A 72,089-nucleotide genomic window follows, 5' to 3' on the forward strand; every position below is an offset into this window, starting at 1 on the left:
CCTGGAGACCCAGGATCGAATCCCACATCGGGCTCCCGGTGCATGGAGCCTGCTTCTCCCTCTGCTTATGTCTCTGCGCCTCTCTCTCTCTCTCTCTCTCTCTCTCTCTCTCTCTATCATAAATAAATAAAAATTAAAAAAAAATTTAAAAAAAAAAAAAAGAAAAGTCACATTTTTCATGGAATAGAAATCCAAAAATTTGAGAGCAATCTTACCTAAATTTTGAAATTCTAATAGAAGAGAAAAGAAGGAATGTAGAAGAGGAAATTATTAAGAAAAACAAAGATAGAAAGTAATTATGAAGAAAGAAAGAAATGATTTTTTAGCTTTTGAGATACTCTTCATATTGAGCAAAATACACGCAGTAATTTTACTTTATGGATAAAATTTTAGAAACATTGAGGATAATGAGAAAATTTAAACTTTCCAGAAAGATGAAAACAGGTTTTCTTCAAAGAAATGAAAATCTAATCGGCATTATACCTCTCATCAAAAACAATCTATATTAGAAAACTCTGGAGCAAAATGTTGACTAATGCTATTTTCATCTAAAAACCCTGAGATGCACATACTTAAAAGTGAGTGATATGGAAAGATCATGTAACAATACGCTAAAATGGTTTTAGATAAATCACTAAGACTTCAGATATTACATTCCAAGGTGAGGTTCTAGGTCAGAATGTAATTTTCTTTTCTTTTTTTTTTTTTAATTTTATTTATTTACTCATGAGAGACACACACACACAGAGAGGCAGAGACACAGGCAGAGGGAGAAGCAGGCTCCATGCAGGGAGCCCGACGTGGGACTCGATCCCAGGTCTCCAGGATCAGGCCCTAGGCTGAAGGCAGCGCCAAACCACTGAGCCACCGGGGCTGGCACAGAATGTAATTTTCAAAGAGGTGACCAAAATCCAGCTACATGTCCCTTATACTCACTGCCCATAAGAAACATATAAAAGGGTTGGATTTAGAGATGAAGTAAGTAGAAGATTTTTGGAGAATCCCACCCTATAAAAGTAAAAGAAAGTCTTCCACAAAGAACTTGAAGAACTTACTAGGTGAGCCTCTGAGAATTTAGGGGACAGAGTGTGTCTGATTCTATTCTAAGAAATCTAAAAGACGACATGAGGTTTGAAGATGGAGTAAAAGAGCAGGCTTTGTATGGCCTGTATCAGAGAAAAGGATGCAGACGTGTGTTCTGTGGGCCCAACTGTGAGCCACATTAAAAAGAGAGCTGGCGTGGAGTCATCTTAGGTCCTATCTACCTTAGGTCCCTGGAGGCATGACAGACCATATACAGAGAAACCACAGACATCACTGAATGCCCATAGATCTGAGGAAGGGGAAGTAAGCAGCTAGAATAGAGATGGATCTGCCCACATAAAAGAAAGTGTACTTGAGATTCTCAACCCTGTTTTAGAAGAGAAAGAAGCAGATTCAACCCTGCTTTAGAAGAGAAAGAAGCAGAGTTCTACTGGTAGATCACTGTAACAGTATTAGTTAAGCCAAAAATTTCCTGCTCCCTTGCCTCTGTTCTCTCTTCTTCAAGTCAAAGATCATCAATAGCAAGGCAGAGGAGCATAAGTAGAAGGTCTAGCAAGAGAAAAAGTAAAGAAAGCCCACCCCTCTGATGATTGGCTTCCTACTAACCCAAGGATTGAGCTGGATGAGAAGTAACTTAAGGAGTTTAAAAGTCGTCTCCTACACAAGGATGAACATTTAAGTTATTAAACTCAGCCTGTATTTGAGACTAGAAGTGCCAAAGATTTTACTACTGCAGAAAAATAAAAAACTGTATGATGTGTCTAATCTTTGTCTGAAAGCAGGGGACACCCTAAAACAGATTTGGAGGCAGAGAAAGAAAAAGAAGTTGTTTTGTAATTACATCTCCGAAGCTGTGTTTGTTTTTGGTATTGCTATTACAATTTTAAAAAGGGACAGGAAAAAGATCTATTTCACAACTACTAAAAGTAGGTTTATGCTGATTTTAATACTAGAGAAAATAGAATTTAAGGTGGAAGTATTAAGTGAGATAACATCATATTGGTAAAAGTAGAATTCATCAGGAAAATATGAGTTACAAACCTCAAGGCACCCTGCAGTATAACTTTGATACATATTAAACTGAAACTAATAGAAATTCAAGAAGTAATTGAAATAGATGTATAGGATTTTATACATGCAAAATAATTTATATTCCATTCAAAATTCAATGAAATCTTCACCAACATTAACCCTCAACTGGGCCTTAAAATATACTTCAACAAGTTTCTCAATTTAAAAATCATGTAAGCCATGTTTTCTGGAAACAAAAATACAATTATGCTTATTCTAAATAACTATGATTATAGAGGAAATCCAACAGGAAATTACAAATATTTAGAAATAAATAATGTGAGCAATGTGTGTGTGTGTGTTCACATGTGTGTGTTCACATTTGTGTGTAGCTATACCCTGTAAAGTGGTACCCAGATGAAAATTTCTAATATTAAATATATTTGTTAGGAATCCATAAAGAAATGAATTGTGCATACATTTAAAGAAAATAGAAAAGATAGCATTAAAATACACAGAAATGTAAAGGGAAGAAATTAAGAGAGAAAAGGGAAAATTAACCATATAAAAGCCAAAAGTCTAACCCAGATCATTAAGCCAAAATCTAATTCTTGGAGAGGAACAATAAATACAAAGTCTTTGCTAAGTTGATCAAAGAAATAAGAATAAATTTCAGATTTTGACAAATGCATGTAGTTTCTTTTTTTTTAAATGCAGGTAGTTTCATTCATCTACTGTTACCATATCGTACAGAATAGAATCCTCATCCTAAAAATTTCGTCTTCTACTTATTTATGCCTTCATTCTCCAGAAACCCTGGCAACCAATGATCCAACATTATAATATCAGTTAGACAATTCTCAGTATCCTACAAATCTTCTGTGCTCTACCTTTTCATCTCTCCCCACCTCAATTTCTCACAAACAGTAATCTTTTTATTGTATCCATAGTTTTGCCTTTTCCAGAATGTCACATAATTGGAATGATACAGTGTGTAGTCTTTGCATGCTTTTTTCACTTGGCAATATGCATTTAAGTTCCCTCCATATCTTTTGGTGGCTTGAGAGCTTATTTCTTTATATGCTGAATACTGTTCCATTGCATGGGTATACCACAGTTTGTTTATCCAGTCGTTTATTAAAGGACTTGGTTGTTTTGGTTTTGGCAATTATGCATAAAACTGCTATAGACATTTGTTTTTTTTTTTTTTTTTTTTAATTTTTATTTATTTATTTATTTATTTATGATAGTCATACAGAGAGAGAGAGAGAGAGGCAGAGACACAGGCAGAGGGAGAAGCAGGCTCCATGCACCGGGAGCCCGACATGGGATTCGATCCCGGGTCTCCAGGATCGCGCCCTGGGCCAAAGGCAGGCGCCAAACCGCTGCGCCACCCAGGGATCCCATGCTATAGACATTTGTATATGGATTTTGTGCAAACATGCTTTCAACCCATTTGGATAAATGCCTGAGAGTGCAATTGCTGGATTGTATGGTAAGCCTCTGTTTACCTTTGTAAGAAAATGCTGAACTTTCTTGCAAAGTGGCTGTGTCATTTTGCATTCCCGTGAGAGTTCATGTTGCTCCCATATCCTTGCTGCCATTTGTTGTCGTGGTTAGTGTTTGGATTTTAGCCATTCTACAAGCTGTGTAATAGTATCGCATTGTTGTTTTAATTTGCAATTCCTTATGACATGAGCATCGTTCTCAATTGGCTTCTTTGAATCTGTATATCTTTTTTTGATGAAGCGTCTATTCAGATCTTCTGCCCATGTATTAATTGGGTTGTTTTGTTATTGTTGAGATTTAAGAGTTCTTTGTAGATTTTAGATTCAAGTTCTTCATAGGATGTAGGTTTTACAAGTTTTTTTTCCCAGTCTGTGGCTTGTCTTTCTGTTCTCTTAGTGTCTTTCACAGAGCAGAACATTTTCACTTAATGAAATTTGACATCAACTTTTTTTTTTCATGGATTTTTTTGGGTTATATCTAAGAATTCACCTTCAAACCCAATGTAGGTTTTCTCCTGTATTACCTTGTAGAAGTTTCACAATTTTTTATTTTATGTTTAGGTCTATGATTAATTTTGAGTTCATTTTTGTAAAGGCATAATGTCTGTGTCATTTTTTTCCATGTGGATATCCAGTTGTTCCAGTGCTATTTGTTAAAAAGATTATCCTTTTCCATTTGAATTGCTTTTATTCCTTGTCAAAGATCATTGGCCATATTTGTGTGGGTCTATTTCTGGGCTTTCTATTCTGTTCCATTGATCTGTTTGTCTATTATTTTGCCAATACCACACTGTCTTAATTACTGTGGCTTTAGAGTAAGTCTTGAAGTCAGATAGTGTAAGTCTGCTAACTTTGTTCTTCAATATTGTGTTGGTTATTCTGTGTCTTTTACCTTTTAATAAAAACTGTAGAATCATTTTATCAATATTCACAAAATAATTTGCTGGGATTTTGTTTGACATTGCCCTGAATCTTTAGATCGTATTGGGAAGAACCAATACATTAACAATATTGAATTTTTCTTTGTTTGCTTGATCTGTCAATTGCTGATACAGGAGCTTTGAAATCTCCAACCATAATAGTGGATTTGTCCATTTCTCCTTAAAATTCTATCAGTTTTTGCCTCATATATTTTGATGCTCTATTGTTAGGTGTATACACATTAAAGATTGTTAAGTCGTAGAGAATTGACCCCTTTATCACATGTATGATTCTCTTTATCCTTGAAAAATATCCTTGCTTCTGAAGTCTGCTTCATCTGCCATTAATATAAGCACTTCAGCTTTCTTTGAATGATATTATTTAATTAATATTAACATGACTTATCTTTTTTTCATCCTTTACTTTTTTTATATAGCACCATGTCCAACCCTTTGGGGGAAGGAAGGTTATATAATCACTTTTGCAGACACCTCAAAGGTTGCCTGCCACTTTGGTATAGAAAGGATATGGTCCAATTTCTTGCTAGCTTAAGATACTGAAAGGCACATAATGTTGGTAGATCAACCCCCCCCCCCCCCCGGGCTGGGGTAGGGCAGAAGGTAGACAGGGAGGTGGTCTGGGATCTGAGACAGGAGGACAGAGCGTAAGTGTGGGCTTAAGTTCTTGTCAACAGAATTAGTTGGTCTTAGGCAGATGCTGGAGTGGCAGAGGGCAGGCTGAAGGCTCAAGCGGGGTAGATGTTGCAATGGTGGCCTCCTTTTGCCCAGTCCACCAGCTCATTGCTCTGGAATCACAGCTGGATTTCCCAGTGGGTTCCTTCCAGGAGGCACTGACGTGAATGACATTCCTACAGCTTCATGGACCAGTCTAGGCTGTTCCTGTGAGCTTCATTTTCCCACCAGTCATCCTGTGCCACACCCTCAGGTTGTGCACTGATGTGAATGTTGAAGTCTCCTGTGAGGATGTCCAGGACAGCCTTAGCCAAGTTGGTGCAGACTTCACTGAGGTCTTCCCAGACCATGGTCACCAAGAGGCCAGTAGCTGATGAGGGCTGGGTAGAAGGTATTCCTCTGCAAGTCATGATAGAACTCAGCAAGGATACTTTCTGGTGTCTGCAACATTTTCACCCCACTAACTTGTAGCACTTTCTCTCAAGTCACCGATTACATCCTTACCCCAGTGAGCCACTGCTGCAACCTATCTGCTTACCAGAGTATGCTCCAGGTCCAAGAGGGCCCTCTTGAGCTGGGGTGCACAAACAGTCTCTCCCAGGAGCAGTAGGCCACACAGCAGACCCTATAGCACTGAGCACTAAAAGGGAGGCCACTTATGTCACCTAACCTGGGGCATCTTGCTGACCTGGACTGACTCAGCTGCCTGAGGTCCTCTTCATCCCTTTACTTTTAATCTACTAATTTATACTTAAAATGAGTTTATTGTTGAGCTGAGTCTGTTTTTGTTTGTTTTTAATCCACGCTGACAGTTTTCTGCCTTTTAATTGGTGAATTTAGACCATTCACATTTACAGTGATTATCCAGAAAGTTGGATGAATTAACTGCCCTGTTTTTTTTTTTTTTTTACCATTTTCTACTCCTCACTCTTTCTTTGTTACTTTGTTATCTTCATATTGTTTTCTATTTTCTCTGATTTTAATTCAGCTTTTTTTTTTAAACAATCCCTACACCCAACATGGCCTTGAACTCATCACTCCGAAATGAAAAGTCATCTGCTCCTCCAACTGAGCTAGCCAGATGCCCCTAATTCAGCTTTTTATAATGATTCCATTTTCTCTCCTTCTTTAGCATGTCAATCACAAGTTTTTACATTTTTTTTAGTGGTTGCCCTAGAATCTGCAATATATATATTTACTAATCTAAGCTCACTTTTGAATAACACTAGACCACTGTACAAGTACTACAGATATTTCCTAACACAGCATTTCCAATCTTCTCTCTCATCCCTTAGAACATTGCTGTTATTCATTTCACTTATCTAGAAGCTATAATCATCCAATGCATTATTGCTACTATCATTTGAACAGTTACGTTTTAGATGGATTATGAATAAGAACAATATTTTCTTTTATTTTCATTTATTCCTATATTATTGCTCTTCCTTTCTTCATGTAGACTGATTTTCTTATCTATCATTTTACATCTCTAAAGAATTTTTTTAAAACATTTTCTGCAAGGCAAATCTACTGGCAACAAATTCCTTCAATTTTTGTTTGTTTGAGAATGCCTTTATTTTTCCTTCATTTTTGAAGAATAATTTCACTGGATATAGAAATTTAGGCTGATAGGTTTTTTCCCCCAATACTTTAAATATTTCATTTACTCTCTTCCTGATTGCATGGTTTCTGAAGAGAAGACTGATAGAATTCTCACACTTTTTATTCTAGAGGTAAAGATTTTTTTCTGCTTTCAAAACTTTTTTGCTTTTGTTTTTTGTGGTTTGAATATAATATGCCTAGGTGTCATTTGTTTGTTTATTTGTTTTGTTACTATTTATCCTGCTTGGTGTCTTCTGATCCTTGATTAGAGGGTTGGTGTTTGTTTCTAATTTTGGAAAATCCTTAGTCATTCTTGCTTCAGATATATTTTGTTCCTTTCCCTCTTTTCTTTCTCATATTCCTATTATAGATGTGTTATAGCCTTTGAATTGTGTCCCACAATACTCGGATATCTGTTCCTTTTTAAAAACACTATTTTCTCTTTGCTTTTCAGTTTGGGAAGTTTCTATTGACACAGCTTTATTTATTTATTTTAAAAGATTTTATTTATTTATTCATGAGAGATACAGAGAGCAGCAGAGACCTAGGCAGAGGGAGAAGCAGGCTCCCTATGGGTAGTCCGATGTGGGACTTGATCCCAGGATCCCTCAATCACTGAGCCACCCAGGTACCCCTTTATTGATGCATCTTTAAATCTTATATCACTGATTACTGTTTCTTTTGTCAACTATTTTCAGTGTAATGATGAGCCATCAAAGGCATTCTTCATTTCTGTTACCTTTTTAAATTTCTAGCATTTAGTTTTGATTCTTTCTTAGAGTTTCCATTTCTCTGTTTATATTACCCATCTATTCTTCTATATTGTTAAATCTCACATTAGTGTCCTTAGTATATTAATTATAGTTATTTTAGATTCTCAGTCTGATGATATCAAAATCTGTCATTTCTGAGTCTTGTTCTGATGCTTCTTTTGTGTCTTGAGATTGTGTTTTTGTTTGGTGTGGTTTTACCTTTATCCTGTAACTCTTTATTGATAGCTGGTCATGATGTATTGGTTAAAACTGAGGCAAATTGACCTTTAGTGTCAGGTATTACACTTATCTGGCTAGGAGTCAGGTTGTGTTTACAGTTTGCTGTTACTGCAGGTGTCAGATTAAAATTTCCTCTAGTGTCCTTGTTTTTATGTTTTATTGCCTTTGGGTTTTTCTAAATACTCCTTTTTATTTATTTTGCTTATTTATTTTTAAAAGACTTTATTTGAGAGAGCAAGAGAGAAAGCATGAGCAGGGGGAGAGGCAGGGGAGAAGCAGACACCCCGCTGATGGGGAGTCCTCAGAGCTTGATCTCCGGACTCCGGGATCATGACCTGAGCCAAAGGCAGACAGTTAACCAACTGAGCCATCCAGATGCCCCTAAAGACTCTTTTTTAAACGGAATCCAAATATTGCAGTTCTTTCTTCTGTACTTTCCTGTTATAAAGGAGTCTTGCTGATGTGGCAGTAAGGTGTGAAGAGGAAGTGTTCTATGATCTACCATGATTAGACCTCAGTCTTTTAGTGGACCTGTGCCTGGAGTGTGATCTTTACAATTACTTGTCAGCTTTTTCTTCCCCTTAGGTGAAACAGGAAGGCTTGATGGCACTGGAATTGTGCATTTCCTCCTGCCACCTGAGTAGCTAGAGGGACTTGGTTCTGAGCATTTCCTTTGCCCCATATCAGTTAGGATCTGGTAAAACTGTTTCTCTTGAAAGGTTTTTGTTAAAGAGAACAGAATGATCTGGCCATATCAGAATAGTTACTTTCCACCTTCCTCTGTTAGAGCACTAGAGGATTTGTCTCTGATCTTCACTGTAAGAAGCTGGTGGAGCTGATGAGTGTAAAACTCACAAACGTGTGGAAAGACCCTTAATGCTGGGCTTCCAGTTTTATCCCTTAAGCAAGTCCATGCTCAGTCTCCGACAACTGGTAAATGGCCATTTTTATGTTCTTACCAGTTGCTGGCTCCAGTGGCTTCTGTTCCCAATAAGTTGTGATTCTCTCTATCCATCTGTCTGTCTCTTAAGTTTTGGGGGGCAGCAGTTTGCCTTGTGGTCTCAATACTCTGTTGGATCCAAGAACAGTTGTTGATTTTCAGTTTTTCACATTTTTTTTTGTTGTGAGGACCAGAATGATGGGTTTAAAACTCTTTACATTAGACTCAGATTTTATTGATGAATTCTACTAAGCTTGAGAGAATAGATTTTGATGATATAAAAATTACTGATAATCATAAAAATTCAATGATTTCTAAGTAATATACAAATTTATTATAACTCTTATACAAATACCAAAGTTATATAATTGGTATTTGGTAAGTTCATCTTTCTTAGGAACATAGAGGAAAATGCCCTAAATAAAATATTTAAAAGTGATCACAGAGATTTGTTATTTATTTACTTACTTACTTGATTTTTAGGGAGAGAAAGAAAGCCAGGACAAGTTGGGGTTGAAGATGGAGAGGGGCAGAGAGAGACGGAGACACTGAATCTTAAGCAGGCTCCATGCCTGGTGTGGAGCCCAGCATGGGGCCTGATCTTACAACTCTGAGGTCATAACCTAAGCCAAAATCAAGAGTCAGACACTTAACCAGTTGAGCCACCTAGATGCCCCCAGAGAGACTTTTTTTGTGACTACTCTTCTTTTAAAAAATATTTTCCTTTAGAAACATCTTAGCTTTCCTAATAGCTTAGTTACCACAAATGAGAAGCTTTTCGTTTTCAGTTCCCTGAAGCATTGATTAAGCACAGTGCTAGGCACAAAACAGATATTCTATAAACTTGTTTTCAATGAACGAATGAATGAACATTGAACATAGTGCTCAATAAGGGGAATTGTGAGAGGCACATAATAAAAAGTGTAAGGTCACTGCCTTTCCAGAGCTCACAATCTTGTGAGGAGTCAGCTACAAACATAACAGACTAACCCAAATCAGATTGTGATAATTGCTGCTATAGAGAAACAATCACACTTCTATAAGTGTATGTGGGAAAGAGAGATTAATTCTAAAAAGCAGTGTTTATTTAGATCATGGCTTAAGAAATAGAGGGAAATGAAGCTTTCTGACTAAACTTAATTTCACAATTACCCAGAATCATAGAATTAGATTTGCACAGTGGTCTATCAGAGGCTTAGTTATTGCCAATTAGATCATAGAATCATTTTAGAATGCATTCTAGATTCAAAAGAAATGATTTTGGAACCTGAGTTTTCCAAGACTTTATCACTCTAAAGGTAATATCATGTCTTTTTTATGACAAATATAAAATATCCATGGTATGTTGTCTCAGTGAACATACCTTAAAAACTCCAGCCCCTAAATGTTCCTGGATATCTTCAGGCAAATTTCATGTGAACAATTGAATAGTCTTTCCTGAATCTTCTGCCCTACTCTGCCCTCTTCTTATGGTCCACAGCTCTAGGAGCTGCTTGGGAGAGTGCCTCACCTGTCACTGCTCCTGACCCTCAGCAGTGCTGTCTCCCTCTTCATTTCTGCAGCAAAGTTGTTTTATCCATATAAGAGGGAAAAGGTCTCAGTCTCCCACAGTGTGTGGTCCTTTGCTTTGAGATTAGTGTGGCTTGTGTTTTCATGTCCCACAATCACATACACATACACGTGCACGTGCATGCACACACACACACTCATACACACACCCCTTTCTTTCTTTTTTTTTGCTGTCACCTAAACCTACATGGTTTGGCAAAGGGACCATCTGCAAAAACACGTTCTGTTTTCTTTTTCCCCATTCCCCATGAACTTTCCTCATTGCCCTCTCTTATAGGAAAAATACTCTCTCCTCTCCCAAACCAGGCAAAAAACTTCTCCAGATCCTGGAAGCTCAACTCATCAGTTCTTGAAATATCTCTGATCACTCCTAACTCCCAGTGTAGGATATGAATCACCCTTCACAGACTCAGGAAGACAAGAAAAATCACATCTCTTCATTTTTTATATGTCAACTTATTTTGATTTTCAGGTTCTTCCTGCTTGGTAATTCTCTGGGGCTTTATGCCATGTTTGGGACATGGGGCTCTATTTCAAGTCCTCCCAGAATCCTACTGTCCAGACATATCTTTCTTCTCTGGAGATTTACTGCTCCTTCAGGCTGCTGCCAAGGAGATACTCACAGCCCTCCCTGCTTGCATGAAGCTCAGATCTTTCTTTCCTTTCTCTCTAGTCCAACCTCAGTCCAGAGGAATCTCCTTCTAGTTGTGAGGGGGTGGTTTGTCTCTCTCCTGTTCCTATATTTTTTTTCCAAGCTACTCTGCTTCTTCCTGCTTGCTACTTTACTTTTTCTTTCATCTCTCAAAAATGCATGTGGTTTCCTAAAGGCTTGGGTTTGGGAGACAAAGAGCCAAGACCCTGGTTTCAGTCCTATGGCATTTCTCCCTAGGCAGTGCTGGACAGAGACGCCTGTAATTTGCTTTTAAAAAAATTATTTATTCATTTGAGAGAGAAGAGAAAGGGAGAGTGAGAGCAGGGGGAAGGGTAGAGGGAGAGAGAGAGAATCCCAAGCTGACTCCCCACTGAATGAGGAGCTTGACTCAGGGCTCAATACCATCATCCTGAGATCATGATCTGGGTTGAAACCAAGAGCCAGACACTTAACTGACTGAGCCACCCAGGCACCATGAGAAGTCTGTACTTTGAAGGAGAGAAAAGAAAAGAGGCACAATATGGGATTCACCTAATCCCAAAATTTACCTCAAATACTATCTATTCACATCAGTTTTGACTTTAGCTTAGATTCTCCAATATGTTTTTAGAATTATAAAGACATTTAGAGATGGCCTATTCTTATCCTTGATAAAGAGAAAGAGGCTCAGGAAAAAATGAATTTAAAGGCTCAATTCTGGTTATCTATTAACTGTGTAACAAAGCATCCCCAAACTTAGTGGCTTAAAACAATGACAATACTTATTATGATGATCGTTATTATCTCTGGTGGTCCTGGAGTTGGCTGAACTCAGCTGGTAATTCTCAGTTGGAGCCTGTGCAATATTGAGTCAGACAGTGGTGACTAGGATGCCTGATGCTTCGTTCACTCAACTGTCTGAAGGTTGATGTTGCCTGGTGGCACAGTCAAGTGGAGGCTGAACAGATGGGGCTCCTTCAGCTTCTTCCTTTATTCTCATGTAGTCTTTTGACATGGTCTCTCCAGCATAATATCTTACCTTGTGGCTCAGAGTTCCAAACATACATGTTGAGAGAAGGGATAAGAGTAAGCTGGGTCCCCTTTCATGATCTAGCCTCTGACAGTAAGTCTTAGTGACATGACTAAGGCCAGCCATTGTTCATTGGTGGATAATTAGACTCCAACTTTTGATAGAAGTGTCAGATAATTTGCAGACATGTTTTAAAACCACAACAAGTATATCTTCTTCCTCTATGTTGGTCAACTCCATTTCCTTTATGTCTCATGTCTAGCCTCCCCTCCGCAGCATATAATTTATTCCTTTAATGTGAGCAATGGTTAATTTTATGTATCAACATGACTAGGTGGTGAGACGGCCAGATACTTGGTTGAACGTTATTTCTGGGTGTATTTGTGAGGACGTCTCCAAATGAGATTAACCTTTGAATCAGACTGAGTAAAGAAGATATCCTTCCCAATGTGTCAAGTATCATCTGACCTTTTAAGGGACCGAATAGAACAAAAAGGCAGAAGGGGGGAGAATCTGCTTTCTTTGCTCGAATGCCTGAGCTGAAACATTGGTCTTTTACTATCTCTGGACTAGGACTTACATCATCAGTTCTTCTGGTTCTTAGGCCTTCAGTCTCAGACTGGAATGACACCAATAGTTTTTATGGGTCTTCAGCTTGCAGATGGCAGATTGTGGGACTTCTCAGCCTCTATAACTGCATGAGCCAATTCCTCATATTCATTCTCTCTTTCTTTCTGTATGTGTACACACACACACACACACACACACACACACACACACACACGGTTTCTCTGGAGAACCCTGACTAATATAATATATCTTTCAGATTGGAAATTTTCTCTTCACTCTTAGAGTCAAATTCCTTATTGGCTTCCTTGCCACTTAACATGTAAAGTTCAGCCAACTCCTCTCTCACTTTCTTGCCTTTTCCACTTTTCTGCCATTTTTTTTTTTTTTTTGAGCTCTAGTCAGGCTTAAACACTAGAGTTAAAATTATTTTCCAGACTCCTAGATGATTTCATTCATTTATTTTCAGACTAATTTTAAAGATACATTATCACATTTCACATTACTCTAGAAACCGATTTTTGTATTTTGAATAAGGCACAGTAATTATGGAATACGGAGGGTCTGACCTACAGGAAGCAGTCCTGCTGATGAGATTCTCAGCTCCATCTTACTTGCACGAGAAAGCGTTGTTGATTCACAATTAGATGTTGCATGCCAAAGGAAATCTTGTGAAGGAGATAGCTAGGACTCAACTATAGATATTTTAGAAAGTAAAAAGTGGAGAGTTTAGGGCAGGGCTGGCAAACACCCAGAGAATACATCACAATGCTCATTTTCCTTACCCCTGTTAGACATGGCTAATCAGTCATAGCACGGCAGCTGGAAGTGGCCTCAGCACAGTGCCCGAGGAGCTACTACAAATAAAACTATCTGGATTGACACAAAAGATAAAGATCTTTTGCCCTCTTGGGTCCACACTCTAGAGAAAAAGAACTGAAGTCAAGCTAATGTTAAGAAGACAGTAGATGTGGATTTTGTTTCCAAAGCTTATTGACGGCAGAAGGCATATTTATAGCAATGTGAACATGGTGGTTTTCTGACTGGCATGAGAGTCCTGCCAGAGAGTCCATCCACACAGATATAGTCAATAATCACTTGTGTTGATTGTGATGTGTGGTACCTTCAAATTACTGTGTCCTCAGCCTCTAAGAGTTTAATCACCTTGGCTAGACATGGGGACATAGCTTTCATTGGTTTTCATTGGTTTTCTCAAGCCTACATCGTAAGTGGTACAAGAATCTTCTAGCAGGAAATAAATTGATATAATTGTGGTAAATATGATTCTGTCCTCAAGATACTTCCTTTTCAGATGCCCTTCACTTCTTGGATTTCTTTTGCTTCCCCCATATCCTTACCTCTGTGTAGAGTTTAGCACATGGAAGAGGTACAAGAATTTGTGATGATGCTGTCACACAATGATTTTTAATTTTATACCTTTCTACATGCTGCAGAAAATCAAAAGAGAAGTGAAGAAATTTTTCCAAAGCATATTGCATATATCATTCTGGATGCATATATAGTGTCCTGATGCTGCAGACAACTGCTTAGTCATTCATTTTATTAAAAAAAGGGGGGGGGAGGTACCTGAGCCTCTTAAGAGCTAAAACTGAACCACATTTTGATTTTTAATGTTTAAAAAATAGAAAAGAACATTTTGGCAAGCCTGTGATTATTTCTAATTGCCTTAGAGAACTCATGTTCTGGGGATGGGTTTGATAAGAAACAAAGCATAGAGAATTGATTTTGTATGCTATTAATTCGATGCCCATGCCACACTCAATAAATGACCATTCTGTTTCATACCACCTCCTCCCAGAGGGCAGAATGGAAGAGAAGAAATACCTGGGCAACCTTTGGGTCAGTCTCTGTGGAAGGCTTCAGAAACATATGCTATCTGGGCATGTCCATTTATCAAACAATCTACACAATTCTTTTTTCTAGCCTGTATTACCAATATGACACAATTACTAGATTTATTAATTCCTTGTTGCTGGGACTAGAGATTTCCCAATGTGATGGACTAATGCATATTGCATTAGCGCTAACATCTGGGTCTCTACACCCACCAACACCAAGAGATTAACTGAAAAACAACAATACAACTTTTCCCTTTGTCTCAGTGCAAGTCTCCTCCCTTCCTCCCTCCCTTTCCACATCTTGCTCTTTCGCTTCCTCTCTTAAGCACTCAACAAGCTTTCTTGAGCAAAGAAAGTAAGAAAGTGTTTGATTTACAACCTCATTTTGTCTCTGCTTGTATTTCACCTTCTATCTTCACATTTCTTATTGAAACCAAGATGAGTAGGGGGAGACGAATAGGCTATCTATTTTCCTCTCAATCTTTCAAGTCTTTGGAGAAGCACCAATCACCATTCAGGTTGTCAAGAATTCTATCAAGATCTAGGAGTAGGGCTCAAAAGAGCACAACAGCATATGGTTCTTACATTAGGCCTGGGGCCTGGGGTCCACTTCATCTTTTGGTGGGGCTAAGAGAACAGGCAGAGAATATGATGGTCATATGCCTACTGGGATCACTGTCCTCTCCTCATACCTGCTCATATAAATGCCTTCTGCCATCACAATTTGTTGCCTGAGATCCCGCTGTTGGCTATCCTGCTGTCTCTTGTTATCTCCTACTTCCTTTTGTTCTTGTTGTTCAACCCTTGTGCCCTAGGATCTTGCCCCTAAAGCAAATGTCTAAGGCAGGTGTTCCAATATCTTGGGTACAGCTCTCAAACTCAGTTATTTGTAAGATTGCCTATGGAAGCAGACCAAGCTTTTAAAAAGCAAGCAAGCAAGCACTGTGGTAAAGATGGCAATTGACAAATAGCTTCAGTGTTGGAAAGGCAATGTCATAGTCATCATGAACTGGTTACTCATGTCCTGACTAAAGGGGGCAGCCATGGTTCCCTATATGCCCTAATTTTCCAGGTTTTTTAATTTTTCAAAATAAGCTGGAAACAGATTTCCATGTAAACTCTATTTATGAATATTTACAACTAATTCACATTTTAAAGAAAGCATAATGCAAGTACCACCCCCCACCCCCCACCCCCACCCCCCACTGCCCACCCAACCCATCTGTAGGTGTGATTAGACCTATGGGATTACAGTCCTCTGGTTTAAGACTGTTTTCCAATCGGTATGCTGATTGGAAAACAATGCCAGGAAATCTTGTCCAGAAGTTTAGACTTCTTCTTTTTTTAAAAAAGTTCCATTTATTTATTCACGAGAGACATATATAGAGACACAGAGACATAGGCAGAGGGAGAAGCAGACTCCCTGCAGGAGCCTGATGTAGGACTTGATCCCAGGACCCAGCATCACACCCTGAGCCAAAGGCAGACACTCAACCACTGAGCCACCCTGGTGCCCCCAGATGTTTAGACTTTGTAAATAGCTTTTCCTAATTCATGGATTGCCCCTTAATATACTTTTGCCTAAATGCTCTTTATCTTCTCACAATGTATCCTCATCCACCCCATGTCAATTTTCCAGATGTTCAAATGAGTATCTCTGGTAAGTGAGATACCATACAAGACACTATAAGAACTACAAGAATGTTAATGAGAATGAACTAGACTGCTGAAAAATTGTCCCAAATTAGTGGTGGCTTAAAGAAATGGGTATTTATTTTCCAGATAAATTAAATTCCAATGTGATATGTTTTCTTCATAAGTCAGGGACCCAAATCCTTCTGTATCATGGCTCTGTTACCCATCAGATGTTGCACTTGACTGCATAGCCTCAAGGTGATTCATTATCTACTCTAGTCAAATACCACCAGACTATGTTATAGTAACAAACTTGCTCTAAATCTGAGTTGCCTCATATGGGTCCGGTGGCTTTTCTCATTGCTATATAACTGGCACTAGTGGCCTGCAAGTCCATTGTGGAAAAAAAGAAATGGAAAATACACATTGGGTCTTAATTGACGCTTTCTGGAGGTGACACAACTCATGCTTCAATCACATGGTAAGAGATAGTTCCATGATCCCAACTTACTGATGTAAGAGGATGGTAAATGTAAAGGATCACATATACAATTGGCTATTTATAATACTTTTTGCTATGCAATCAAATTCATATGCCACCTAGTAGGAATATGAATTGGTAAAGGGGAGGGAATGCCAAAAAAATGCATGCATAACCAACAACTCTTATTCTGCGGTACACATTTTTTTAACACATGGTTATTCCTAGCTATGAAAGTGGCTGGTTGAGAAATACGGTTTTAATTCTGGGTGGCCATGTGCTTAGCTAAAACTTAAGGTTCTATTATGATAGGAAAAGGAGAAAACAGATATTTGGAGGCAATTAGAATATTTTGCTATAATGAAGTTGATATGGTCTTTGCCCCGAAGGAGCTTACTGTTTAGTAGAAAAGATAGATATGTACATAAAGGATTATATTGAGGTTAATTGTGTCTTGCTTTAAAAGAATAAAAGTGTTGTGGGAAGCATAAACAAAGTTAGGGGAGAGATAATCCATTAATAATTATGTAAGGAATCAAACAAGTATAATGAGTTAGAGAAAACTGTATTCTTTGGAATGCCTTAGGGTCCTGGGAAAGTTTACTAGTCCAATCAGGGAAGTTCTCAAAGATGAGGAGACAGAACTACATTTCCTATAGGCCTGCTCACAGCGGTTAAGGGTCATATATTTGTGGGAAAACCTACATCTTGTTTTCTCCCACATAGTCCAGGTTTACACTTATCATTCCAGTGTATTATTAGTAACATCCTCTTTTAATTTCAAAATGTTCTAAACTGGGCAATAATAAATTATTTGATCACTCTAGTCTAGTGATTGGAGGTTGGGGTTTAAGAAGGTAAGAGAGAATGTGAAGAGGGGAGCTGGGAAATGGTAGAAGCATGTGTGGTGTTGGTGTGATTTTTTTCCCCCAGAATCGTGCAAATGTTCATTAAAGTTACTAACTTCATGAAATCATGAGCATAACAGTTTCTTAAGTGAATGGGATAAAGTCAGTATACTAGATGGAATGGAATCATTTCTATGAGGAAGTGATTTTAGAATCAGCAGAAATCTTGGGGTACTAGATTCCATAGCTGTAAAATTGAAGGCTGAAATCAAGTTAAATAGGTGTTCAAAGGATAAGGACATTCCACATATCATCAGTGTTATGTCCTACACTAAAAAAAAAAAAACAGATTTTATTTATTCATGAGAGGTAGAGAGAGAAGGAGGCAGGCAGAGACATAGACAGAGGGAGAAGTAGATTCCCTGTGGGCGGCCTGATGCGAGACTCAATCCCAAAACCCCAGGATCACACTCTGAGCAAAAGGCAGACACTCAACCACTAAGCCACTCAGGCATCCCTATCCTACACTTTGTAGGAGGTACTATTTGAGCAGAGTCCTGAAGAACACTTTATTGATCTGGAATTCCACTTGGAGTCTGCATTTCCATGTACTTATTCCATGTACATCCTCTCTCATGCACTCTAAAAAATCAGTAACTCCTATACAACTTTTCTCTTTATACTCATGATCATTTTAAAGGCATGCCCTAAAGCCTTCCCCACTTCTTCCTTCCCCAGATAGAATTATACAACCCCCCCACACCAGTCCTTACTACTAAAAACTTCACCACTCCTCCTTCATATTATAGCTGATTTAGACAAATGGCATGAAAATGAGAAAGCACTGGTTTAAGGCAGGCTTGCCCACTTGCCACTCAGTGAAAACATGGAAACAAACAATGAAATGAACTGACACACACAGGAGACCTAAGTTGAGTTTTAATTTGTAATCATCCACAATTTTGGAGAAAGTCACTTCACCTCTTTGAATTTGAATTTACTTGTCCATAAAATGATGTTTGGAGACCAGATCAGTTTGACAAAATGCTTATTCCATGAGATGTTGTTCTTCAAGCAGAAAAGCATTTGCTTTGGAGTGTATGGTAAACCCACATCACACATTGGAATTCCTAGAGGGAGTTCCTCCCCTAAGAATTACTTCTTAATTATGTCCGATGTACCATATCTCAAACAGAGAATGTCTCTATTTACATTTCACATTGATAGAACAAAAGTGGCTCCATAATTTGGATGCCTGCATGGATCAAATATACTTTCCCTTCATTCACTTTCATCCATCTATATCTGTACTGGTTCATTTTCAGCTCTTACTTCTTCTGGTTATGTCTAGGATAAATTACGTCCAAATATAATTACCCAGGTGGCCCTGGGGCAGCTTCATCCAACTTTATTAGGCTTCTCCCTTCCCAAGGACACCTCTACTCTAGGTCTTCTTTAACTTAGCATTTACAGTGTGCTTCTGAATTTTCAACTTTATTTCCTGAATTATACCTTCTCATATTAAAATAGGATTTGCCTATTTTTAATTTTGTTTCAGTATTTTCTGAAGGGATTGAACATATTCCCTTATTGTTTAAACGGTATTTTTTACCGTTTATTTTTGGGAATGACGAAGCTGTGCCCAGCCTTTGCACAACCCGCATCCAACCTGCAAATAATCGGGCTGTGGAAATGGGAGTATCCCACTCAAATAAGGAAGCTGCTGAAGGAAGTCCAGCTAGTCAAGCCACAGATTGTCATTGGTGATGATTGGTATTCTTTTGATGAAGATAAATTGGTACTGGTGGAAAAGCTGAAGACTCCTCCCACCCCACCCACTCTGATGGAAGAACATTAAAAATAGTCTTCTGGGGTAAGCTGTGCCCAGAAACTCCCTCTTGGAGATAGAATATTAGTTCTGGTTCTCACAAAGCCCTCAGTGACATAGGCTGTGACTTTCAAATCCTAGGATCTCAGTATCTGTGAAATGTCTGTTCTATATTGGAGCATATAGAGAAAATTGAATAAACATGGAGAGCATTCAAGGAATAAAAAAACAAAAAAACATAATAAAGGTATTATTTTTAAGCTTATTGTTTAAACGGTATTTTTTTTCTTGTATTTCCTTCTAGTTCTTTTTTCTTTCAATATTTTTTTCTCTTTAGCTTAAATGGGGCTCCTGTTTGTTTCTATTACCCAACTGTGGTTGACATTTGTATATCTTGTTGCTTTATTTTACCTGCTTTCTTTTGGGGGGGGTGGGCAGGATGGCATATAGACTTTGAACTTCATAGATTATCATACTAATTTTCCCATGCAAGCATTGTCTCAAAGTCATTTTTGGAAAAGAGCAAGTGACAAATTCTTGAAAACTTATCTGGTCTATATTTATAATACATTTATTATAACTAAATGCTTTGCTTTTGTTTATCAACTTTACTAATAGCTAAAATATTAACTAAGAGTATATCAAACTTTTTAAAAATATTTTTATTCATTTAGAGAGAGAGAGAGCACTCAGAGGGACAGAGGGGTAGGGAGATGGACAAGCAGACTCCTTGCTGAGCGTCAAGTCCAATGTTGGGTTCAGATCCCATGACTCAGAGACCATGACCCCAAGACCATGAACCTAAGATCATAACTCCAGTGGAAACCAAGAGCTGGGTGCTCAACCAACTGAGTCACCCAGGCACCCCTGTAAAACAGTGTTTAATCACCTTGTACATCTAGGGGTTTTCCACCATCTTAAATATATAGACAAAGATTTTCTAGGAAGACATTATGTGTAACCTTTTGGTTTGTGAAAATATGCCACACACCTATGTAGATCTCCCCCTCAAACTGATCTAAGAGAAAACTTTGAAGAAGGGAAAATGTTTTAGAAAAAGCATGGGCTTGTGTTACTGCAAAGAAGTTATTTAACCTTTGATCTTCATCTCCTTAACTGTATAATGGGCATAATAATGTCTGTTATATTAAGTGAGTTATTCGACATGAATTGCTAATCCTCAACCCCTTTTGACCTACAAAAATGACAATTTCATATTAGTAATCTGGCACCTAATAAAATGAGCCAGCATCAGTCATTAATAAAAGCTGATTCTCTTAGCCTCTCCATTATCACATAATTTCCCCAGTGCCGCAGTAATGCCCTGCTCTTCTTCCTCTCTCCTTAGGCTCACATGTTCTTTCTAGTTTCTTCTATCAAAACTCATGAATTAGAGACTTGAAAAAAAAACCCAAACGTCACAATTCATCTACCACGTCATAAACATTTTTTTCTGATAAAATTATTGCATTTTCTGTAGAAAATTAGGAAAATACAAAAAATTTTATTTATCCATTTGATGGAAAGAGAGCACAAGCAGGGGGAGCAGCAGAGGGAGAGAGAGAAGCAGGCTTCTTGCCAAGCAGGGAGCTTGATTTAGGGCTCAATCTCAGGACCTCAAGATCATGACCTGAGCCAAAGCAAGATGCCTAACTGAGCCACCCAGGCACCCCTAACAATACAAAAAGATTCTTAAAAATACTACTAATAAACTATTTTCCACCAGCCTTCCAAATTCATTTATAACATTTCCAGATATATGGAAAAATATATAAATAAAGCATGTAAATATATGGGGGGAAGAGAGTTTTCATTTTAGTTTTTCAAAATACATTTATTTGATGGGTATTATTTTGTATCATTTCTAAATTTAATGTGCCATCAAATATTCTTTTATGTAATTTAACATATTGTTAATGGCTGCATGATATTCCATCTTAAGGGGATACTAACATTTATTTAAACAATTCCCTGGATATTTATAGGTGTTTTTTGGTCTTAAAGGATGTACCATGATGAAAATGCTAATACATAAATGCCTGTTCCGATCTAAAACTCTTTCTTAAGGATTAACTACTAGAGGTAGAAGTTACAATTACTCAGATTTTAATAGTGTCAATAAATTGCCCTGCAGAAAGGTTGTACCAGTTTATACATTCAAGGGCAATTCATTTAATTATCTACTTCCTTAGACCAGAATTTCTCAAATTTTTTGTTCTCAGATATTTTTATTCTCTCAAAAATTACTGAGATCCCTAAAGACTTATGTGGGTATTATGTATGTATTACATAAGAAATTAAACCTGAGAATATTGTAAATGTTTATGTATTAATTGATTTTAAAAGTAATAAACTTGTTATAAATTAATAAAGGTTAAATTTTCATGAAAAATAATTGTATTTTCCAAACTAAAGGATCTCTTTAATATCTGGCTTAACAGAAGGCTGTTGGATTCTCATATTTGCTTCTACAATCAATCCACATTTGGTTGGAATATGTATGAAAAAAGGTTCTGACTCACACAGAAATGTAAGTGAAATAGGGAAAAGTATTTGAACAGCCTTTTCATATAACGGTAGGTATTTTTCTTTGACACTACCTGAAGACCAACAAGTGATAGTTTCTTAAAGGTTAGTTGCAATATGGAATCAGAAGTCAATGCTTTGAACTCTGTTGAATTAAAACCCAGTGGTGTGTCTTGCACCTAAATGGATCTTTTACTCATCCATGATTACATAAAATCATGTGTTGGTCACGGGTTGAAAAATATTGTTTTTCAGGGTTATGCATACCTTTCGATCTTTGACACATTTCACAATAAAATACCAAAATCCCCCGTTTATTAGCATCATCATCAGTCTCATCAGAAAATTCTTTAAGTATTGGGGAGCTGTCAAAGTACTGTTGCTTGAAAGCTTTAATTTTATTATTGGTCATAAATATTGTCGGTTGTTTTCCTTGAAGCCACAAGCTCCCTTCATTTATATTCCAGGCAATATCTGCCAGATATACAACTTTGAAAACCCATACTTCGTCCCTCATTCTTTCAGGTAAAAATGGTGGTCCTTGAACACACACAAGTGCTTTTCCGTGAGACAATTGTCATACTTTTGTATGCAGCAGAAGGGCTTTAAATGTTCTTCCCATTTCATCACACAGAATATTAAAAAGACTTGTACTCAAGGGTTGAGATTTAATGAAATTAATATTTTTACTACTTCACCAAGGACTTTCTTAAATGAAACTGACTTTTTCCCCCCTGTACATGAATATTGGTGAAGAATATGATTATTATCAGCATAGTTTATTTTCATGGTCTTAAATTGTGCTTCGGCACCATTGCTTTGGCACAATCAATGCAAGGATCAGCACAGTGAAAAGGCAAATAGCATCTTAGTATTACTGTGAAAATAATTTTGCCTTCATGGCCCCCCTGAAAAGGAAAGTGTGGTTCTTACTATTGTATTATTATTATTATGGTTATTATACCTATTCTTCCTATCCCCTCTTCAATCAATGAGGGCAGGGATGAATTATTTTTGGATCCTACCTTCTCCACCCCCCCCACCAGCAATATTTACTGATTAATTCCACTTACTAATACTCAAAAAACAAAACCAAACTTCACTGATGGTGCAAAGGCAAGACAAAGACACAGGTTCTGAAGCAGAAGAGAAGGTAAACACACAATTACTTTTAAAAAATTATTATTTATGTGTTTAAAGTACAAATTAGTTTGGTAGAGAACATCTTATGTCTGTTTTATTTCCATAGCCCTCAGACTGACAATGGGATGCCTATCAATTAATTCATTTAGAAAGCCATACACCACAAGAAATAAATTATTTGTCCTCTGGAGCTTGTCACAAGGGGATTTTTAAAAAACCATTAAACAGAAAGACAACTGCTCATCTTTGAAAGATGAAAGGCCACTTCTTCCTCCTCAGCTGATAGTTTCTTAGTAATGATACCTACTATGGATGGTGTTTCACATTATAAAGCATGTCCATATACGAATTACTTAGCCTCTTTGAACCTTGTTTTCTTATATGTGAAATTGGATTAATAAGGATGCTTTGGGAGTATTTAAGACAATGAATATGATGTGTTCAGCACTGTGTCTGGCACCTAGGAAGTTTTCAGAATGATCATGGTGATGATAATAGTGGTAGTAGTAGAATCAGTAGTAAGAGTAACATCTGTGGGGGCTGTTATTTTAGGCATCAGTAATGCGGCCTGGCAAAATGACTGGGCTCTTTCATGGTCACCTAGAAAGCCAAAAATGGAGCTGTTCTTTAGACCCTGGCTATTTTCACTCCATGCCCCCAAATCTTCCTTCTTGAGCCCCCACTGTACCTCTGGGAATCTCAGAAAGTGTCATTAGCTCTCCTAGTTGGCTTGATCTACCTCCTGATGGTTGGCTTCTCAGGCAGCCTACATGGATGGCATCTCCAAGCTGGACTCTTCCCCGCCCTGACAATGGCTCAGTGCATCGAGAGCCCTAAGAAGAATGGAACATTTACATGGAAGCACAGGTAGGAAAGGGTTTATAGCACGCACTTTGGAGTGAGCAAAACCTGAGTCAGAAACCAGTTTTTTGTTTCCTATACCCTTCACATTGGGCACATGGAACAATGCTACTACTCACTTCACGGAACTGTGGTGAAGGTTATTATATGAGGTATCACCTGGAAGAGCTGAGCACAGGCACACAGTACCAGGCACACAGTGAGTCATAAGAAATGCCTATTTGAAGATGAGTCTTACAGAAACATTTGCTCTTCCGGGTCCTGATTTTTAGTCCCCTAGACTAAACATCTTCACTGTTTTCCTCCCTGCTCAGCCCCAGACACATCACAGAATTATAAGAATATTAAAAGCTCAGGATTCTCCCTACACAGAATTTTCCATAACCCTCTTTCTTCTTTGAGCTCCTAAAGCTATTTCATAGAAAAGTGACCTTATTTTTAAATAGAGGGGGCAATTGAAAATTAGTGAACGGACCTACCCCCTAATGATTTTTTTCTCAGACATAATTATAATAATTAGCATTATAAAGTGCTAATTATCTTTGGACACAGAGGACCTGCACACCAGAGACAGAGGTCCGCATTAAGTAAAGTGCATTTCACTTTCTTTAGTTACGAGATTTCTCTATTTTTCTCTTTGTAAGGATGCAAAAGATATTTAGTCCACCAAGCCTCATTTGACGACTTTTTTTTCCAGTTAAGGAAACTTTTTTGCTGGCCATCCACTGCCCAACTCCATATTGAGCTTAGGGAGATACAAAGAATTGTTCCCAAATCATCACTTTTTGTTAGATGATCGTTCTGTAGTTCTAGGCCAATACCTAGAACCCAGGAAGAGTCTCAAACTGTAAAGATCATGAGTTTCTTGTTTAGATGGCAGATCATTCTTATTAATGAATGGATAGATAAAATCCTACCCCGAGCCTCAGAAACTCTGGGGGCAATTGCTGAAGGTATTAGCTATGTAGAAGCTCAGTATGTGGTACATAGGATTTCAAGCTGAATAGTATTTAAGGAATCATGTGTTCTAACCGCTTAATTTTATAGAGGAGAAACTGAGGCAGAGACGTACTGGCTAAGAGAACTGGAATTGAAACTGGAGCTATGGATGTTTCCAGCAGAATTTTGGTCACTCTGCATTGGGCTTTAAGTCAGAGGGCTTCTTATTAAGTAAAGTCAGGGCCATGTTTTAAAGTTTAAAAAAAAATAGGGCAAGTAATGAGGCATTGGGCATTGGGGTAAGACTATGAAGAGTAGGATTCTGGGCTCCTCTTTATCATTTGTTGTCAGCAATGAATAATTGTTAATATTACCTAGGTCTCACCTCATTAACACAGACATTGGATAGGGAGGCAGAGTTTAAAAAAGAATATTAGTAATGCAGAGCTATAAAGAGCCATAGACATTTTCTGAGAGCCCCAGAAAGCCATATAATTAGTTCATCCCCCCAAATCCAATGTAGGCACCTGTCTCCCATTTCAGCCTAGAGATACTTAGTCACTCCCAAGTTGGTCAGCCTCATGGTTCAACAGCTCTATTCAATGGGACGTTCTCATCTGTGTCAGATCAAAACCTACCCCCTTAAATGTCCATTCGCTGGACTTGTTTTGTACATTGAAGCACAAATAAATCAGTAGGTCTCACTTTAAAAAATACTTTAGAGGGACACCTGGGTGGCTCAGTGGTTGAGCGTCTGCCTTCGGTTCAGGGCGTGATCCCGGGGTCCTGGAATTGAGTCCCACATCGGGCTCCCTGCATGGAGCCTGCTTCTCCATCTGCCTGTGTCTCTGCCTCTCTCTCTCTGTCTGTCAGGAATAAATAAATAAAATCTTTTTTTTCTATAAATTTTTTTAAATTTATTTATGATAGTCACAGAGAGAGAGAGAGAGGCAGAGACATAGGCAGAGGGAGAAGCAGGCTCCATGCACCGCGAGCCCGATGTGGGAATTGATCCCGGGTCTCCAGGATCGCGCCCTGGGCCAAAGGCAGGCGCCAAACCGCTGCACCACCCAGGGATCCCAATAAATAAAATCTTAAAAAAATAGTTTTAATTATTTAAAAATATGAACATAATCCCCTTAAGTTTTCTCTAAACTGATGTTTTTCTTTTTCTTTTTTTTAAGATTTTATTTATTTATTTATTTATTTATTTATTTATTTATTCATTCATTTATTCATGAGAGACACCCTGGTCTGCTCACCAGCTCACCATGTTAAGGTCTGCAGCTCTGTCAGTCCTCTCTATTATGCCTCTTGAGGCATGTTTCCTAATCTGATGCCATTCCATTTATTCTTTTTGGAATGCTTTAGAAATTTGCCTGTTGTCTTTTTTTATACTTTTTATATTTGTTCAAGCTTTCCTTAGTGGGCATATATGACTTTTCTACTTGAGGGAAAGAAGTGCATTTTTCTTTCAAGTTAAATAAAAGTGTGATTATCAATATAAAGCAAGATGACTAAAAAGAATCTCTCATTATTATGTTTTTATAGCTTATATATGGATTATTTGAACTAGAATGAATTTGTTAAGTCAATTATTTCTATTTCCATCACTGCACACTGTGGTGATTGGGGAAAAAGATGCTTTTTTGGTATTACCTTTATTTTCACATTCTGGAGTTTATGATAGTATGAGAAGGCCTAAATTTGTAAGCCAAAAGCCTGATTTCACAATTCAGGGATCTGGATTTCATGGACACTGGGATGGAGTTTGCCTGTCTTTAGACAACTTTTCAGTTTCCTCATTTTTAAATGGCAATAAAATAGTAATGGCTGCCTTTTATTCTCCATACAGAAGAGAAAACATAATAACACTTGTATATCTATGAAGGCTTTGCAAATTTTGTTATCATCTCTAATGTTTATTCACATGGCTGCTGCTTCCATTTTTTTCATCAGGAATTCCATTTTGTGAGAAGAAAAGTAATGTAAGAATTCATTTTGCCTATAAGTGTTTTTAGGCATGAGCCCTCCACCCTCTGAGCACATTGTCTAACCTCATGTCACCTAACTCAACTGAACTTCTAGTTAGACAAGTTAGTGATGGTGCACTGTCTCCAGAGAATGCCAAGTCTATGGTCCATGAACACATGCAGTCTGTGCCTCTTAGCTCCTCTCCTCTGATTAAACAGTTGTGGTAATGTGACTTGAAGATCCCTCCCTTGGAGGCCACAGACCATGCCTGTATTCCCACCCAGGTTTTTTTTTCTTTTTAATTAATTAATTAATTAATTAATTAATTAATTTATCATAGTCACACACAGTGAGAGAGAGAGGCAGAGACACAGGCAGAGGGAGAAGCAGGCTCCATGCACCGGGAGCCCGGTGTGGGATTCGATCCTGGGTCTCCAGGATCACGCCCTGGGCCAAAGGCAGGCGCCAAACCGCTGCGACACCCAGGGATCCCCCCACCCAGGTTTTAAAAGGTATACTCTTTATTAAGAAAGAGTGACAATGAGGGTGCCTTGGGTGACTCAGTTGGTTGAGCATCTGACTCTTGATTTCAGCTCAGGTCATGATCTCAGAGTTGTGAGATCAAGTCCCTCATCAGGCTCTAAGCTCTATGTGGTATCTGCTTGGGACACCTCTCTCTCTCTCTCTCTCTCTCTCTCTCTCTCTCTCTCTCTCTCTCTCTCTCTCATCCTCCATTTGCCCCCTATGCTCCCCCCATGCTCTCTCTCTCAAATAAATAAGTAAGCCTTTAAAAAAAGAGAGATAGAGTGTGACAATGATTTAATATAATTCTTTTTCTACAACTGGGGGAAAAACCCTTAACTTTTACCAATTATTGAAGAAAAGAACATGGGGAGCACATTTGCTGAATCAATTGAATATTCCCTCACAGAGTTGGTATAGACATATCTCACATAACAACTTTTCAGGTGCTTGCTCTGGGAAAGGTCTATCACTTATTTTCAGACAATTCCTTTTTATTTTATATAATTGCTTTTTCACCAAAAATATATTTATTTTATATAATCACGTTTCACCAAAATGACACTATATGAAGTGATATTTTGACATTACTGTTTTAGGCAAAGATACACTCACCAACGTATTCTGTAAGAGTTTCTACTCCGAGAAACCCACGTGGATTCTTTTGAATTGCTCCAACGCTTGGCTGAGCCCTAAATAATTTGCTGTACACCAAGTGCGAAGGCTGGGGAGATGTCATCTGTGCATCTCTTTATTCTGGTGTGAGTTCTGTTTCCATTTTTTTTTTTTTGAAAAGCTCTCTTTCTTAGCCTTTATTTTGCCTTGAGATTTTTTTTTCTTCTCTGTGCTAAAACTTTATTTCTATCTAGTTTGACCTCAGGGAAACCATAAGCTTGCAAAAGGTTAAAAACAATTTATGAAGAAAGTGATGCAGAAAGAAAAATGCATTTTCCAAAAAATAACTCCTTTGGAGCCCTTCTGCAGTACCTGCTACTTTCTGTTATCTTCTTTCTAGATTGAGTGTCACAAATTTTCAACTCATAACATTCTCAGTACAGGCTGTAGTTACTAGCCTTCAAGTTATCCAACTGATGTATTCAAATGAATTCTCTTTTTCAATTGTTGTATTTTGCTACAAATTGATCATTGATTTATAGAACTCAGTTGATATATTTTGAAAGTAATGGGTTGAGATGGAACACATTTAAAATTAAGACAATTTTTTTTTCATTTAATAGCTTCTCCCTTGGATGTAAAATTTTCAGGGATATGTGAAAAGTCATTAAGCCAGGCATACATGTGCATTTAAAAATTCACGGCCACAAGAAGTGACAGTATACCAAGGCAGAGAGATAGAAGTTTGAACCTCAGTTGGTCTGATTCCTGGGACAAATCAATTCTTTATTCTTGGATATTTTTGTAGGATCCCCTCTTCTCCTTTCCATTTCCGGCTCAATATTTACACCTGAATGATGCTCGGCTCTTTAAAAGATGGGCTGGCTGGATCAGTTGCTGTCTCAGACAGACTTTAAATGTATTTTCAGCATGTCTGAAGACAGTTACTTTTCTTCTGTTCAATTTTGTTCATCTTCTTACTCAACTTTTCAAGTGCTACTATTTCCTTTTTAAATGTGGTATTGAGAAGTGCAAACATTATTGAAAGAGAGAGTCTTACTAGCATAATTGTGCATTATCTTCCTTTTATATTGCAGATGGAAAACATTAAATCTAGGGGGAATAGAAATCTGCTCAATCAGATAATGATAGTACAATTTCCTTTAAAAATACTTACCTGTGGAGAAGAAAAGTACTGATTTTTTAAGGTGGCAACTTTCCATCATTCTTAAAAAGAGTCAAATGACACAGGGAGTTAAAATTCTGTCTTTTGGGAGCCAAACTTCCTTGCTGATGTTACTCCTTTCCCTCTTGCAATTTGATATTTTAGGTAGGGATTTGGGTGGAATAGGAGGAGGAGTACTCCAGTAGAGCAGTATATCATAATTTGGGGGTTAAAAGAGTACTTAGGACACAGTGCTCTGTTACGTCTTATATTAAGTTTTAGTAACAATAATTACTTACAAAAATCTTTAACAGCTTTATTAAAGGATAATTGATGAGCAAACTGCATATATCTAGTGTACTATTTGATAATTTTGATCTATGTATAAGTCTGTGAAACCATCATCAAAATCAAGAGAGTGAACATGGTCATCATCCGCAATAGTTTCTGCAGTCCTTCACCCTGGTTGGAGATAACTGTGTATCTGCTTTCTGTCCCTACTGTTTATATATTTTAGTGTTTCATCTAGATGAAATTATAAAGTATATTGTCTTCATTGTCTGGCTTCTTGCATTCTGCATAATAATTTTTAGAGTCATCGAGGTTGTTGCTTGTATCAACTGTGGTCCATTCATTTTTATTGTTGAATAGTCTTTGTCTGGACATGTGCTTTCATTCATTTTGGGTGAATAAATAGTAGTGGAATGGCTGAATGGTGTGGTTGGTATCTATTTACTTTTAAAGAAATCACCAAACTACGTTCTAAAAAACAAATACCTTCTAAAAAACAAACAAACAAAAAGCTGGACAAAGTACTTTAAAAAATGTTTTTTAAGATGATGAACAAGGTGGGCAGGTTCTTCTTACTCCATTTTGGCCAGAAACAGAAGAACATTAATTACTTTTAATGAAAAAAATAAAACAAAACAAAAAACAGTCAAGGAGAGTTTAAGATTTCATTTTTATTTTTTCAAAAATATCATCAGACTTTAGTTAAAAGAGATAATATGCAGAAGTATTGGCTAAACTGGAGTTTTATTCCACTGCCATGTTCTTAGTGGTTCATATGGAGATTGAAATTTCATATAGCTGAAAAATTCTGTGGTTCAATAATTATAATTTTCATTATAATGGTAATTCTGATTAATGACAATCTTCAGAAATACAAACTTTGCCAGTTAAAAAGGGAAAAATTTTTCTTTTATGTAACAATTTTCAATGTAAAGGTATTTTAATAGATTAACACTTCAATTTCCTGAGTCTTTCTTCCAAACTTCAATCCTTGAAGTCTTTGAAAAATACTAACACTGAACATTCTCCTTTCTCTGTAAAAATATGGTTCTTACAGAATACAGATATTTTTCAGACATAAAAATGGGTAAGCATAATTTGAGAGTCTATCAGATAAAAGGAAATAAAATCTAGAGAGCTGGGCTTATCCTGGCTGTAGGGAGACATGGCTAGCTTCGAAGACCTCTGACAAGAAATAACAAGAAATAGCTGGATACTGGCTGGAGAAATGGCTTTTACTTAGCTCATCTCTCCCAGTGGAAATTCATTCATGTTGTGCAACGAAGTGCTAAGGATCTTCATTACAGGTGTATATTGTACTACATGACCTCTTATTAGCTGTTTGTGATACCGACTCTTCACTGCCCTCCCTAACCCTTTTCACTCCCACCAAAAATCCCACAAGCAAATCTTTATCTAATTTCCGAATATCCATATCCTTTTGACAGGATTTATTTATCTGACTGCTCCTAGAATTATCTATCTACCCCAACACTGCCACACCCTTCATCTTTGATCTTGTTTCTGTAAAGGTGGTGATTGCTAATTCAGAATGTGATCTCCAAAGATGAAATCAGCTCCATCAACCCAAATAGCTGTCTCAAAAAATCCCTAAAATCATTTTTGTTCAAGGCTTGACATGTTGTCTTCATTAGCTGAGCCATGTGTCCATCATAAATCCCATCAAAGAGCTGACTGTTTTCTCCACATTGTTTTGAAAAGTCTAATTTAAATGTTAACTAGCCCAGCAGTAATACAATTCGGATTGTTAACAGCAACCTCCAGACTCAGAGACAGTTCAAATGACCATTATCTGGAAAAACGAGACAGAGTGAAGAGCTGTTTCTTATTATGATGCTTAATTTACAAATTAAAAGCTCCTCAAACCCTCATTTCAGAGCTGGCCCTATTTGGGGCAGTGGTGATGGATAACAAACATTGTTTTAAATAATAAAATTGTTTTAAAACATAAGATGACAAAATAATTATAGTCAAATTGACATTTTTTTCAATTCCTTAAAATTTTCACAACTATGATGTGATCAGAATTGTTAGGGGCATTATTAGTCTATAAATAAACATGTGAAATAATATAATATGTACTTAATTTACTTTCAAGTTTTCTTTTTCACTGCCTAGAATTTATGCCAAGTCCATCTTTCTAGATTGTGAGAAAACATCTGCCTTTAAAGATGTAGAGAAGTAGAGGTATTCAAGATTGGCATCATTAACTCTTGTTAAATATTAATATACATGTATCAGACATATATATGTATTTAAGAACTAAGATCATATAGAATATCAGAGATTATAAATAATGATTATTGCCTTGCTGGTCTACAGAGGCTCAAAATTATTATCATCTGAGGAGAGTTTATTTGTCAGACCAGTGCTTTTCAAATTTCAGAGATCGATACATTAATTTTTCTAGTAGACAGGATTTAAGATAGCCCCCTAAGTCCCTCCTCTTGGTTAATGTCTTTGCATAATTGCTTCCATTTGTGTGTGTTCCGGACCTATGATGTGCTTCTAACTAACAGAATATGGTAAAGAGCTTCCCCATGTAAAGGGCCATGTGGCAGGAAACCAAGGGTGGCTTCCATCTAATAGCCAGCAAGAAATCCAGCCCTTAGTCCAACAAACCTACAAGGAACCAAATGTTAACAAAAACCAAGTGACCAAGGACATGAGTTCTTTCCCAGTTGAATCTCATATGAGATCCTTCCCCCAGCTAACATATTAATTGCAGCCTTGCAGATGATATAGCCCAGCTATATGTAGATCCTTGACACACAGAAAATGTGACAAGAGTGTGTTTTCATAAGTTGCCAAGTTTGTGGCAATATTGTTACACAGCAACAGGCAATTAATATATGTGTTATAAAGTAAATTTGATAAGTGTCAATCTATAATTTAAAAAATGAAATAGACAAACAGAACAGAATGAAGTATAAGCATGGTTCATTAAAATTTTACTTTACATAGTATACATATGTATATCTACATTGGGTCATAAGATATATGTATTTCATAATGTGGGTTGTAGTAAAAAAAATTGACAAGAATCTTCTGGAAAAGACCCTTTGAAGTTTTAAACCTGTATATTCTCACTTAATCTATGAACCCTTTACAAGACCTGTGAATCCCGCTGAGACAGGGGTATAGGAGCAGCCAGGGAGAAAATATGAATATGAAAGACTAAGAGTATTTTCTCACATTTAGGAGATTTTTTTATTTTGGGGGAGTATTAAGAAGGTTATATCTGGAGTAAATTACAGAATTATGTAATGTTCGGTACTCAATTTATAAACATATAGAGACAGAACTAGGCAAGACTTTAAGTTGTGCTAATTTAGACTTTTCTTTTTTTTTTTAAAGAGATTTTATTTATTTATTCATGAGAGAGAGAGAGAGAGAGAGAGAGAGAGAGAGAGAGAGAGAGAGAGAGGTAGAGACACAGGTAGAGGGAGAAACAGGTTCCAAGCATGGAGGCTGACATGGGACTTGATACTGGGTCTCCAGGATCAGGCCCTGGGCTGAAGGCGGCGCTAAACCACTGAGCCACCCGGGCTGCCCAAATTTAGACTTTTCCCTCCAAAGTGTAGCATTCATCTCATTGCTAGTACTATATGACTTTAGTTTGCATGTAGACAATTGAATTTTTTTTTTAACATTTATGCATCTATCTTCATGAATATCTAAAACCTGACAATGTTACTGCTTAGGTCATGGTGCCTCTGTACCAACTCTGCCTTCTTTTTAGCATCCGTTTGTGTTCTTGTGATGACATGTGAGTAAGATCATCAAACATCAGGAAAATGATTTGTAAATGTCGGATACCTGATAATTGGGAAACCCTTTTCCAGACCAAACTTTGGTTTGCCAAAGAAATGGAAACTCAGAGAGGTTAAGAGGACTTATCCTGCTCACTGTTGCATGTGGAATCATACACTGAAGAAAAGGAATGAGCTGTTGTCCAAGTTTATGTAAGATGTAGACTCTTTTGAGTTAAATAAGTTACATTGGTAGAGAAAGTGTATGTGCTTGTGATGTGGGTAAGTGTCTTAGGGGGAATGTGTGGCTTGTGTATGTGTGATTTCTAGTGTTTCCTGTATTAGGCATTGTGCTAGACATAGCCAACAAGACAGCTAAGGCATATTTCTTGTCCTTTCAGAGTTTATATATTAACAGATAATCATAGTTAGTCATAAACTCCAATAATCAATAAATTGAAGTTATTGATTATTAGAAGTCTGTTTTGAAAGTCGTGTAAAAAATCTAAAAGAATGTCAACTTTCACATTAGAAGAGGTGAGATCAGATTTTAACTCCACTATTTGCTGGCCTTATGATCTTGGACAATGAAACCTCTGTGAACTTCATTTTGCTCATGTAAATAATTAAGATTTGAGTCTTTTCTTCACTGAACTGTGTATAGTCAGTCTTTGCCAGAGAAACAGAACCAATAGGATATGTATGTATATATATAGAAAGAGATTTATTTTAAGGAATTAACTTCTATGTTTATGAAGGCTGACAAGTCTAAGATCTACAGAGTGGAGCAGCGGGCTAGAGACCCAAGGAAGACCCAGTACTGCAGTTTGAGTCCAAAGGATATCTGCTGCACAAATCTGTTTTGCTCAGGGAGGATTTATCTTTTGTTCTACTCAGGCCTTCAATTCATTGACCAAAACTCACCCACCTAATAGAGGGGCATATGCTTTATTTAAAGTCCACTGATTTAAATGTAAATCTCATCCCAAAAAACTCTCACAGAAATATCTAGAATAATATTTGACATATATCTGAGTACCATGGCCCAGCCAAGTTGACACATTAAAATTAAGCATCACACGTTCACCCCAACTCGGCACCATACACATTTCCTTGAACCATACTTCATCTCCAAATAGAGGTCATACTTCCACTTGACATGATACAATTATCCTGTGTGCAGGTGAAAACACATTAATCCTTTTTTCAGAAGAAGATGCAAAGTTGTTGGATAATGTTTACCACTCTCTTTGATATCACTAATTTAAAAACTACAGTGTAAAGTTAATTAACAACACTTAAATACTATGATATAAGGTTAGTATGTCTTATGTTAGATAATAAGAGCATAAGAGAGGGAAGAAAACAAAGATTATATATATATACACACATATGTGTGTGTATATATATATATGTGTGTATATATATATGATGTGGGAATTAGGGGTGTCAGCTCCCCCACACAGCTAAAAATCCATGCATAACTTTGGACTCCCCCAAACTTAACTACTAAGCTGGAAGCCTTACAAATAACATAAAGAGTTGTTTCACACATAGTTTGTATGTTCTATGTGTTATATACTGTATTTCTATAATAAAGTAACCTAGACAAAAAAGTTATCAAGGAAATTATAAGAAGATAAAATATAGTACTGCACTGTATATGTAAAAAAAAATCTAGGTATAAATTGACTCATGCAGTCCAAACCCAAGGGTCCAAGAGTCAACTGTATATGTGTGCATGTGTTTGTGTGTGTGTGTGTGTGTATATAGTACCTAGATTTTCCAGCACGTGGCTTATTGTTACTAAATGCTGTTTCTTCACACTGTATTTTGATTTAGGATCAATCTCTGTTAATATAATGTCATATATTAACCATGATAAGAATTAGCTTCTGTACAAGCGTGGGCATAAGAATTTGTATATGGTATGTGCTTACACATTTTGGTAAATAATAAATTACATGTGCAGTAATTAGATGCCTGTTTCTTTTGTATAAAAAATCATCTACTTAATTTCCTGCATTTTAGGTCAGGGCCCCAATTGTAGAATTCTTGGCAGAGGAAATCAGGGCTTTTCTATTTTTAAGAATCTGAAACTAATTTTTAAAAATTCTACTTGCACATAATGAAATAGACTCAAAAGGCTGCATGGGAATTGGGCAGCCATATATCTATCTGAATTATTTGCCCTAAAGTGGTGGTAATGATTGCATGTGTGTGTATGTGCATGTATACATATACATATATATGTGCATAAAATAACTGACTTTTAAATCTCCTGCCATCAATACCTAAAACTTTATGTAATTCGCTCAATGTTCAGGCTAACTATCTATCCACAATTTAATTGAAAATCCTGCCAACATTATGTAGGTTACCCCCTGCTCTATCCTAGCTAATCTGAAAAATAAAGAAAAATATTGGACTTTGAGCATTTAATCCAGATACAGATAAAGAGCTCTATCTCCATATACCTTGCATTTATATTCTGCTTTCCACTTATAAAATGTCTTTTCCTCAGTAAGGCAAGAGATGCATGTCTATGTTAAAATTCTATTTCTACCTTCGTAATACTCTTCCTAATTCTACTCTGAGTGTAATAGGTAGCAAATATTTTTTCTATTAATTAAAGTCCTTCACTTTTAGGATGAATTTTTTTTGAAAGCTCTCCAAACCTCTCATGCTCTTAAAGAAAATATCTTCTCACATGGAAATGCTTAATTCATTACTTGATACTACAAAAATTAAAAAGTAGTCATTCAAACTGGTTTATTTTGTCCTTCCTTCTTCAGTACCCCTTATTCCCCTTCTCCTAGGCTCAAACAGATATGATGAGAGGAAGAAAAGTGTCACTCACACACCTGCACAAGGGTCTTTGGAAACTCTTGCATACCAAGAAGGTGAGTCCACATTATAGCTTTCCTCCCATCCCAAATTATAATAATCAGGATGGCTAATGATTGGGAATTTAAATTCTGCTTTCTTATTTCCAATCATTATGCTAAAATCACAGAGATAAATAAACTTGTAGCAGTGTGTAAGGAAAGAAAATCTTTTCAAATTCACCCAATCAAGTTATTCTAAATCCAATCTTTCTATGCCTTGCAAAATCAGCTATATCTGGTTGTTTTCACAATTTCCTGATTAAATCTGTCAATAGATTTTCTGCTGCTCGTTCCGTTATTTATCTAGAGCATTAATGAACTTCTCTACCTCCTGTGGATCCATAAATATTTCTATTTTATTATCAAAAACAACCCTTAATTGGACTAAAAATAGGACTGTAGATCTATCTGCTCCACCTAAGTAGTGAATTAACTTTTGCGGCTCCAAAGTCACCATTTATTCATTCAGCACTCACCGCTATTTATTGCATGCCTACCACATGCCAAGCATCATTCCTGGGGCTCAGGATTAAGTGGCAAAAAAGGCAAGCAGGGCCGCCGTTGCTCCCACAGATGTTAGGTTCAGTAAGAGAGATGGTTAGTTAATAAACATGTCACCAAATAAAGCAGAAAACTTCTCACGATGAAGAGTTATATGGGAATACAGAACAGGGAAATCTGGAACGTGGTAACTAAATGTAGGAGAGGAGAATGTGTGCCAAGGAAGAGAGAGAGACCCAGGAAGTCCTCTTGGAAGAGCTCACATTTGAACTGCTGTCAGGGAATAATGAGAAGAAACTGGCCAGGCACAGATCCACGAGAGAGATTTTTCAGACAGCAGGAACAGCAGATGCAAAGGCTCAGAGTCAGGAAACTGGTATGTTTGAGGACACGGAAAAAGACATGTGATTGGAACTCAGTAAACCAGTAACTGCAACTAACATGACATTGGCAGTGTTCCAAGTATCTGACTTCAGCAATAATGGCTACAATGTGTTGGGCTCTCAGTATTAGCCGAAGACCAAGAACATTCATTCGTTACCTCAATCAATTAAAAAAATAACCACGTGAGGGAATTAACTTCTATTATATCCATTTTCCATTAAACTGAAGTTCAAAGAAGTGAGTGACTTGCTGAAGGATATTAATCTAGTAAGTGGACCAACTCAAACTGAACCAAGCCCAGTTCCTTAACCAGTGAGTCACAGTCCCCACCTGACATCTTTTCCACTAATAATTTGAACTATTTTCATCTTGTTTTATGAATTACTTTTGCAAGTCACACTTAGCCACTTTGGTTTCAGGATACTATACACAATAATGTCAGTATCTGTATGATATTTTGCCTACTAGGTAGGAGGCAGTGATATACTGGTAACCGTTGAGCAACTAACCCCCATCTTCCCCCCAGAAAGTCCTGATTTGTGGCATTTGTTGATTTCCATAGTGTAAATACTCCCACAATGGCCCATTTCAAGTCAACAATGAGTCATCTGCTAAATGCGCAATCGAGAAGAGATGTGCCCAATCAGTTCCTATGAGCCAGAATGAATGGGCTCCAATATACCACTGCTAGGAGATGTCCAATAAATATTCATTTGAATGAAGCCTACCCATAGGAAAACAGTTTGGAATCCCTTTGATGAAAGTCAGAATCAAAAAGGCTAAAACCAATTGCATTTTATTACTTTCCATCCTCTAAATTTACTAGTTGGGGAGAAAGGTAGGAGGCAGTTCGTGAAAAAAAAAAAAGAAAAGAAAAGAAAAAGGATGTCTTTTCCCCTGATTTGTGCTAGTCAAGAGTTTTATCACTGCCACCTGAAATGTTTTGCCATTGAATCTGCTCATTGTTGAGCGAACCATTGTCTTGAATGTAGTGTACACAAATGGTATTTCAAAATGAAGAGGCACAGCACCTTAGGCACCTATATTAAAGTTCAGGATTGGTTTTGCTAATTGAGAATTTAGGAGACCCAGCCCCTGGATGCAGCACCTAAGGAATTGTTTTACAACATGGAAGCCGTTAGACAATATGGACCTTCTATGAATGAGCGGGAATCCTTGCCGTGGGGGTGGAGAAACTGCCTTCCAAGTGCAAATTCCAATGTGGAATCATCAAATAATAATTCATGACAGAGATACAACATATGCTCTCCTGATAGAGTGGGAGTTACAGGACACAGAGAGCGAGTAAGCAGCAGAAACTCCGTGAATTACGGCACCTCATTGCCATTATAAAACATCTTTATTGGGAGGGAAAACGCAATATTTTGGTAGAAGGAGATGAAGTAGGTAGTCGGGATTGCTCACTTACGGTAGAATGTGCAATTTTACAGCTGGGATATGCCCGTCTGCTTTGTGTCTTCCTTGACTCACAGCCCATCCTGTGTATACACAGTTTAATCCACAAGGCAATCAAGGTGCTCACGTAGAACCTGGGAAATGGAGAATTTTATGAAAGGGAAGCCTATATTTGCTACAGAAAGTTCTCAAGCGCCATCCTCTCCATCCCCTTGGTAATGTTAATTTGATTTGTGCTACTTCTGGGAAACTGTTGTAGTGGTCATTGAGTGTGTGTTCTTGAGGCAAGTGGATTGATTCAACTGTATAAAACACCTTGTTGTTGTTGTTTTACTGTTCAAGTTTGGAAGTTACCACCATTTCATCTTCTTAGCAAAGTCTTAATGCTAAGAACCCATCACTGGAGTCAGGTGCAGAAGTCTGGTGCCCTTGGATCCTTGAGGCTTACAGCAAATTCCTGCTTTACCTTCCCAGTGTTACAGTGGCAGAGAGAACAGCTTCTAAAGTCATCGGAGAGATGCAGTCAATTGGAATTTTTAGACCTGTAAAGAAATTGACCATGCAGGGATGCCTGGGTGGCTCAGCGGTTTAGTGCCTGCCTTCGGCTCAGGGCGTGATCCCGGAGCCCTGGGATTGGGTCCCACATTGGGCTCCCTGCATGGACCCTGCTTCTCCCTCTGCCTATGTCTCTGCCTCTCTTTCTCTGTGTCTCTCATGAATAAATAAAAAAGAAAGAAAAGAAATTGACCATGCAAATCCTTCAGTAAGCTCAGTGTGTGAGATATGTTTTCCTCCCTAGGAGCAAGGGGAAGGAACTCATACTCCCTCCAAGACAGTTTTCAATCTCGTGTTTTTGCACTTTTTAATTCTTTCTCATGAAGGGACAAGTTAAAAGATTTGAACCCTTTATCTGCTTGGCAAATCAGAATATCAAAATAACATGAGGAAGGTTTATAGCCAAAGATAGGCGTCACAGAGAATGGAGATGAAAATGCATGATATTTAGAAGTCTCTACTCTCTACCTTATCATTTTCATCAAAGAGAATATAATTCCTCTATGCAAACATATGAGTGAATTCCTATATTCTTTCTTTCTCAAATCACCTACTTGTTTTGTGGAAGTGTTCCTTTAAAATATTTTGAATCCCAATCATATGTTGAAGGTTTTTTGAAAGATGAGAGGTCATCAATTTCATGGTTTTAGTGATTTGACTCTGGAATGCCATTATTTTCCTCTTATAAATTTGATCAGAAAAAAATCCCATAAAATGGTCATAGTGATTCCCTGTAAGGTAGTCTCCTAACACCTAAGTTTAGAAAACAATGTTTCAAGGGGTACTTTATGTTGATCCACATCACTGTGAAGTCTTCTTTATTTGTTATTGTCTTTTAGAAAGCATGAAAATGTCTTTTCTATTTGGAGTTGTTTTCAGGAAATATGGACTCTTGTCTCTCTCGTTACCTCCTGGCTACACTCACTTTCTATGCTATTTGTGTATCTACATTATTCATGCTTACAAGCCCAGCTGTAAAATAAAAATAGAGTGAATGAATGAGTTCTAAGGATCAACATAAAAATACGGCCTGAACTCCAGCCAAACCTTGAATCTAACTTATTTAGATCAGTTCACTAGTTCACCACTTCCCTACTTCATACGAAAATGCTATTAGTCAAACTACTTCTCTTTTGAAAACCTGTTCATCTGAATATAAGTTTGAAGCCCAGGACTTTTCTTAATTAAAATGATCAAACCTATAATATTCCATGTGTTCTGTACATCCCTCGATTCCCTGTAAGACCTGGAAAGTTTTCATGTCAATCAAAAAAATGAAGAAAACTGCTTCGTTTTGTTTCTTGATTTCTGAAATTCAGACCTCTTTATTTTTATTTACTCACCAGCCGGAAAACATTGTGTGGCTTTCTTTGAAGCTATGAAAAAAATTAATACAGAATGGCCCCAACTTTACTATGCTAATATTCTGGGAGGCATGGTCCTCAGAGACCATCTTAGGCTGGCTGCTGCTGCTTGTGATGCTGGTAAATTGAAAAGCAAAATACCGCCGACACAGTGAAAAAGCATGGTCAACTTTACATCAGACTTCATTGTTCCTGCCATCATGCGCTGCTTTCCACACATAATAGTGACTGATCTGGGTGATCCTTTTCACTTAAGGGAAAAAACATTTCTAAACTCATTTTATCAGCTCCAGAGTTTCATATGTATAAAACAGAGAATTATATATGTGACAGGGCCCAATACAGGGACTAAGAGATCTCCAAGCCTGGAATGAAAAACATAGAGTTTTCTGGCAATTTGAGCCTTTTGTAAATTTTCCTCTCAAGCTGATTCACATGGCTGAGTAGAAAAATGTGTATTCCTCATTGAACTCCAACCGGCAGCTTCCTAGCTTTCTGCCGTCAATTGTGGTGAAATCATTGTCAATTAATCAACTGGAAGAGCAAACACCTGCCCAATTTATTATTATTTTTTTACAAGTAATTAGGAGGTCCAATAAAGCAGCAGGAGTAGATACATTTTCAGGTAAAAGCATATGTCAAAACCTGCATGTTTCTAAGCAATCCCACAGCAGAGAAAGAGAGAGAGAGAGAGAGAGAGAGAGAGAGAGAGAGAGAGAGAGAGAATATGTATATTTCTTTTGACAACAAACAACCACAAAAAAATTCTGAAATGTAGAACAAAAAGGCTTGTCAAGCAACGATCTTTATTGCCTAGGATCCCAGCACCTGCGAGCATATTTAAGAGCATGATGTGTGACACATGTATGTAGGTCACGGTTGTGTAGGTGTCATAGGTACCATTGGCCTGGGTTCAGGCAATGAGCTTATATCTACCAGTTTTCTGTATATTTTGTAAGCCAGGCAACAGAGACAGACTCTACTTTTTGTCTCTTCTCCAGAGAGAGGGAGAGGGAGAGGGGAGAGAGAGAGAGAGAGAGAGAGAGAGAGAGGGAGAGAGAGAGAGAGAGAGAGAGAGAGAGAGAGAAGCAGCCGGGTGGCAGAAGCCCATGTACACTTGCACAAAACAGGTGGTGTTCTAGTTAGGATGCCATATTTGCTATTTAGGGTTCTTGTGATCTCTGGAAGGATGGGTAAGCTATAGGGTGCGTAGGATGAATCTACACAAAGCATCCCTAGCGCTCCAAGCCTACAGGCTCTGAGCGACCTGGCACTTCACATATCGAGATGGGTTATCTCAGCAAGCCTGCTACAGAGTCTCTGTGAAATTTGGGTTACCACATTTAGCTGTGGGATTACAGCACATAATACCGCAGATAGGAGATAATGCCTAAGGCATGCGGCTGTGGCAATGTAAGCCTCGCAAGGCTAATTATGGCAGATTTGGGGGTTGGGGCAGATAGAGGTGAGGCAGGACGTGGAATGGGTAATGCAGCAAGGCTTGTGGCTTGCTAGTGGCTGTCATGGCATACTTGCCCCCACAGCCTGGTACCCCACCTACACTGACAATCTAAACAAAGCTATGAAATGTCATTCTGTGCCTCCATCCTTCTTTTGAGGCAGACAGCAATAAATCAGAATTTATTTTCTCACTAGGAGTCCAATAGCACATAAAGGGGGCAGAATTTATTTTTTTCTCTTACTTTTAACTGTTTTTTTGGAGGCCGAAGTGATAGGTTAAATTTTTCTCTCCAATGACACTGCATGAATTTTTTTTCTTTAATAATGATTCGTGTTCATTGCTTCCAGTGGCCAGAAACTCTCAAGATATTTATGAAACAAGTTGTCACCTCATGGTACCTCACCAAAACTTTGTTTTGTCACATTTGTGTTAGTGAGCTTTATTTCTCACTGTATTTCAGTTGAATAATCTCCCCAACACTTGGACAAGTCCTGGACAAATCTGGTAGAGTTCAGAATAAAACTACATTGTGGTGGGTGATAATTCTTGCTAGTCCAGCTGTCTCAGATTTTGAACCTGTTCACATTTCCCGTACGCCAACATTTCCTTCTGATTTACAAAGACCATTTGAATACTGTAGCAAGTCATGAAGGCCATTACCTCGTCTCAATTTTTCTCATAAGGAAACGTTGCTTATCATAATCTATGTCCTACTCCTGTAACTCAGTTGTTATGAAGCTCAAATGTAAAAGGTGTTTCTCATATAATTGAAGTATTTCCAATGTACTACTGTGTTGTAATCTCTCCTCCCTTTCTTCCAGGTGCAACTCTTCTTAATCTTGGAAAAATGCACAATGAGATTTGGAGCATTTAAAAGACATAAGTTGTCCAGAAAGTCTTAAAATAAATTCTGAAGAATACTGGATATGGTACTGATTAGTGCTTTCTTGGATTTTTTTTTTTTTTTTTTTTTTTTTTTTTTTTTTTTTTTAGGATCTCTGCCTTTTGGGCACATGCTAAGATTATATTTTCTACCCTCTTGTGTTTTCACGGAACCATCTGACTAGTTCTACACAATTAATTGTGATCAGAAGGGCTGTGAGTCACCTCTGATCCAGGGCATTTAATGGTTGATATATATAGGAGACTTTCCAGATCTTTCTCTTTTTCCTCTATCATGGCAACTGGCCCACTTTATGTGCTAGCTCTTTCTTTGGGGTTAGCCCATGAGTATAATGAATGCAACATTCCTGATGATCCCTAAGGACATGCTGGACATTGACCATGAGTAGGAAGTAAATGTGTGTTGAAATAAAACACTGAGATTTGGGAGGCTCTTTGTTACCTCAGCATAACCTAAACTTTCCTGACTGTTAAACTAGTTCACTGGAACTGCAATACATGTGGTGTGAAAAAAAAGGGGGTACCAGATGGGACAAGTTTGGGAAGAGCTAGTTTGAACAAGATGAAATAGGTTATGTAGGCTGTTTCAGATTCATTAGTGGCCTGTGAATCTTCATAAGTCTATTGTAAAGACAAAGCATCCTAATACAGTACTTTCTATTTGATGATCATCCCAAAATGGCTCAAATGCCAGGGAATGCATGCCAACTCTCCACCACCTCACTGGCCTTTGTCCTCCTGTGACAGCATCGGGATAGTCTTCCTCAATCCTTGGTAATGCTAGTTTATGGCATAGTGCGGGTTTCACTGCCATTCCACGTTCCTTGTAATCCATTGGCTTGAAGAAATCTATAAATTCATTCTCCTCCTGAATGTTAGGTAATTTCAAAGGCAAGCGTATAATATTTTGCACGTGAAGGAGAGAGCGGTGCTATTCTCTAGGAGATATATATATATATATTTTTAAAAATGTAGACTTTGACATTTTTCTGGCTCACTAATTTCTTTTCTTTTTCTGATTAAAAAAATACACCTCGTTTATGAGGAAAAAAAATATATTACCATACGTGCTACAAATAGAAGCCAACACACCAAAGAAAGTAACTGCTGCTAAAAGCTGGCTAATTGAAATGTAATTCATTAGTTTCAAACAGAACTGGCTCTGGGTGCGCGTGCGCGCATGCGTACGCACAAGCACACATACACACACACTCACACATACACATAGAATTTTTGGCCTCACAACCCTTTCCAAGGTTGCATTTATGTTTCTTTATCTGGCAATGTTTTTGCTGCACTTGAGAAACTGGAAAAATCTATTGTATTGAAAACTAAAGGTGGCCACTCACATACAAAGTCAGTAGCTATGTTTTTTTTTTTTTTTTCCATGACTATTTTCCTCCAGGGGATGATTGTATAGACGCCAGCCTAACAAAGCATTCTGTCTGTCAGTGGTGTACTGAATTTGGAGAGAGTGATCAGAACTTAATTCTCAAAATGTTACTCTGATGCAAATCGAGGCCATTCTATTTCAAGAGACTCTAGTTTCTTTATTCAAAGTCACCCTGCATTTCTGGAGCTAATTTGGTCTGAAAAGTAACCGGTTAGGTGAAGAACCAAAGTGTTTCCAAGCCTTAGGCTGCAGGTGGCTGAGATAAAAGTAAATCCCAAGCTGTTAGAAGAAGAAAAGGAAGCGGAGGAGGAGGGAAAAAAAAATAAAATAATGAAAAAAAGGAAATGAAAAGGAAGAAGGAAGGAAGGATGGAAGGCAAGAGGGATGGAAGGAAAGTAATTCTGCTCCTGCGCTCATTTACTTTCTGAATTGACACACGAGCAGCCCAGATCTTATCAGATAATACACACATTTAGAAATCCGTCTGCACGTGTCTATGTTCCTACAGCCCATTCTGCCTAGCTAAAACAACATCTTTTTTTTTCCCGAAAAATCTGTTTCCTTCTTACATAGTCCAAATGTTAGAATGTGGTTTGAATTCTTTTTTGAACATTAATTTAAACAGTATGGGAATAGATCAGCCCTTATAAGTCTAAATAAAACTTCCTTCGACATATATAATATGGTGTGCTTATTTGGAGGCTAATGGAGCTGGAAAGGAAAAGTGGGAAAGAGTTAAGTACAGAAAAGAGTAAGCTTCATGGGAGTTTTTTTTCTTATAAAAATTTAATTGCTGCGTATTTTTTTTCCATCCAACCTATTTAGCAGAAATTTACAGCAAAGCTTTAAACTGGTTTTCATACCAGCATTCCAAATGTTCGGATATTTTGACCCGAACAGAAAAATGCAAATAACACAGTGCCACTTAGTGGAAAGGGGGAAAAAAAAATCATGTGGATGAGGAAGAAAGTCAACAGGCATCCAAATCATTGCCTGGAATTATAGATACAAGTCATGTTTGACATTCAGATGCTACGCCTTTTGATGGCTTTCAATCACATTAAATTTCTACTGCCACAATAATAAGTAAATTGTGTCACATGCTATCACAACAAACATTTCCAAAAAGAGCATGGAGGAATCCATTCAATGCTAGTAGTATAGAAATGTTATAGACTCTACTTGCTCAAGGAGAGAAATTTTAGTAACTTCTTAAGGTGAGGCAGTCTTGTAAATTGATAGAGCCATATAATTTTTGTAGCTATATATGAATTATAATCAGACACTTAGACTGTGCTCAGCAGAGCAACTTTCTTCTCTGCATTAAGAAAAGCTGGAGGATCATTGACATCCATAGTATTTTGAGGACCTTGAGAAAGTCACAATTGGGGTGGGGCCATATCTCTCCAGCTTTCGGTGAGTCAGGGGTCAGGGCCACCAATTTAATCTGCAAGCTGAATATTTTGTTTCCACAAAAATGAAGGTTTACTATCGAAAGTGAAGCTTTTTGTAACTATTGTTGCATTGTCCTTGGGGGTGAAATGTGTAATACCTTTAGGTGTCTCTCTGTGTGCCTATTAAATGTAATCATCTATCAAAGCTATCAAATAGCATTTCATTATTCTAATATTTTGCAAAATTCACAGCATGCATGGACAAAAGCAATGACTCTATTTATGTACATATAACTTGACACACCCAGTAAAGAGCATCAAGGCGCTCTTTCCCTCTCCCACTCCCTCCTGTTCTCTGTTGAAGCTAGAGCTTATTTATCCAGCTCTGAAGCGCTCTCAAAGTCTGCTTCCTCCCACCGCCTCTCAGCTTCCCAACACCCTTATAAAAATGCTACCTTTGGATACTATATTTTATTTTTACAGCCCACCGCCAACAGAACACAATTGTAACCCTCGCCTAGGTAACTCAGCAGGATAGGTTCACAAAGTCTATGGTCTTCCATTGGGCCAAGTTGTGATCTTTTAGGGTAGGTGGTGCTGAATGCAAATGGCAGCACTGATGGTTTTACAAAAAGTATTTGAGGCATCCTAGACAGTACTTGGGGAGTCAGCATGGAATTAAAGATGAACAGCATTCACAGCTCTTAATCAGAAGCTCTTTCTACAAGAAAAAAAGAGAAATTAAAAAAAATGTTCCTACATTACCTACAGTGTTGTTAATGTAACTTTCTATTTACATAATATGCAAAAAGGGCTGTCTGCAAACTGCAGTAATCTATATGGAATGAGGACAAAAGATACTGATTTCTCTAAAATGTTCTTGTTAAGGAATAATCAAGAAGTTAGAACCTCTAATCTTGCAGTCAAAGCAGAAGTTTGGGAGATTTTTTCTTTTTTTCATTTTGCTCATGTATATATATTCACATGCACAGACGAGTACAGACAGATTTACAGATATCAAATATATCGTCTTTAACATTCAAGAACTAAATTAAACTTCAAAGAAAAAGTTAAAGTTCCCAGTAAAAGAAACATTTATTCACTTTTGATTTAGCCTTAAGCACTTCCAGCAAGTTTGCTCTGAGATGTCTAAGGAGAAGTTAAGGGTGTGTGTGTGTGTGTGTGTACCATGTTCCTGCTTGTGTTAGAGGGAGAGAGGCAGAGCGAGGGAGAGATTGGAAGGAGAGAGAGGAAGAGGGGAAGAAAAGAGAGGGAAGATGAGATAGACTAGACTGGACGGAAATGGAGCAGAATGGAAGGAAAGAGAGGTAGAAAGAGGGAAGGAGAGAAGAAAGGAGCAAGGGACAAAGAGATTGCCAGATGCTCTTTCTCCTCTGAGTCCCTGAACTTTCCAGTGTTTTAATCAGTGAGAGATATATTTTGCCCTGAGTTAAAGTGATGCCCGAGGGAGCTTCTAGAGAAGGAAATATCAAAGGCAAGTTTGTCTAAGAAAATGTCCAACTGCTTGTCGGTTCTATCTTCCATTTCTAGATGATGATAAGGAACATTCTGGTTGGCATCGACTGTGAGGGCACAACATATAGAGAAAAGCACATCTAGGGCAATACAACACCGAACCAGCAAGGGATGACTGAATGAAGAATCAGCAGGAGGAAATGCATTTGCAAACAGCCAGTTAGTAGCTGATACCCTTAGGACTGCTGTGTAAACTGCTGCAGGCTGTACCAGCAGGAACTTCCCAGAGTGGATGGAGATACTGGGATTCAATGAGCTTACAGACCTGATGGGTCTTTGAGTGTCTTATTGGCCTCTGTGTCCTTCAAGTCCAAAGATGTGCTACACCCAGGCATAAAAATGTAAATCATCAAAAAGTTTCAGACTGACTAATGCATATTTTAGGACTAGAATTGTTATATTGGATTTCCCTTGGAGCTCTTCATATACACCAATTAAACCACCTGTTGATCAATTTTACTCTGAAATAGAATGATGACTTTACAAATTCACAGTATTATTCAGGTTTTCTATAGTGAAATGACAGCAGCAAAGACTTCCAGATCCAGAGACCCAGGTTTGAATGCCAGATCTAGTTTGGACTATCTCTGTCTTTGTTCAAGAATTAAATTACTCTGCACCTCCACTGTTTCCCTCCATAAAATAAGAATAATCATAGAAACAGTACCTCACAGAAATTTCATGAAGGTCAAATGAGAGCATCCTTGCGAAAGATCTTTTTGGATTGTGACCAGCACTTCCATGGGGCCTTTTAGTGATTTCTTTATGTGTAAGGCTGATAATTTTATACATCTCTAAAAACTGTCTGTTTTAAAACTCTTTGTGTCATGCTTGGTGGTCTAGAGTGTTGGGTCTCTCAATCAAGCTGTTATGCTTGATAAAAAAAAAAAAAGTCAAAATCTCCTTCCAGAATAAAATGGAGGTTTGCCTGTAGACTCTCTGGGGGCACCTGTGTGGAGGTGGAGTGCCTTGTCAGTTTTCCCAATGGAACATCTTATCTACCACCAACTAGTTAGGTTTCTAAAACTCAGTGTTTTTCTTAGTTAGCATTGTAGGGCTTTAAAATGAGATCTTTCTTTCTGCAGGTGCTGTTATTAGCACTCCATATGCATATTTCATATAATCTTGCTTCTGAAATTCCTGCATGAAAGATTGTACAGTATTATTAACTCCACTGTACAGATGAGGAAACTTTGGCCTAAAACCTTATTTGTCAAAGATCACCCAATTAGTGACAAGGGAGATCATAATTCGCCACATGCCAGACTCTAAAGGCTATGCTTTTATCCATTTACCACAATACTTACTTCATTTGCACTTTTCCCCCTCTAGATCATAGCAAAGGCTTTGCCAGAAAAAAAAATGCTTTTGGAAAAAAGAGCATAATAGAGAAATAGTATATTGTGTGAATAAAGCAATTAAAGACAATGTATATGATAGTTTAAAAGCAAAAACACTATGCGTCTATATGGGATGGGGCCAGAGAAAGAGAGAGAAAAAAGATGGGAGATGACCTGAAAGAATGGATACATATCAAACTTGATGGTGGTGGAAATAAGATATCAGTAGGAATGAAATTTAAATTTTTCTTTTTTCTTATTTTTAAAATAAGTGTGCCCTGTTTTGCTTTGAAAAGAACATTGAAACTGTGTGTTATCTGACACTTCTGACATTTTTCTAAACTCTAAGTGTGGATTAATTTAAACCAAGGGATAGCTATCTTTGAACATCAAAGTATTTGCTCCTTGTTCCTTCACATGCATTTGATGCTAAGTCCTCAGCTTCCATCAAAGTCATCATAAGAAAGAGCCATATCGGAAGACCCTCTGCTTTTCCAGCAGAGTGTTTTTCTGGACATTACTTAAGATGACATTCTCTAAAATGTGTTAGGTCCTAGATGTTTATTAGAACTTAGTGCCAAGAAAAACTGTTCCCCTGCAAAGAGTGAATTGCCCTCTTGTTTCTAATAATGCAGAAGATAAGCCAATCATCAGGCTTTCTTTATGCATATAACATGGAGAGCTCATCCAGATTTGCTCCTTCATTAGAACTGTATCAATCTTTCTGCCCAGTTTAACCATATCCTTCATGTCTTCTCAGGCCTGGTTTCCTCTTTCTTTGTTTTTCTTACTCCTTCTGCATATATATGTTTGAAAAGTGGCATTCTATAAAGTACTTAGTTATACAATATGAGAATTAGTTATGCATTTTGGAGGTGGGAGCAATGAAACTGTCTGAAGTAAAGAAGAAAAAAAAAAACTTCCCATATAGGTTTTAAGAAGAATATTAACCCCTCTTCCTTTTGGATAACAACAAATGGGAAAATACAAATATTTGCGAAAATATGTCAACCATGACAAACTTGATAAGACAACTGGTAGAGAACGGCAGGAGCTCTGTGTCCGAGTTGTGGTGAACTGGTTTAGTTGGGTGGTTCAGTGACTCAATTTTAGTTTTGAAACTCAACAACTATAGTAATGATGTCCAGAAGATGGCCTGGCCATAGGCAAGAATTAATAACCAGGTCTTGGGAAAGCAAGAATGCTAGGATTAAATCAGTGAAATATTGAGGACATTTGTCAGAGAGAGATTGAACAAACCTTGTCAAGATGGATTGGGAGGAGATTAGACAGTGTTGAACAAATTCCAGAGAGATTGGGGCTTTGAAAAGGACGGAGATGTGATCTTTCCCATGAAGAGAGGCAAAGGAGATAGTACAAGGAGCAGAGACAGAACACTGGCATGTGCCACAGTCAGTGCCATGATGGGTCAATCTCTAGGGTTCGTCCTGGGGCATTGCAGTACAGTCACTGGAAGGGGCACATGATAAAGGGGGGGTGGATGAGAGGAGACATCTGTGTGTGGTGCTGAGGGCTCTGGGGGAGAAACAAAGGTTTTTTGAGCTATGAAGGGCTACTAGATCAAGATTTGGAAAGTGATTGGATTCTGAGAAGGTATTCTAACTTTCTTGTTTGTGTTGGGGGATCAGGGAAGATTTTGATGTGAGCCAGTAATAGGAAAAGTAATGACAAAGAGGTGGCCATTGTGTCATTTGAATATGAGGCGGCTTGAGGCCACAACACTGGAAGTGATATAGACTCACGGTGCTAAGAGGATAGGGAGTCTTCATGCCCCTGCTCTGTCACTTTACCCGCGTACCACAAATCTGCCATTCCATAAGGGAAAGGTCCAAGAACTATGATCTGATGCTTGCATCAGATGTTTCTGTAGAGTCTGTTATATCCCCTCAGCTCAATTATTAATCCATACCACTGTGATGGGGGTTCTGTGCATGCCCATGACAGTCCACCTCAATCAGCCGGCTCAGCACCTCTCTATTTTTCTGTCCTAGAGCTTTATCTGCAGATGGCCCCTGGAAGTGAGAGGGTTAACACCCTTATGAACATCCTTCAATTAATGAGGAATGGGTGTTGGTGGATATTTGCCCAGGCCTCTGGTCCTTGGAGGGACAATTCTGATGAACTTTCTATACATTTCCTCAGAATTCCCCAGCTGGATTGAGCCCCAATTGCTCACAGCAATAACCAGCTTGGTAATGTACAGTTTATTACTTGTGCTAGTTGCCCATCTTACTCTCCCTGTTCCCTCATTCCTGCTTCCTGGGATCACTTCCCAAATAAATGACCTATATCCAATTCTGTCTTTTGCCTCTGCTTTCAAAGGAACCCAAGCTAAGAGCTCAAAGTGGTTTTTTGGATTCTCTCTTTCCTACTACTTTTTAACTGCTCCAACTTACTTTGGCTCTAATTTCTCACTGGCAAATCCTGTTTTAGTTCTGAAAAACCCCAACTGTCAGTTGTTAGAGAAGCTGCAGGCAAGAATTCCAACCTAAAGAAAGGTAAATTTAACCCTAAATAATAACAGTCTCCCTCCACCCAATGAAAGGAGGAGTTGAAATATTTTCAATTATTGGCTGTTGCCTTTAAGACCTTTATTGACTCTCATCAATGACAAAAGTTAACAGTTGCTTTATTTAGAGGTTTTAATGTTTAAAGTTGGAGGTAACAGGTAAAATGTAACTCTTGGAATGTCATCAGAGTGATGCTATGTTTCTTTATACTGGAAGACACAGTTTTGGATGTACCCCCCAAGTAATTCTACATTCCATTCCAACTGAGGTCTGCGGTGGGTATGGTGTATCTATAAAATAGAGTAAAACCCAGTGTAACAAATATCACAGAGGAGCATTTTGTATGTTTACTAATTGAGTTCTTATTTTCATTACTATTCCCATCTCTAATAATGTATTTATTTGAACCAAGTTGCCCTTCTTTCACTAACCTTAAAAGTAACTATCAGTTATCACTAAGACGGCTGAATGTCTAAGGTAGAATAAAATTATTATAATGATAGCTAATGAGTTGGGTTAGTATTTTTATGTAGCAATCAATATAATCTCCCAAAATAGCTTCTGAAGCATTGACCCACATTGTCTTTGGGGCATGGTTGCTACTGCAAAAATTGAAAAAAAAAATTGACAATATTAAGCTCACGAACTTCTTAAAGGGTGCTATAATTCCAAGGCAAACAGGTAATAGCTTTGAGAAAATCAGCACTTTTGAGTAGCAAGAGCCTGTATCTTTTAAGCACCCAAAGTAGAGTCACAAAAGGTTATATGATTAGTCAGAATAAGTTATTGCCACCTGCCCAGACTAGATAACCCTGGAGAGAGAATAGTCAAAGATGAAGCAAAATGGATTAAATGCTGGGAGGCTCACTGAAAGGCTCACTGTTGTCATTCATGGATGATAACATGGAATATTGGCCATCCCTGAGAACTAGAGGCAACTTTACCTATCAACAGATGCCAGAGAGGACAGGATCTGACATCAGGATGAGAATCCTCCCTCAATGCCGTGACACTTGCCATATCCCTAACTTGGAAATCAACCAAGGTGGATAAGGACAGGAGGAGAAAAATGTATAATTGAGTGGCTTTAAATCTTAATTGACTGATGTTGCATTTTTCAATTTGAGGAGATTTCATTTAAAAGTTTGTATTGCCAGTTTGTCTCATAAAATCAGAAGATCTAGCAACATCAGGGGATCCTCCCAGCTTTCAATTTTCCCACTCAGTATTAGCTGCTCCCCCCAACCTTGGCACTATAGTTTGCCCCAATCCCTACCGCTCCTTAATGTCTTACACCTGGATCACTTCACTCACATTATTAGCACGGGGCCTGTGGATATTTAAGTGCTTATCTATAAGTTTAGAGAACAAAACAAGGGAAAGGAATTTGGCAGAAGGTACTTGTTTATCTACAGAAAAGGATTGTATTTATAAGGTTAATTCTGTCAATGGAGTTACCACTTCATGTCTGTCAAAATCAGAGGCTTTTTTTTTACCTATGCAGTCATTGCCTGCTTTTCTCATAAGAAGGTTGCCACCTAGACCCTATGAGACTGGGAGAATAGAAACCTTAGTCCCTATTGGATATAAGTGGAAATAATAATATACATATACATATACACACATTATGTATACGTATGTGCGTGTACATGAGTTAGCTCCCCTAGCACCCAGCAAGTTTGTCAGCATCGTACTATTGCAAAGCTTAAAGAAGACCCGACTTTCAAGTTACAATTATGAAAACAAAACTGGTTTCTTCTTAATTTTGTAGATACCAGGTTTGCATACAGCATTAGCCATTTTCCTGTACATTTCCATTAGTAATGTCTTTGCTGATTAGTTTTTTCTAAATTAGCATGTTTATCCATTAGCATATCAATATTGCTGCCAACCATCCTCTTAATTTTTAGTTTTCTTGTTGCAACAAAAAATTTTTTTTTGCCAATAAAAGCAGGCATTTCTTAAAGCCTTAATTAACTCCAGCACAATTCCTTTTTGCTTCTTTAATAATAGTGTGTAATATTTACTAAGATTATAGATTTTGCCTTATTCAAAACCACTGCTCATTCGAATAAGCAAAATCTTCACATTTTCGGGTTTGGCATTAACACAGTCTCCACTTGTCAAGAGATTCTCCGAGTTCTGGAATGCTTTGGAAATACTATACATTTTCAAGATAAGCATCAGAAAAACTTCAAGGACAACGATTCCATAAATGTAAGATTTTTTTCTAAGTGATTATTGAAGTACGTTGGGCTTTCAGTAACCATGTAAAAGGAAAAAGATTATGGTCCAAACTCCAATTCTCTTGTCCAAGTCTCTTTATCTGTATTATCCCACCACAAATAAGCAGAATTCTGGCTGACTCATAGCTTTGATGTGTACAATTATATAAATTTGAAGTCACCTACATCAAATAAGTAACGCTATGTTTAACAAAGTACACAGGAAGCACGCTAAAATATATAGTCTGCTAAAGACTCCTGTCTACACTGTTATTCGAGGTAGGTTCTTTTGACTACAATGATTAAATATCTGCAATAATTTTTTTTCTGCTGAGTCTGTGGAGACTGTTAACATTATGCTTACCCAATTCTAAGCACTGTCTTATTAAGGTAAGTGCCAGTAATTATAAATCTTTATGTGTAAGTGTAGGGTTTTTTTCACACCTTTCTGGTGATTAAGAAAGAAGAATGATGAAGAAGCTGGTGATATTGATGACTGTATCTCACATACTGTTTGTGGAGGTGTAAATTGTCACTGTCTTTCTGCAGGGCAATTTGGCAAGATCTCTCAAATGAGAATGTCCTTTGCCCTGAAAATTCCACTTGTGAGAATTATTCCCAAGGAAATAATTGGAGAAGAAGGCAAAGATGAACGTACAGAGATGTTAGTGATAGTGGGGAAGTGAAAACCAGTCTCAATACCCAGCAATCAAAAATAGTTGAATGAATAAGGAAAATCCAAGCAATGGAATACTAGAAAGCCATAAACACGGACAGGATAAATCTCTATATAAATTAAAGTGAAAAAAGACGAGTATTTACTATTTAAATTTTAAGTACAGTTGTAGAATAACATATCTAATATGATACAGTAAGATAGATTTATATATGGAAATGCAAAAGACCGGAGAGACACAAACTAAAACCACCCAAATTGCTAATTTCAGATAGTCCCATTATGAAGGCATTTCACTTTTTAATTTTATTTACTTTTCTATTGTGTAACGTTTTCCCAATTAGCTGGTTTTGTTCAAGAATTGTCTGTATTATTAATTTTTTTAGGATTGTGTTCCAGCACTCAGACACTCCCCTTTCTCTTTTCACATGAATCTTCCTCTGGAAGGAAGTCCTTGTCATGTGCCCCTTGGCCAAGCATAGTGCTCACCCCATCAAGGGTGTTAGTGTCTCAATCGGCTCTCTCTCCATCTGGGGCTATGAAGCACACATGTAACATTCTTTCTCCAGGACTTAATGCTAAAGAGAGTGACTCAAGGGCACAGGAGGAGTTAGCTGTAAGGCTTATTGTAGGGGTGGAGGTGGCGTGAAACCCAAAAGTTCCACGGTGTGACCCTTGCGGTGGGTCCTGTGGCCCAGCTCTCAGAACATTCCTGGTTCTTGTCCATTTGTTAAACCTCCTCTAGCAAGGGCTCATAGGGTCCTTCTAGTTCATCTAGCTTCTAGTCCATCTCCTCTGCCTTTTGATGGCCATAGTTCTGCTTCTGACTGATATGCTTATTTTGTTTTATAAGAGAAAACAAAACTATGTTTCCATCTAGCAACTGAAACAGATAGTTATGCACTATTTAGAAATAAAAGCCAGAACACTGAATGAAAAAGCAAGGGGGGAGGGGGAAGAAGGAAAGAACAAAACAGAACAGAAAAACCCTTGTGATTTCAGTTGGATGTAAGTGTGGGGCAACCAGGCGCATGATGATAAGGACAAAACCCCCAAAAGTGAGAATAAAAGTCAGTGTGGGTGTAACCACGAGCCATCTGATTAGTGTAACGAGTATATGTCAGGGAGAAACTCGCCTCTGTTTTGCTTTTCACAATATAAAACAAAGGCTTTAATATTAAGGGTTTAGTTCTTATTGTTCACTGTGGATTTATTGAACTGAGTCCCTTGAGGAGGCCTGGTTAATTTATTTCATATGAAACAGGTATCTTCTGTATTGGAAGTATTGTATTTTATTCGGTTTTGAATTGCTAAACTATCCAGACTTGTATCTTTTCCCTTACTAAGACGAGAGAGATTCATGGAGTCACAAATAATAATAGCATCATAAACAAATGAGACTGAAATGGTTTATATCATGACTTCTCTAAGCTGAAGACATAAATGTTCCCTTTTTGAATACCTGAATAATTCAAGTAAAGGTATTCTTTAAACTTTTCCAGTATTCATATCTAAGAACATAAAATATTTTCACAATACAAGTACATTTACCAAGAGCAAATGTTTAAACAAAAGAACCAGGGTTCTTAATGAAACACCCTCAGGAAAATGTTTAAACTTTGCCCTTAAGTTTACTTTGTTCACTAATAGGCTTCTATTTCGAGTAGAGAGTAGGAAGGGTAAGTTCAATGTGTTAATAAGAAAAAAGTAATAATATTTAATTAATTCTGGCTGAACACACATGGTTTAATATACTTGGCAATATCATTCCATCACATGATATGATAATTTAATGGAACTTTTTTATTTAAATTGCTGGCAAGTTTATGAAATTATAAAGCAAATAGGCCATGCACTTGGGTGTAATTGACTGTATAAATGTGTTTTATACTATACTGTTGGCAAATTAGCCAATCCCTGTCACGGAATCAATTATTATCTAGCTGAATTCCACAAACACAATAGCAGAAATATTGCATTTATACAAAAAAACCCACCATGATTGTTAATCTTACATTGTGCATCTTAAAGCAAGGCAATAAACATTTATACTCTGGATAATCGTCTTAAGATAATGCCACTGCCAAATGATGCACATTTAAAGATTCCTTGTTGTTGGAGACAGTCATTTGGGTTTTATTTGTGCCTGCCTCCCCGGATCAATGAAGAGGATAATGGAAGCTTGGGTAGTTCGAGTCAAGTAGGGGTACGGGCATTTGACCTGCATTTAAGAGACACACACTGCCCAAAGCCAGATAACACGGTGCGTGCATACCTTGCTCTGGTGGCTTTAGAAATAATAACAATGTCACGTGTGTAGACGGAGCTATCACTTTCTGAGTGCTGTCATGCACGCTCTATCTTGTTACCTTTCCCAGTGAAAACTGTGGCATGGATGACCCACAGAAGAGCTCTGGTTCGTCAGTTTCTAGTCTGGCTTAATTTAGCACGGTTTATTTGGACCAGAAGGAGGTTTCTTTCTTCTCCAGTTAGCCCTCCAGTGTTGCCAGCCGAGGCTGCTGCAAACTGCTTGTTGGGAAAAGCCTGGATGCCAGCTTTCTGGATTCTGGACGGTCGAGGATGCAGCTGCCCTTGAGCTAACCAGCATTTTCAAAACTGAATCTGATGAGACCAAGTGTACCTTCTCCTGGCCGTTTGCATTTAAGCTTCATAAAAGTCTGTGAGGCTTACTTTACTCATTCGATGAGCAAGCGGAGGCTTAAAGAGTCAGAGAGCTTTATCCAGGACGACACATATAGAAAGAGACAGAGTATGAACGTCCATCACAAGGGCTGATTCAAAACCTTTGTTCTTTGCTCTAAGACAAAAATCCAAACAGCAAGACCCTCTTCCCCTAGATGCTGACCAGAAACCAAGTCTGAAGAAATAAGGCTAAAACGGAGTCCACAGGGAAACTAGTAAGCATATTCCTTACAAGAATATTTTTCTCCTTAAAAGGAGCACATTCTTTTTTCTTTCAGCAGTTCGGCAGGGAGTAGATTTCTTTAAATACCCAGCTGAAGCGTGTTATCTCCTCTTTGTCTTTTTCATATTCGCTTGAGTACATATCATAATATGCTGTTTGTTTTAATAGAGGTTTTTCTGCCTTGTAGTAAGCATTTGGACATTTCTTCCTTCTGGGAGAGTTTTTCCCCCTTAAGATTTCCTTTCTGCTGTTGTTGCTGTTGTTTTTTTAAAAATGCTGGCCTTGCTTTGAATCAGTTTCTCCATCGTTCCATTTTCTTCCTCCTCTTTAACCTTTGAATTTCTTCTGAGCCTTACTCTCACTGCTTTCTAGTAGTCAGCCCCACTGTTTGGAGAGCTACATCTCCCAGAGATTTGCTTTGTGAGCCCTAAGGTGGAGGAATGACAAAAGGGAGAAGAGAACCTGGCATTAAAATATTGAGTTTTCATTTCTGTCGGGCTTTGTGGGTGTGTGATGTTCAATGAATATTGGACAATAGTGAAAAACTTCATACAAGTAAGCCTTGCCTCCAGGCTACAACTGTATTTAGTATAAGTGAATGCATTTTAAAAAAAACTTATCATGATATTTACCCACTTTTTTAGGATATTCAGAGAGCCAGTAAACTCTTAAAAATCTGTGGAGGTCATTCCTTCCAAGATCTTTTATGAAATAAATATTTGTTGAATGGCAAAATTTGGTCCATAACCACTTTCCATTCCTTGCTTTAGAAGAAATGGGAAGCACTAGGATATGGCTGGCTGTGATTTTTATAATGAAACAAAGGTAGATCTCAAGACTCTTCAAAACAATCACAGATGATGAAGCAGGTTTTCCAACTAGTCATTAGTTTAAAGGTTTATATCAAACTTAGAGCAACTGTAAATTAATTTCTACACCCTCCTGAATATCCTTTTTTTAGACACTGAATGTAAGTGAATGCTTTCCAATTTACCTTGCCCCAACCTGAAAAATGTGAAAAATGACGAAAAGAGGAACAATGAATTTTACCACCTCATCAATCAACATTTCGGATTTGGACAACAATATTTTTCCTAGAATACCAGGGAGAGCTGTGGTGATGTGGATTACAGCCTATCTCGACTATAGAACTTTCATCTTTTTTCTCGCTCACAAAATTTAGACATTCATTCAGCATACTTATTGATTTATTTAGGATCTTTGCTATGTGAAGCATTTAGATCCTGCACCAGTGTTCTTAACTGAATGACTGGCTAGATGAGTGATTGAATGTCCAACCCCCAAAGCTATCTGTGTGTGTGTGTGTGTGTGTGTGTGTGCCTTCCACTGGATATCTCCAAATCATCACAGTTTCAACAACTCCAGAGGTACATAAACTCCACAGAGTCCTCCTAAAACTGACTCCTCCTTTAGTATCATTTATCTACTTGAGGAAGGACAGCTACCCAATCTAGAAATCTAATTTAGAGACCCAGTCTAGAAGTTTCAAGAGTCATCTTGAATCCCTTTGTGTGAATCAGAGAACCCACCGATCAGTGGGTCCTTAATACCTACTCTTCCTGCCTCAGAAATACCTCTTCCCCCTCGATTTCACTATGGTTAGTTCTGACATTTATGATTTCTCAGTCCTAGCTATGCAAGGAGTCCCCTGACACAGGGCAGCAAGTTTGACTCTTTCCCAGGTCATTTTCCATGCAGTCACTAACTTTTTTTTTTTTACTGAAAAACTAATCTTATATGTCATTCTTTTACTTCAAAACCCTATGATGCCTCCATCTCTGACAGGAATAAGGTCCAGTCTACTTAGCATGATGACAGGGTCCCTCATGATGTTTCTCACTGTAGATCTCCACTGTTGTCTCCCAGCACACCTCTACACCGAACCTGCTCCCACCACACCTATCATGTTGTTGTATTTGGAAACAAGAATCTCACATATTTCCATGACTATGAGTGCTAATTTTTTTTAACAAATCCATCTCTATGGGCCTCAAATTACTCATGTATTAAATGTAGCTAATAATATTGAATACTTTATATGGATGTTGTGAGGATTAAAATAAGCTAATACATGTAAAGTACTTGAACAGGCTCCAGCACATGATACATTTGCAATAAATATTAGCTCTTATTGTTGTATGATTCAAATATTGCTTTTAGTCTAGGAAGCTTTTATTCTCCTCATCCTCCTGGACAATTCTGACTCCTAATGACCATCCTCTTTGGGAAGTCATCTCCGATTTGGCAGGAGAGTTGCTCCTCTATACATCCACGGTTCTTTGTTCACTTATGTAATAGAGACCTGTCTGACTTAAAATCATGTATTGGTTTGATTGTTTGTTTCCTCCATTAAACTTTAATATCATTAAGAGCAAATACAAGATCTTAATCCTTTTTGGATGCCTCGGAAAGCTAGCAAAGTGCCAGCCATTTTGTAGGGGCATGATAAATGATTGTTGATCGATTAAAAGACATATGTTACGTGACACTGGATAGTGAAGACTGGTCATGTGATCTATCTAAAAACTTAAGGGGACTTCAGAAATTTTTAACAATCCTAACAATCCATTTCTACTCCTAATAGATCTTGTCCTAGGCTGTTGAATAGTGGAAATTCCTGCTTGGGGGCATGATTCTCAAGTGAGATGAAGATTGGTCCAATCTATTGTTGTCTATATCACACTTCAGACAGAAATGGAATGGGTGGGGCAGAAATATTCTTCTTACCTTATCTTACATATATTTTCTGAGTTCGAGGTATAGTATATCTGTGCTAGTAAAATTCAGAAAACATTTCATTCATTTACATGTGATTTATGCCAGAGACCTGCCAGAAGAGTGTAGATATGAATCAAAAAATGTGATTCATTATTCCCCATATAGAAGTAATTATCTATGCCCATAAGATTCTCCCAAAGGGACAGCATGATATTTAAAACAGGAGAATTTATAGCTCTCACACATATTTGCATCTTTTACAAAGTCGATAATATTTTGAAAAGAATTGTGTGGAATATATGGGTGCCCTCAGGCCTACGGAGTTCCAATGAATCCTGCCAAATATTATATACCGTAAAGAACTCCAGCCTGATTGGCAATCCTCAGCTTGATCAAGGGGTGTGGAATATTAACTTCTTGAGGTGGTATCCCTTACAAGTAACGGCTCTTACACCCTAGGTTTTCTCCAGGACATTTTCTCAAGTGTGTTTTGGTACTTCCCAAGTGTCAGGGGGAATGAGAATTAATTTAAAATGATTGATGATTTGGCAACCATCAAATGAGAATGAATCACTCCTTCCCTCGTTGGCAGTCAACACTCAATTTGGTTTCCTGCTTTCTGTAACCCGTGAAAGTTTTCTAAGTTGCAGTAGATGCAGTTGAACAGCTCCATTGGAAACCTCAGCTGACTTGCCAATACAGGAACCGGGAGAGGCACAGGAGAGGTTGTAAAGACTAACATTTTACACAATTTTTTTTCAAGCTGAATGCTAAGATGACAATGGGTGATTTAGGCTGAGCCCACTCAACACAGACTTAACTGGTCAGGAAATGGTTGAGTTTCAGCTTTTTGGGGAGATTTTAATTAATTCAATTCTTAATTATCAGTCCCTTCCCCACTCCCTATCTAGCCAGAGTTCCCCAAATTTGAAGGGATTGTCCAGTTATTATCAGTTTATTACAAGATCCTCTATCTTAGGCCTTCTCAAACTAAAATATGCATGTGACTCTCCTATGCATCTTTGTTAAAAGGTTCAGTAGGTCTAGAGCTGGAGCCTGCATTTCTAACAAGCTCCCAGGTGGTGCTGCTGGTCTGCAAACCATACTGAGTCTCAGATGTCTAAATGCAACCTCAGACAACAGAAGATCCCTTCCTGCCACCCTGGGTTTCTCTACGATGCCATATGCAGGCAAAAAGTAGATATTTTAGAATAGCAGAATAAAACAGACATTCCAAAAAGCAAAAAGTCCTTCAAAAGTCGCTTAGAACTGTGGAGGCCTAAAACTGAGAAATGACATTTCTTCTAATCTCTTTATAGGTAAACAAATAGGTCTAGAATTACCTTTGTTTTTGGCCTTTTTAGCATCACCCAGCATGTCAAGAACAAGAAAAAAGTTTATTAGAGATTTACTTTCACATTTCTGAAACTGAAATCCATTCTAGTGATATAAGGGGCAATCTTAAACTCCTTAAAACAATCCAAGTGCTGTGCCAACCATCCATTTCCTGGAGTCCTGTAAAGGTTGCTATTTGTGCCTCCTCTGGATCTCTTGGTGTGCCTGTTCCCCTGTTGCTGTGAGTGTAGGCTAGGGCGGATTTCCCTGGGTCCCCTGGGGACCTTCTGGCTGGGGCAGCTATCAATCCCAGTCCCCTACCCATCCTCCCACTCCCCATTGCCCCCAGAGCTAACCAGATGATTAGATCCTTCTGGCATACCAAACACCAGCTCCCTTGCCTCAAGGTGGGCCCAACTTTATCGTGCAATTCATGCTCCAGAGCCACACATTTGATCAGGCTGGAAATGAACTGCAATTATATCATCTCCTCGTTGCTTGATTCCTTCCCCTGTTACACCCCGCTTCCTTCACTCCCCTAATTTGAGAGCACTCCCCCAAGAAACACTTAGCAAAAGAATCCTTATCCCAAGGTCTGCATCTAGGGAACTAATATGAGATGGATTATGTCATAACACTCTTCTACCAAAGTTAAGAAACGCCTTTTCATTCCAGGAAATGTCATTGGATTCTAGAAAGAAAAGAGAAAGAGTAAAAAAAAAAAGAAATGAACCTTCTAAATGGCTGAAAATGACCCTATGATATAGTGGTAATATTTATTTCTTGAGTTATTCTTCCTCTATTTGTGATTTAGAATAGAATAATTAGTTCATCCTTAGTAAAAGAATTATCAATGCTGATTTTTTTGCTTAAGTAAGATGAGATGGGATAGCTCTCTCTGCCAGCGATATCTGCTAGGATAGCTGATGCTATCAGTTCTTCAGCCAGAGCCACAGTCAGTTCTGCTCATCTTCTGAAATCCAAGAGCAATTGGGCAAAAAAGCAAACTCTCCTATGAGCAGAGCATACCCCAGACTGTTCAGGTTCATATAGATTAGCTGTGTTCATATTGCAAAGATTAGGCAATCATCTATGGATGATGTCTTCTTACTTTATCTTGTCTTTGAACGAATGGGGGAGTTATAAATAAAATGTTGTTCAAGGAGGTGTATAAATAAATTGGCATAATTAGGTGTCATAATTAGGTGCCCAATGCTGTTCCAGACACATTTACATAATTGTCAGTGCTGCAATGAAAATAATTGTTTGCCAGGATTGCTTCTGTTAAGGCTGATAGTTCCTTACTTAGTATAGTTTGTTCTAAGTGGTTGTTTAGAAAATATTCTAAACTCTGATTGTGGAATCATTGTACACAGACTTAAATTTTGGTTTGGCTTATCCTTAAAAAGTAAAGCAAAGGGCAAATAGCTCATTTTTGGAAACCTTATCCATTAGTGGAGCTGAGAAAAATTAAAGTTTTTATACACATGCACACGAAGAATGAAATGCATACATGTAGACAAAGTATGTCTACATACTTTGTCTAAAATTCACCTTTTAAAATCCAGAACTCTCTTTTGAGCATTAAATTGTACCCCTGACTGATGAGTGTCTGTCCAAGGCCAACTGAAATATGGTTAAAAAGAAATTAGTATGCTTCTGTCTGAGGAAGGAAGCTAGTGCAGAGGTGCTCTTTTTGCTTAGATTCCTTTATTAATCTCCTATCTTAATGTCTAGACTTTCTGATATACTTTCTGTAATACTTTTTCTCCAGATGTCCCTCACATCCTTCATGTCTTTGCTCAGCTGTCACCTTCCCAGAGGGTCCTACTTTGCCCACTCATTTAAAAAATTTTTCCCTGCCCCCCTCATCTCTGTGCCCTGCTCTACCTCTTTTTCATAGCATCTACTGCCTACCAGTCTACATGATTTACTGTTTGTGTTTATTGCTTATTGTCTATCTCTCTACTCTAGAAAGTAAGTTCTATGGAACAGAGATCTTCATATTTAAAAAAAACAGTGTAAAGAACAACTGCTAAAAGGAATTTATTGGTTCACAAAGAAGTCCAGGAATAGTCAACTGCAGGCATGGCTGTATCAAGGGATTCACACGCTATTCTAAGACTGTGTTATTTCTTTCTTTGTCTTCTGCTTTACTTTCCCCCTCATTCTAAGGCAGATTTTTCTATGTAGTTGCAAGTTGACCTTCAGCAACTCCAGGTTACTTTGTATTTAGCCAAGAAGTATCAAAGCAAAGAGGAGGTCATCCTTCTAACGGTTGCAACATAAGACTGGAGACTGGCTTTCAATTCCCATTCCAGAACCAACCACCATGACTAGGAGTGGGATGCATACTCACTGGCCAGAACTAAGTCCCACACTCATGCCTGGGGTTGTAGTGGGATGAACTCCACCTGAACCACATATCGGTAGTTTCCTAAAAGAAAATCAAGGCTATACAAAGCTCCTGTATCTGTTGATTATGCTTTTCTCCCAAAAATATCAGCCACTTGTAAATTAAATATTTCAGAAGATTTTTATTCTGAATTTTGGTGCTTGTCCCTTAGGAATGTTATAGATCTATGAATGCCCTTATACACATTTCCTTCCTGACTGAACAAATTATTACAGCAATGAAGAATTCACATGATCATTTACAACAGAAGAGCTAAATTCTAACCCATTCTCCAGGCCACAAACAGATTTCAGTGTGCTTCATATATTCAGAAGGATTTGCTGCAAATTCACCCTTGATTCCACAGCTGGTAAAGCCTTATATTTTCCTGGCATTTAACGCCATCATATGAATGTACTTTGTGTTACAGAAGTTGTTCCTGGGGCACCTGGGTGGCTCAGTGGTTGTGCGTCTGCCTTTGGTTCAGGTCATGATTCCAGGGTCTGAGGATCAAGTCCCATATCTGACTCCTCACAGGAAACCTGCTTCTCCCTCTGCCTATGTCTCTACCTCTCTCTCTGTCTTTCATGAATGAATAAATAAAATCTTAAAAAAAAAAATTGTTCCTAATGTTAAGTAAAATTGGGGTAGCTCTTTTCTTCTAATTGCCCCATTCTGCTACTACTAATAATTAATGGCTCTTCTGCTTGTAACATCATTTAACTTTTAGGTAGACAGTTATATCTCCCCTCAGCCTCCTTTGACTAGAATGAATATTCTCATGTTCTTAGCCTTCTCTCACAGGTCTTGTTTTCCAGACCTTTTATCATTTTTGTTGGTCTCTTCTGAACTACCTACGGCCTATCTTCTTTAAAAACAGTGTCTGATACCCTCACCTGAAGCAGAGCCATATTCTCACAGAGAGAATCAGAGTTCTTTTGTTTAAGACATTTTGGGGGGTGATGGTGGGGGGAACTATTGTATAAAGCCTCTTTTCTCACCCGCAGGTGGGTTCTATTATTGCTTAACTGGTATTCCTCAGTTTTACAGCTATTTGGAAATTTACCAATGTCATCATCAGACCCCTGCACAGATGTACAAAATATAATGAAGCAATTATTTAAAGGAACATAAAACTAATTGTTAAAAAAAAACTTTCCAAGTTGATCCAGCTGTTAACTCTGACCTGCTTTCAGCAGGAAGTTTACATATAAAGAAGAGAATATAATCTGCAGGTGTGGACACCCCTTGACATAGAATTGAGTTAAAAAAATTTAGGATACTTATTGTGCTATTTGGCCTTGTTCATTTAAAAAAAAAACTTCCATTATGTATAACCAGATCTTTAAAATTACAGTAGACAATGAAGTATTATAAAATTTCACAATGGGGAAAAAATGACACCAACTTATGATTTAGAGGAATCTACGTGCCATTCTACAATTAATATGCTGATCATATTTTCATTATTACAGATGTGCCACAATGGCATATAGTTTCCCTGTGACAAGATGTCATTTAAGGCATAGTACAATGTAGAATGCATGTATAATACCATTATGCTTTCTGATAGTCTAGTGCAATGTATTGTCTGATTACACACACATATTCTGTAACATACTGATACACCACCCAACCATGCTTCTTTAATGAAACTTCAAACCTTTGTGCAATATCAATCTGCCAAAGAAAGTAGTCCCTTTGCAGGTGATATAAGCAAACTCAGCTGCTTCCCTTTTAAACTTCCAGTTTCCTCTTCCATAATCAATCTAGTTGCTACGATTATCTATGTGACAGATGTTAAATGGAGAGATGTTTAATTTTCCCAAGGTGTTATTATATACTTATTTTATGTTCATTTGTTTTCACTCATGTAAGTGCTTCATTGGAATGAAATTTCCTCGATGACTGTCTTGGGTTGTGAGAACTTCACATCTTATTCCTAAATAAGCCTTCCCTGACCTAAAAAAAGAATTTTACTAGCCTATAAAAATAAATCATTTTGTGTGTGTGTGTGTGTGTGTGTGTCTACTGTTCCAGCTAATGATTAGATCCACATTTCCCAATACAAGATCCATTCAATAGTCTATGACCAAAGGGCCCTCTGATCAAATATGATTGGGATACTGTGTTTTCTATTCTCCTCCTGGAGAATGCACACCTGTAAATATGAATAAAAAAGGCTTTGAGTAGTCCCAGAGTAAAGAAACCTGTTCAAGGCAGTGTTCCCCAACATTTTTGGACTTGACACATTTTTAATCCCACATAGTTCCTATTAACAGTTCTGAGAAACTACTTGAAACACTGAAATATTGGTTTATAACAATATTTAAAACAATGATACTTTGTCATTTTCAGGCAGTCTTCTATATCCAAGGAAGTAGTTCAATGATGTTTCCTTCATTTATGGACTTCTGTAAAATGTGAAGACAGATGACAAGATGGAAGGACACTCCATCTTGAGTTTGAGGGGGATGGGAAGAGGCACTGCCCATGTGAATTTCTGGAAGGGGAAAAGAAGGGAATGATTAAGCCCCTATTACATTCTAGACACTCTTACTCTTACATACTTTATGTACATACATGCATTTATTCATTCAACAAATATTTATGGAGTGCCTATTTTTCTAGGAGCTGTGAATCAGTCCCAAGCAAGACAAATTCCCCATTCTGATGGTGCTCAGATTATCATGTTGAATCCTCAAGAGGTAAAGGCTTCATCTTCACTTTACAGATGAGAAAATTGAAGCTCAGAGACATTACACAAGTTGTCCAAGGTCACAGTGATGGTAAGTCAGCATGGAAAGAGTCTGAAAACTCACAGCAGACCTCCTTGTGAGATTCACATCCCAGTCCAGACCCCTGTGTGGGGGGCTTTGGTGCCAGGGAGTTCCAGTGGCTGGAACAGGAGGTGAGATCAGGGGATGCTAACAGGGAGACAGCTCATCAAAGGCATTGTCTTCCACATACTTTATTACCTGTTACACACCCTCTTTACCAACTGCCTATAATAATAAGAAGACTCAAACCTGGAGGCATATTTATGTGAGTAAATAACACTCCTCTCCTTTCCAAGACAGTTTTGCATCAGCGTTCTCAGCAAGTACTTTCATCCTTGGTTTCCAACCTAACTTTATGGGGAAACTTAATCTATATATTTACAAATCACTCTCTGACACTGAGCCTCAAACCCATCTTTAAGTTCACAAAACCTCTTATTCTGCCCTTAACATCTAAGAATATGCTGTATCCTGAAGTTCTTCTGAGTTCTTGGCCTGTGGCTTTCATTGGGATGTGAATGGGCTGTGAATTTTAGGTTAGAATCTCTGTTTTTCTACTTACTTAGTGTGAAAGTATGAAAAATTCAGACCAAGTTTATCCTCCTCACTGACCCCCCACCCCCACTCCCACCCCCACCCTCAACTACACTTTCTCCTGCTTCCTTATATCCATGATACCCTTTCAAAACTTGCTGTCAGGAAAGGACTTGAAAGCTATTCAGGCCACATGGAGTCCTTTTCTATCATGCCTTTCATGGGGTAAAGCTCCCCTAAGGTTCTGTTGAGGAAATTGTCTTTCAGGTTCCTATCCCTGAGGAACTCCTTCACACTCTAGGTTTTAACTCCTGCTTGGATGTTGTTGACTCCTCAGACTCCAGGAAGGTATTTTCTTCTGAACTCCAAACCCTTATTTCCAATAGACTACTTGGCATTGCCATCTACATGTTTTGCAAGTGCCTCAAATTCACTCTCTCTAAACCTGCTCCTCCACTCAGCTGTTCCATCTGAAGTCTGCTCTGTGACTTAGCCACTCTCCATAGGTCTTGGCTTTCCCAGGAGGAGAAATTTTATATTTATACATCTATGGCTCTGCCTGTACTAACCATGACATTTCAATCATGGTGACTCTAAGTTATTAGTATGCTCATTGTCTTGCTGTCTATCTCCCTTCTAGGCGGTGAACATTTTGAGGACAGCTACCATATCTTATCTGCCTCTACCTTCCCAATGCTTAGTAAATGCAAGTGACTGTCAAGTGAATAATAGTCTGAATGAATGTATAAATAAATAAAGTGTGAATAAAGGTAAAAATGATTGATGATTGATGAGTGTGATCTATTTGCTAAGGATACTTATATTTTAAAAGTTGTATAAAGCCAAAATAAAGTAGTAAGACAGCAGCAGCAATTGTCTCTATTTAATCGTTTGTTCAGCGGTGGTTCTGAGGAGCTTTACATACAACACAATAAAGAGCTTGTGGGAGTCACCTACTAAAAATGGTTTTAAGCCCATAACTAAGAAGTTTAGGACCCTTCCTAATTTTTAAAATAGTTATCATTTTAGGTTTATGTACTTGTAATTTTGGGGGGGTACATAGTCACAGTATTGTTTTGATATGCCATGAGAGGTGAGGAAAGCCTAAGATGGTGGTCAGAACATCTCTCTTTGGCAATTGTTGGGCATGCTTCTTTGTGTCTGAGTTGCTCTACCCAAATCTTCCCACATTTTCTTTGGCTTACTGGTTTCCTTTGCCTTTAAATAATACGGAATCTCTGGCTGTGCATCAAGTTTGTACAAATCAATTCTGGGATGATAGGAAAGGGTCTTAGAAGTTGAGCTTCACTTTCCTTGTCATCCACAGCAGAAGTTTATCTGCATATTAAACACACTAATGTCCACAAAGAACCCCTTTTTCTTATGGTAGAACAACAATCATGAGACCATAGCCAAATTTCCCAAGTTTCTCCACATATAAATAAAAGAATCATAAGCCTTCCAGTCTTAAAGATGTTATCTATGTTCTTATAATTCATTCAGTACACAAACAGGGGAGATTCCATACTTTTTTGTGTGATTCTGTTGACACTTGCCTTTTCGACAGTAAAAAAAGAACTATGTATCCTATATTGCTTCTTAAACATAAGAGCTTCATGTTTAAATGACAGTCTATCTGCTGCACAAAATAAAGAACATCACATAAGTTATCTAAAAATGGGGACAGAGATCTTCTACTCCTAAGAAAATATATTTTATCTCTGATAGCAAGTAGTATAATGTAGTAAATGGGCTTTGGATTCATAAATAATAATAGCAGGTACACACTGGTACTTATATAAGCCAAGTTCTCTAAGTGTGTTACAGAAGTTAACATAGTTCATCTTCACAACTGCTTTCTGAAGTAGGTACTATTTGTCTCCTTTTTATAGTTGAGGACAGTAGCCAACAGAAATGTGCCTGTGACCAACAGAGCACATGTGACGGGACCAGAATTTAGACCCAAGCAGTCAGATTCTAGAGACCATCCCTTTAACCTCCAGACTTGGTGACCCAGCTCTTAAGCTAGCTCTGCTCACAATGTGTGCCCTCTCTAAAGCCTCAGTTTACTAATCTATAAAAACGATAGTACTGGGATGCCTGGGTGGCCCAGGGGTTGAGCGTCTGCCTTTGGTTCAGGGTATGATCTAGGTAACGAATCAAGTCCCACATTGTGCTCCCTGCGAGGAGCCTGCTTCTCCTTCTGTCTGTGTCTCTGCCTCTCTCTCTGTGTCTCTCATGAATAAGTAAATAAAATCTTTAAAAAAAAATGACAGTACCTACCATCCAGGGTTATTGTGAGAATTAAATGAATGTTCACTGTAAAGCCCTTAGTGGAGTGCCTGGTGTAGGGAAAGATGTCCCCAAATATATCTATTATCAATCAGGATATATTTCATATGATTGTTATTAGACAGTATCGGTATCTCGGAAGGAAATAAATAGCATGTTCACAGGGATAATTGAAGTAAGTTTAATGAAGAGGCCACTACAAAAAGCCAACAGTGGGGAAAGGAAGGACCCTAAGGCTAAATAGTTATTACTGAAAGAACTTACCACCCCTAGACCTGAGGGTGACAGTACAGGGAGCAGTTTCTAGAACTTTCTTTTCCAGAAGGCTGCCTGATACGTGCTGTGGACTTCAAGGGAGAAATAAGCAGTGTAATGTATGGCCAGGCAGGGAATGACCTGGTCTAATGAATATCTAGACACTTGTCTCCTGCTGCCACCTCCTCGAGGCCACACCCAGAGGAAAGTCATACTCAAGGAACCTGCACCATGCTGTCCACAACATTCTAAGATATGGTTTACCGATTCTTCCATTACCTGTGTTACAAAGATATGTATCTATGTGTGGTCTGCATGCTTCTGTGGAAAAACATGTTATAGACAAAATTTTAAATAAGACATTGTAGAAAATTTCTGGGCTAAGAGTGAATCATTCCTACCATCCCTAGGCAATTCATTCACTTTAGTATGTCATACCTAAAAACTGAATTTATTGACTTATTTTCATTTATTTAACCCTTCCATAAACTTGCTTTGTACTAGGCTCTATTCTAAATGCTCAAAGATTAGCTAGTTTAATTTAATCCTAGTAAGGAGTCTATGAGATAAATACTTTTTAATTCCCATTTTACAGATGAAGGAATTCAAGCAAGAGGCTAAACTCAAGATCACACAGCAGTAATTAGAAGAGTCTAGATTTGAACTCAGGCAGACTGACTCTAGAGTGAAAGCAATTAGCAAGAGCATACGTGTTTATTGTTGCAGGCAGTCTAGTTTCTTTAAAGTAAGTGACTTTGTTTTTTGAGTAGAGTTTTTAAATCAACTTAAAATGTCTAAACCTTGTCAGGATCCTTATTTGGACAACTGAAAAAAAAAAGAGACATTTTATTAAATGATCAGAAAAAAGTTAAACACTGACTATTAGATGAAAATAAATAATTACTGCAATATTTTTTGGTCTGATAATACCTAAAATATTCTCATCTCTTGGAGAAATATTGAAGTTTTATGGGTGAAGGGATACAGTGTCTAAGATTTGAAGAGTGAGCAGATGGATTAATCAAGAAAGGTGAAATCTTGGTAATTGTTGAAGCTAGGTAATAAATAGATACCTGGGATTCATTGTGAAATTCTCTGTTTTTGTGTATGCTTATGATTTTTCATTGTTAATTTTTTTAAAAATACTGTCAATTCTTATAGAGATATTTTAAGGAGACAGTAAGAAAGGAGAATTTCTTAATTTTAATGCAGTAATAACATTGATAGTAATTAAGATAAAATATAAATTTCATAGACCTTTTAAAACATATAAGCTTGAAACTATCTTGCTTCTTAGAGCAGTGATTTGAAACTGGTCAGCATTTACTTACATTTTATATTTATCACCTATTGTAGTCCTTCCCACATGCCCAAATGACCACCTTTTACTGTAGTTGTGGTAAAAAGCCTTGTAGTAACAGCAGATTTGTCTTCTCCAAAACATGAACCCGCTAGAGCTGAGAGCTGACTTCCTCCCTCAGAGAGCGTATGTGTCCTTAGGCTGAGCCACCAGTCTTCTAGTCCTATTTTCTCATTTCTCTCCATGTACCTATAAGGTCATTTGAAGGGACACTGTTGGATGTATTCCTAATGTTACCATATGGCTTCTCAAAAAGCACTGTGCATGCCATAGGTATGAACTAGGTAATCACATGTTTTTTTTTTCATTTTTATTAGACTTAAGGAAATCATAAAATTCAGAGATAGAGGGGCCTTAGAATACTTTAATCTTTGCCACTCTTTCAATAGAAAAGATATGGAGATACAGGGAGATTAACTGACTTGCCTAAATTTATACCAGGGCTTAACTTTGGTCTTTCCCCAGAGAATGTCAATTCTGATTCTCTATTTTGTGCTTAGAGAAGGTCAACACCTTGGCTTTCCTTTTTAAGACCTAAGGCTCACATAATTTTGTTAATGTTTGTTAAGAAAAAGAACATAAGATTATAAAGACAAACTTTAGTATAAACACTAATATTTATTTAGAATGAGAAGATAGTCATGATATAATATTTTAAATTACTAAAAAACCCCACAATTATCATAAAATGCTGAGAGGTAACTATGTTTTTATAAATTAATTGCCTAATGAGGCTCTTCATTAGCCCATTTATCTGGGATTATTGAATTAGTGGTTGTAAAGAATTCTCTTTTATACTATTACACGGTAGGATTCCTTTAAAAATAAAGTTTAGAGTTGTATATAAGTTTATATAGAAGAGTATTTAATTCCTCTAAGTTGTAAATACATTACCTCTGGTAGTTTCTGACAGGTATACCTAAGTTACAGCAGAGCCCAAGCATCTAGGCTTACACCAGACATGGCTAGGTAAGAGAAGTTGACTGTGTAAGTATTCATTCATTCATTCATTCATTCATTTATCAAACATCTGTGATATCAGCTCCTACTAGGTGCCAGTCACTGTGCTGGATGATAGTGATGCAAAGATGAATAAAATATCTTCTCTTAACTAATCTTTGTGCCCCAGTATACTGGGAGAGAATGGCAAACAAAGAGTCAAAATTCAGTGCCATACCTATTGAAACAGGGATGTGGGATAAAAAGATCAAAAGAGAGATTGCTGATTCTTTTTTGGAGCAATATTGTAGAGACGCATTCACAGAGGAAGTGACTCTGAGGTGAATCTTAAAGAAGAAGTAAAATGGGGGAGAAAATTACAGGGACAACATGTTCAAAGATGAAGAACTAGGAAGGGGTATTCTCTGACTCAGTAAGGCTGGAACAAAATATCTAAGGAAGGCAGTGTCAGGGGTCAGGGCTTGAAAGGGCAAAGGAGAGACGAAGTGGCATATATGGTGTGCTAAAGATCTTGGGCAACACCTAATAGGTGAAGAGAAGACCTTTCTCTCAGTCAGGCTACTGTAATAGAACACCATGGACTGCATGGCTTAACAACAAACATTTATTTCTCATGGTTATGAAGGCTGGGATGTCTAAGATCCAGGTTCTAAGCTGATCTGGTGTGTGGTAAGGGCCTTCTTCCTGGTTTGCTGACAGCTGTCTCCTTGTATTATCACATGGCAAATAGCAAAGATATAGAGGAAGCTCTTTGTGTCTCTTCTTATGACGGCACTGATTCCATTTGTGAAAGCTCCACTCTCATGACCTTCAGGAATACTAAAGGCCTCATCTCCTGATGCCATAACATTGGGGGATAGGATTTCAACACACGAGTTTGATGGAGACAAGGATGTTCCATCTATTGCACTCTTCAAGAATTTTAAGCAGATGAGCAAGAGAGGGGGAGAGGGCAACTCTCAGCCAGAAGATAAGCAT

Source organism: Nyctereutes procyonoides, unplaced genomic scaffold (genome assembly GCF_905146905.1).
Source record: "Nyctereutes procyonoides isolate TBG_1078 unplaced genomic scaffold, NYPRO_anot_genome, whole genome shotgun sequence".
Taxonomy (NCBI): Eukaryota; Metazoa; Chordata; class Mammalia; order Carnivora; family Canidae; genus Nyctereutes; species Nyctereutes procyonoides.